General features: G+C 28.3%; 4 protein-coding genes and 4 long non-coding RNA genes across 10 annotated transcripts; 3 read left to right on the top strand and 5 right to left on the bottom strand.

Moving 5' to 3' along the window:
- Positions 1–1,387: 1,387 nt before the first annotated feature.
- On the bottom strand, positions 1,388–4,563 carry LOC136079608 (uncharacterized). Its single transcript, XR_010638075.1, has 3 exons — positions 3,828–4,563; positions 3,459–3,555; positions 1,388–1,535 (listed from the first exon to the last, which is right to left on the bottom strand). It is a non-coding gene; the product is annotated as an uncharacterized LOC136079608 (long non-coding RNA).
- Positions 4,564–6,471: 1,908 nt separating this feature from the next.
- Positions 6,472–8,721, top strand: LOC136079607 (uncharacterized). Of its 2 annotated transcripts, XR_010638074.1 has the most exons (4): positions 6,472–6,677; positions 6,877–6,973; positions 7,781–7,853; positions 8,536–8,721. It is a non-coding gene; the product is annotated as an uncharacterized LOC136079607 (long non-coding RNA). The 2 variants fall into 2 exon arrangements; XR_010638073.1 differs by lacking the exon at positions 7,781–7,853 and having other exon boundaries at positions 6,475–6,677.
- A 3,445-nt stretch (positions 8,722–12,166) lies between these two features.
- Positions 12,167–13,620, bottom strand: LOC136079007 (uncharacterized). Its single transcript, XR_010637856.1, has 2 exons — positions 13,185–13,620; positions 12,167–12,360 (listed from the first exon to the last, which is right to left on the bottom strand). It is a non-coding gene; the product is annotated as an uncharacterized LOC136079007 (long non-coding RNA).
- Positions 13,621–19,991: 6,371 nt separating this feature from the next.
- On the top strand, positions 19,992–48,028 carry LOC136079606 (heme-binding protein 2-like). The gene is made up of 3 exons (XM_065795648.1): positions 19,992–20,312; positions 37,740–37,963; positions 47,563–48,028. Exons 1-3 carry the CDS (start codon positions 20,138–20,140, stop codon positions 47,764–47,766), a joined length of 603 nt encoding a protein of 200 aa, XP_065651720.1. The 5' UTR covers positions 19,992–20,137; the 3' UTR covers positions 47,767–48,028.
- Positions 34,348–36,320, bottom strand: LOC136079006 (uncharacterized). Its single transcript, XR_010637855.1, has 2 exons — positions 35,853–36,320; positions 34,348–35,586 (listed from the first exon to the last, which is right to left on the bottom strand). It is a non-coding gene; the product is annotated as an uncharacterized LOC136079006 (long non-coding RNA).
- LOC136079605 (uncharacterized) lies at positions 41,850–47,129 on the top strand. 2 transcript variants are annotated; one of them, XR_010638072.1, is made up of 11 exons: positions 41,850–42,008; positions 42,095–42,175; positions 42,364–42,435; positions 42,609–42,772; positions 42,945–43,078; positions 43,801–43,873; positions 43,969–44,122; positions 45,482–45,651; positions 45,748–45,880; positions 46,315–46,458; positions 46,553–46,677. XR_010638072.1 is itself a non-coding variant. In XM_065795647.1 (10 exons), exons 1-10 carry the CDS (start codon positions 41,882–41,884, stop codon positions 47,050–47,052), a joined length of 1,296 nt encoding a protein of 431 aa, XP_065651719.1. In that variant the 5' UTR covers positions 41,850–41,881; the 3' UTR covers positions 47,053–47,129. The 2 variants fall into 2 exon arrangements, 1 of the variants encoding a protein (XP_065651719.1); XM_065795647.1 differs by lacking the exons at positions 45,748–45,880; positions 46,315–46,458 and adding an exon at positions 46,915–47,129 and having other exon boundaries at positions 46,553–46,735.
- Positions 48,029–50,394: 2,366 nt separating the features above from the next.
- LOC136079604 (uncharacterized) lies at positions 50,395–54,797 on the bottom strand. The gene is made up of 2 exons (XM_065795646.1): positions 54,340–54,797; positions 50,395–53,937 (listed from the first exon to the last, which is right to left on the bottom strand). Exons 1-2 carry the CDS (start codon positions 54,573–54,575, stop codon positions 52,149–52,151), a joined length of 2,025 nt encoding a protein of 674 aa, XP_065651718.1. The 5' UTR covers positions 54,576–54,797; the 3' UTR covers positions 50,395–52,148.
- Positions 50,678–52,120, bottom strand: LOC136079231 (52 kDa repressor of the inhibitor of the protein kinase-like). Its single transcript, XM_065794954.1, has one exon. The coding sequence runs from the start codon at positions 52,118–52,120 to the stop codon at positions 50,678–50,680; it is 1,443 nt and encodes a 480-aa protein (XP_065651026.1).
- Positions 54,798–72,089: the final 17,292 nt, after the last annotated feature.

The following is a 72,089-nucleotide window of genomic DNA, read 5'->3' as shown; positions in this document are numbered from 1 at the left end:
TTATATGGTATTTTGGATCAAGGAATTCGATTTTTTTATTTAGGTTATATTTTACGCGCGTAAAAGACAGTTACACGCGTATGCGCGCTTGACGCGTCATAGGTACGCGTAAAAATTATTTTTAATGAAAAATTTAAATTTTTTGACCCAAAATACGATAATATTGATGTATCGCATAATTATATATGATAGTTATACAATTTTTGCCGTTTTTTCACCTTTCTGACTCACTGTGCGCCGCGCTAAAGAGCTTAATAATTCCCAGTCGGCAAATTTAGTTGTAAATGCGCATTAGAAACTTGTTTAAATACGTATCGATGTGGTATGTATGTTAGCCATTTTATCGTGTCGAACACGCATTAGAAATACGCATTGGATGCGTAGAAAGACAGGTATACAATACGACGCCTACTGAGTATCAGACTCGCATTTGAAACTCTTGTAAACACGTATAAAACACGATAACCATAGAATATTCAATACGATATTTTCCTGGTATTACATGCGCATTTAAAACTTTCCAGAATACGGATTATTTACGAATATCCCAGTCGGCATATCTAGTATTGTAAATACTCTGAGTATTGATCACGTATGACATACCGCCATTGATACCAGAAAAATGCGCATTTAGTTTTAAGTTTCGAACTCGAGTTCAATACCACTTATTTATCAAAAATACGTATTTATAATATTTGATCATAATCGGATATGATATCGAATCCGATTTTGATCATATATTAACAAATAAGGGGGAAAACGAAAATCTTTGCTTATAAAGCGCGTGCTATTTCCCAGTCGGCAAATTTAGTTGTAAATGCGCATTAGAAACTCGTTTAAATACGTATCGATATGGTATGTATGTTAGCCATTTTATCGTGTCGAATACGCATTAAAAATACGCATTAGATGCGTATAAAGGCACGTATACAATACGACGCCTACTGAGTATCAAACTCGCATTTGAAACTCTTGTAAACACGTATAAAACACGATAACCAGAGAATATTCAATACGATATTTTCCTGGTATTACATGCGCATTTAAAACTTTCCAGAATACGCATTATTTACGAATATTTGTTAGCCATTTTATCGTGTCAAACGCGCATTAAAAATAGACGTATAATGCGTATAAAGACAGGTATACTATACGACGCCAACTGAGTATCAAACTCGCATTTAAACACGTATAAAACACGTATAAAACACGATAACCAGAGAATATTCAATACAATTTTATTAACTAATATGAATTCATAACATAATGATAATGACTAGCAGTAAGCACCCCGTAATACGGGTTATGAGTTATTAAATCATTAATACCAATAAAAACACATTAATAACTTGATATATTATCTAAAAAATTAAATACAAATTTATCTATAAATATTTTAACTTTGACTTCGTATCAGCAATGTCATTGCTTATAGGTAACGACATAAAGACCGCATTAACATCAGTTGAGTTCTTTTTAAAATCTGTCACAACACAGGTACCAGAAAAGGAAAGTCAAGTAAAGCCTGCAAATACCTAAAAAAAGACATGAAAAAAAAAAATTACAATTTTTAATTACAAAAGTACTATTTGCATCTTATTGTTAGTAGAATTAGGATAATAATAACAGAAAATATATGAACCTGTCATTTCGAAAAGGACACAAGTCCATTTACTAAAACTTTTCAAAATCAACAAAAATATGATTTTTATTAAAATAATGTCTAGTTTGCTAAAGAAATTAAACATAGAAGTAGATAAATAAAGAACGTATATAACTTATGTATTTTTTGTTTTTTATAAAAAAAACATAAATCATACAGAAATTTTTAATTCAAACTTATAAACTAACTGCTAAAAGTTTTGGACTTATGTCCTTTTCGAAATGACAGGTTCATATATTCTGTCTACAGAATAATTAAAAAAGATTATAAAAAGGCTAGACAACACAATGTATACATTGTTACTATAGTAACACTGGCAAATAACACCACAACTTAATAAGATATTTTATTAACTTGAATACTTGGACTAAAAAGATTTTATTTATTACAATATTTGAACAATCAAGGGACAATTATAGTTAAACAATTTGAGCAACTATATCATAAAATAGTAAGCAACTCGTAAAATATTTCTTATAAATGGTCATTATCATTTGTGGTATTAAGAAATACGTAAGAGCTCAGTAATTACATAAGTTTTATTAAATCTCCCACTCATCTAAGAGAGAGAGAGAGAGAGAGAGAGAGAGAGAGAGAGAGAGAGAGAGAGAGAGAGAGAGAAAGAGAGAAAGTGTTTCCAAAGCAGCATGTTAACAAATGTAAAAAGCACGAAATAAATAGTAGTAACTGGTTTTATTATGTTTCCAGTAAACAAAATTATTTTTACCTTGATTAAAAGCTAATTTCCAGCATTTCTTAATTAAGCTCCAGCTTCTCTCTAACTGTTGACTAATGATTAATAGAGTAAATTTCACATCATACTAAATTTGCAAAATTAAAACCATGTTTCAACAGTTAGCTAACTAATCAAAAGATGACAAAGGGAAAACTAACTAAAAAAAAATGAAAAAAAGAACATAATTATGATAGAAATTATAAAAAAAAAAAATTATTTAGATTTAAAAGTGTTAATTGTTACTATAAATAGTTAAACTCATACTTTACTTTGTTCTGAAGCATCTAAAGTAAAATCAAATTAACAGACATTAACACTGCTTGACACTGAATTCTGTCAAGTAAGCCTTCTGCATGCCGAGTTACATTTCTTACATTTCAACAACGATTAATTTCATCCTGCCTAGATCTATTTTTTTCATTTGACAGCTATTTTCAAGTTGCCTTATAGCATTTTACATTAATAACTTTGTTGAGCCTAATACTATCTATTTCAATTTCACTGTTATCATTAAACATATTACTAGTAATCTTACTATTGTTACATTTGAATAAATGAACATAAAAGAATCTTACAAATTGTGATCTTTTCTAATCAAAGACTTTATTCAAACTTAAGATTTATTGAAATCCATATCTTTTTATATGTTTATATACATAAGTTGTTAATCAAAAATATTAAACAATATTTATTTACATCAATTATTTTTAATTTAACAAAGAATCTACAATGCACAAAATTATTTTTACCTTAATGAACAAAAATAATAATAATGCACAAACTTGTATAAAATATTGAAGCAATGTCAGTCAGTATATTTTACTCTAAAGTAATTATATATATATATATATATATATATATATATATATATATATATATATATATATATATATATATATATAAATATACTGAAATATAGGCAGATTTAAGTTTATAAACTTTCGTGTCAACAAATTACAGTCAGTTTTCCATGTTAAATACACAAAATATATATCTAATATAATATATATCAAATATAAAATAAATCCAATATAAAATAAAACAAAATAGTAAACTTACTCAAACCAGTATCACTTACACCGTGTGAAGTAACTAAAAAACACTTCAGTTCTTTTCAATCACTCTAAAAAATAACTTTCAGCTCTTTCCAATAGCACTAAAAAATAAAACAAAACTTGCTTAGCTGAGTTGCCTAGTTTAGAAGAATCTGAAAACAAATAAGTAAAAAACCAAGAACAAACAAACATTTATTTTTTAGAACTACTATATTTAAACAAATTAAATAAAACAAAGAAGAACGCCAATTCTCCTTAAAAGCTAAAAAAAATTTTCAGCTCAAATTTGCTTGCAGACTTTGCTTGTAAAATAAAATGTGAATAAGAAACACATTTAGAAAAGCCTAGAAAAAATTCATAAAAATTTACATACATTTGTTCTTTTATATCGCATAAATCCATCATATGATAAATCTGAAATGAAAAAATGTAACTGATAAGTAAATACAAAGAAAAACATCAAATATGAATCGAAAATCAATATATCTGATAGAGATATGATATCATGATAAGAGAGTAGTAGTTTTTAAATATTGTTATTTCATGTTAGCTTTTAGAAAACAAATCATGTTGGTACTTCATGGTTCTAAAAATTCAAATTGAGATATAAACAAAATGTATATATGGCAAAATGATTTTTCTTGAGTGGCTTTTAGTGAATGATTAAAAGCAGTGAGTTTCAATAATAAAACCACTTATAATTTTTAACAATAGACACCAACATAAAGGTAAGCCAAATGTAACAACATTAGGAACATGAATAACAACTTTACGCAAAATCTTGCTCAACACGTTTGCCAAGTCGCACACCTTGAAAACATGGAAACAACATAATATAAACATATATAATAACTATAAAACACAATACATTTATTTAACTTTATATAACATATATAAACACCTCATATAATATTTATATACACAATAGATACATTTTATACTATTTTAATGACACATTTATAAAACAGTTACATAACACATATTACCACATACATATATTTATCAAAAACTTTTTAACTTTGAACATAATATAAACATATATGCAAACTATAAACATATATAACTTGAATTGCGCGAACAAAAAATTTTAAAATAACATGAAAAAATCTAAAAAGATTCATATATATGTTCATATATAAAAACATATATCTTGTAATAAAATATCAAATTATAATTATATTTAATCTAAATCAAATACTTATTGAATAAAGAGCAAAAAACAGATAGAAGAACTGCAATCCTTATAACAAAATTTAACGTTTAGCAACAATGAAATGTCAGTGTTGGCTCGAAATATTAATTTATTTTTCAAAATTTTTTAAAACAGTACAAAAAAAAGGTAATAGCATAACAGAAATGTTAATAAAATAATAATCAACATAATAAAATAAGCAAGGTACGAAATTATAGGATTTATAATATATTTGAATTATATTAATTTAGGACTTCATAAAACTAAATAAATTTAAAAGTAGTGATAAATATTTTTATGATATTTTTATGAAAGTTTTATGATTTTTTATGATATTTTTATGATATTTTTATGAAAGTTTTAGTAACTTTTTTAGTACAAAAAAGTACTGTAACTATATTGGAGATATGCGATACTGCTTTAGCAGAACGATATCTCTTCATACAACTTTTCATGTATTCCTGACTATTCTTTTTCATTCCAGACAAACTTTTTACTAAATTTCTCAAGAGAAAACTTTTTAATTTAAATTTTGCTTTCACCATTTCAGTTTAAGCATGCGCTTTAAAGCAAAGATTTTTGTTTTTCCGTTATATGTTGATATTTGATCAAAATCGGGTACGATATCGTACCCGATTTTGATCAAATATTATATAATACGTATTTTTGATAAATAAGTGGTATTGAACTCGAATTCGAAACTTAAAACTAAATGCGTATTTCTCTGGTATCAACGGCAGTATGTTACACGTGATCAATACTCCGAGTATTTACAATACTAGATATGCCGACTGGGTTTATTGACATTTCTGTTATGCTATTACCTTTTTTGTTCTGTTTTAGAAAATTTAAAAAAATAAGTTAAAATTTTGAGCCAACACTGACACTTTAATTGTTGCTAAACGTTAAATTTTGTTATTAGGATTGCAGTTCTTTTATCTGTTTTTTGTTCTTTATTCAATAAGTATTTGATTTAAGTTAGATATGATTATAATTTGATATTTTATTACGAGATATATGTCTTTATATATAAACCTTTTTAGATATTTTCATGTTATTTTTAAATTTTTTGTTCACACAATTCAAGTTATATATGTTTATAGTTTGCATATGTGTTTATATTATGTTCAAAATTAAAAAGTTTTTGATAAATATATGTATGTGGTAATATGTGTTATATAATTGTTTTATAAATGAATTTTTAAAATAGTATAAAATGTATCTATTGTGTATATAAATATTATAAGAAGTGTTTATATATGTGTTACAAATTTAAATAAATATATTGTGTTTTATAGTTAGTATTTATGTTTATATTATGTTGTTTCCATGACATAGAAACAACATAATATAAACATATATACTAACTATAAAACACAATATATTTATTTAAATTTATATAACATATATAAACACTTCTTATAATATTTATGGACCATGTTTTCAAAGTGTGTGACTTGGCAAACGTGTTGAGCAAGATTTTGCATAAAGTTGTTATTTATGTTACTAATGTTGTTACATTTGGCTTACCTTTATGTTGGTGTCTATTGTTAAAAATTATAAGTGGTTTTATTATTGAAAGTCACTGCTTTTAATCATTCACTAAAAGCCACTCAAGAAAAGTCATTTTGCCACATATACATTTTGTTTATATCTTAATTTGAATTTTTAGAACCATGATGTACCAACATGAATTGTTTTCTAAAAGCTAACATGAAATAACAATACTTAACAACTACTACTCTCTTATCATGACATCTTATCTCTATCTGTTATATTGATTTGTGATTCTTATATGATGTTTTTCTTTGTATTTACTTATCCATTACATTTTTTTATTTCAGATTAATCATATGATGGATTTATGCAATATAAAAGAACGAATATATGTAAATTTTTATGAATTTTTTAAAAACATCTGCTAATAGTTAGTCCAGTCAACGTTCAAACTTCAATTTTGCATATGTCATCTTTAAGTAGTTTCTAGGCTTTTCTAAATGTGTTTCTTATTCACATGGTTTTACAAGCAAGGTATGCAAGCAAATTTGAGCTGAAAGTTTTTTTTTAGCATTTAAGGAGAATTGGCGTTACACTTTTTTAAATTTAATTTGTTTAAATATAGTAGTTTTAACAAATAAATGTTTGTTTGTTCTTTGTTTTTTTACTTATTTGTTTTCAGATTCTTAAGAACTTGCCAACTTATCTAAGTAAGTTTTTTTTTTCTTTTTAGTGCAATTGGAAAGAGCTGAAAGTTATTTTTTAAAGCAATTGAAAAGAACTGAAGTGTTTTTTAGTTACTTCACACGGTATAACTGATACTGATTTGAGTAAGTTTACTATTTTGTTTTATTTTATATTGGATTTATTTGATATTTGATATATGTTATATTTGATATATATTTTATGTATTTAACATGGAAAACTGACTGTAATTTGTTGACACAAAAGTTTATAAACATAAATCTGCCTATATTTCAGTATATTTTATATTTCTCTGTATCTTTATAAATATTCTTTCTTAGAAAAAATAACAGACTAGAAAAAATAAATAAATTTCTTTGAAAGTAGTTGAAAAAAATGATGATGTATTTCCATATTTCATTGTGTAAAGTGTAATACCACTTTTTAAAGATATGTGAATAGATATATAGGGGAACATGGGGCAAGATGAAACTGTTTCGAAAAACGCCTGTATCTTAGTCTGTCCAAAAAATAAAATTTACCTTTAGCTGGTGATGTAGCGATGTAATAAATCAAGTCAAACGAGGATAATAAGTTTTTTTCTCAATGTCAGAAAAACTTTTTTAATACTTAGCTTTCGTCACAAAAATAATATTTAAAAAGAAACCATTGATAAATCTAGTAAAATTAATCTACTTCCCTTTCAGCTAAAGTCAACTGTTATATTTAGTTTTGCTTAAGAGATAACTGTAGGTTGTCATCTTGCCCCATTCGTCATTTTACCCCATGTTCCCCTATATATATATATATATATATATATATATATATATATATATATATATATATATATATATATATATATATATATATATATATATATATATATATATATATATATATATATATATATATATATATATATATATATATATATATTTAAATAATTAATTTAGAGTAAAATATACTGATTGGCATTGCTTCATTTTTTTATACAAGATTGTGCATTTATTATTTTTATGCATTAAGGTAAAAATAATTTTGTGCATTGTAGTCAAGATTCTTTTTTAATTAAAAATAATTGATGTAAATAAATGTTGTTTAATGTTTTTGATAAACGACTAATGTATGTAAACATATAAAAAGATATGGATTTCAATAAATCTTAAGTTTAAATAAAGTCTTTGATTAGAAAAGATCACAATTTGTAAGATTCTTTTACGTTCATTTATTCAGTTGCAACAATAGTAAGATTACTGGTAATATGTTTAATGATAATAGTTAAATTGAAATAGATAGTATTAGGCTCAACAAAGTTATTAATGTAAATGCTTATAGGCAACTTGAAAATAGTAGTCAAATGAAAAAAATAGATCATTTCTAAGAAATATTTTACGATTTGCTTGCTATTTTATGGTATAATTGTTTAAATTGTTTAACTATAATTGTCCCTCGATTGTTCAAATATTGTAATAAATAAAATCTTTTCAGTCCAAGTATTTAAGTTAATAAAATATTTTATTAAGTTGTGGTGTTATTTGCCAGTGTTACTACATTGTGTTGTCTAGCCTTTTTATAATCTTTTTTAATTATTCTGTAGTCACGGAATATATATTTTCTGTTATTATTATCCTAATTCTACTAACAATACAATGCAAATAGTACTTTTGTAATTAAAAATTGTAATTTTTTTTTTAATTTTATTTTTTAGGTATTTTCAGGCTTTCCGTTTCTGGTACCTGTGTTGTGACAGATTTTAAAAAGAACTCAACTGATGTTAATGCGGTCTTCGTCGTTAACTATAAGCAATGACGTTACTGAAAGGGAGTCAAAGTTAAAATATTTATAGATAAATTTGTATTTAATTTTTTAGATAATATATCAAGTTATTAATGTGTTTTTATTGTTATTAATGATTTAATAACTCATAACCCGTATTATGGGTTGCTTACTGCTAGTCATTATCATTATGTTATGAATTCATATTAGTTAACAAAATTGTATTGAATATTCTCTAGTTATCGTGTTTTATACGTGTTTAAATGCGAGTTTGATACTCAGTAGGCGTCGTATTGTATACCTGTCTACGCATCTGATGTCGTATTGTATACTGTCTGTATACAGACAGTATACAATACGGCATCTGGGGTCTATTTTTAATGCGCGTTTGACACGATAAAATGGCTAACAAATATTCGTAAGTAATGCGTATTCTGGAAAGTTTTAAATGCGCATGTAATACCAGGAAAATATCGTATTGAATATTCTCTGGTTATCGTGTTTTATACGTGTTTACAAGAGTTTCAAATGCGAGTTTGATACTCAGAAGGCGTCGTATTGTATACCTGTCTTTATACGCATCTAATGCGTATTTCTTATGCGTATTCGACACGATAAAATGGCTAACATACATACCACATCGATACGTATTTAAACGAGTTTCTAATGCGCATTTACAACTAAATTTGCCGACTGGGATATGTTAGCCATTTTATCGTATCAAACGCGCATTAAAAATAGACATCAGATGCGTATAAAGATACCTAGACGATATTTCGTCTGACTTTTTTTTTTCCCGTGAACTTTGGCAAGTCAGACGAGAAAACTTTGGTTTTTGCGCTAATGCAATTTATCATCTACCGGAACAAATATGTTCCTGCGGCTTTGCTTTGATCTTAATAAAACATCGTAAAGTTTCGGGGGGATTTATTTTAAGAAGGCGCTAAAATTTAATTAAATTATCAGTGCTACTCAGAAGCTATATGACAAACGAAAAGGATAATTTAGAGAATGCTTTTAAAATAGTTTGTGAGTTATTTTGTATTAAATCTTTGAAGGATTACCAAAAAGAATCTTTAATAGCTCTCAGCAATGGCGTAGATTGTTTTGTTTGCCAACCAACATGCAGTGAAAAATAAATTGTGTTTTAATGTTTACTCTTTTTCACTTTAAACTTGTCAGGAGAAGGAGAAAGCACCTGATGGTATTCGATATGAATATGTACTAAGATGTGAAATAATAAAATTTTAGTTGTTTCTCTGCTTTTGAGTTTAATGAAAGATCAAGAAAACATTCTTAGTAAAAAGGGAATCAAAGTAGCTTCTATGAAGCATAATAAACAAAGAAAAAATATTGAAAATGATCAAACAGAGGTAATAATTGTCATTATTATACATTTGTTTTGTTACCAAATAAAGTTTTCCATTTCTCTAGAAATGGTCTAGTTTTTACTTGGTAATTACCCTGAGAAATTATACATTTTTTTCTGAAAGTTTTTTTAAATTTTGGAATTTTGATTTTAATTTTATGTAGAAAACATGAAAATATTTTTTAGTGAATGCAAAATAGTTAATCATTTATTGAGAAATTTTTAATGCTAAATGCATTTATCATTTATTATGATATTTCATTAATTCTAAATGCGTTATGCATTTATTATGAAATATTATATTATTCTGATATTGAATTTAGACATGCATCAAGTGAATTTTTTTTTTTTTAATAATGGAGTTTTGTTTATTGTTTAAAGTATATATTGTTTTTTTTAGATAAACTACAATAAAGCAAATATTAAGTAGTAAAATTTTGTTTACCTGAAGCCATGGTAACAACTAATAGATCAATTGTCAATGACTCTGTCTTTAAACAGAAACTTGTTGCAATTGTAATTGATGAAAGCCATTGTGCAAAAAAGTGGTAAGTGATTTTTTTATATAGATAAACTTGCTACGTAAAGTAAACATTAATATTTACAACTTTAATGTCAGACCTTATCGTAATGCATAAAATTATTTTTAAAATAAAAAATTTTGCTCATTGAAAGAAAAGATAAATGCATTACCTATAGCACTATATAAGTTAAATCTTGTGATTTACATCATTTTATTTATACCTTATTTTTCTGTGATTATTATAGGGTATGTTCAAGTACATAATCAGATGCATTTTGGTCTCATTATAATAGACTCTCGAATTGCGATCATTTGTCCCTAAAAGAATTCCAGTATTGGCATTGACACCAACTGCAGCTAAAAGTACTGCTGACTTTGTTATTGATAACCTTTGTATGCATAGTTTGGTTATTATATCATCTACACCAAAAGGAAGAAATCTTAAATACTTATTACATATTGACTCAAGAGATCCAGAGAAATTTTTCTACCCAGTTGTTCAACATATTCTTTTGAATACTTATTCAGCTAAAAGAACTTTAGTCTACTTTCACAAAGAGCTCGGAGAAAAATATAAAAGCCATCTTGATAGACCATATGGTCTATCAAATTCCAAAACAGATGATGATTTTAATGATAAAAAATCTAATAATACAAAGATCAAGCTTCAATTTGTTTGTTCAAAAGTATTCTACAATCAGTTTTTTCTGCTGTTGGTGTAGATATCAATATTCTTTGTGAGTTTTCTTAAGAATTTTACGATCTCTTGATATGTCATTTATATTTTATGTATTTTTGCTAATATTCTTTTTACATTTGTATAACATGTTTTACAAATACAATGATAGTTATTTGAATATATTAGCTTTTCATTTGTGCTTTTTTCTATATTTAAATCAGCCTATGTTTTTTTCCCCTTTTTATCCCATAGAATAATTTTCATAGAACCATCATCATAAGATGAATACTTTTGTGTGGATTTTATATCATGAAGATATAAAATCCACACGTTTAATGAACTTGGACCTCAGAAGGTTGCGATCTTTTTTTTTTGAAATGGTAAAAAGTTTTTTTTTAAGCAATAAAACAAACAACTTATCCATTTATTAAAAACTGGATACCAATAAAAGAGTTGTTGCAATAAAAGAGTACATAAAAACTTATGAGTATATAAAAAGCAAAACAAAATGTTTTAATTTAATAAATTAAATTTGAAGTTAATCTGACTAAATTTGGCGACTGCTTATGAGTAAGAAAAAAATATATATATTTATTATTATTTTTATAAATCTGCAATCAGAAAAAACTTGAATGTGTCTTTTTTTAGTTTGAATGTTAAAAATACGGGTTAACTAAAATATATATGACGTATCTTAAATTTGGTAAAATGGTTGATAATTTGTTGAAAATGGTTGATAGTTGTTTTTTAAAAAGTTTATTACCCCCGTCCTAAAACCTGCTTAGCGTAAATATTTTTCGCTATTATTAATTTTTTTAAATAACCAAAGTTTTCTCGTCTGACTTCCCAAAGTTCACGGGAAAAAAAAGTCAGACGAATTATCGTCAAAAAGATACCATACGACGCCTACTGAGTATCAAACTCGCATTTAAACACGTATAAAACACGATAACCAGAGAATATAATAAACTATTAATAACAATAAAAACACATTAATAACTTGATATATTATCTAAAATATTAAATACAAATTTATCTATAAATATTTTAACTTTGACTCCGTATCAGCAACGTCATTGCTTATAGGTAACGACATAAAGACCGCATTAACATCAGTTGAGTTCTTTTTAAAATCTGTCACAACACAAGTACCAGAAAAGGAAAGTCAAGTAAAGCTTGCAAATACCTAAAAAAAGGACATGAAAAAAAAATTACAATTTTTAATTACAACAGTACTATTTGCATTTTATTGTTAGTAGAATTAGGATAATAATAACAGAAAATATATGAACCTGTCATTTCAAAAAGGGCACAGGTCCATTTACTAAAACTTTTCAAAATCAACAAAAATATGATTTTTATTAAAATAATGTCTAGGTTGCTAAAGAAATTAAACATAGAAGTAGATAAATAAAGAACGTATATAACTTATGTATTTTTCTTTTTTTATAAAAAAAACATAAATCATACAGAAATTTTTAATTCAAACTTATAAACTAACTGCTAAAAGTTTTGGACTTATGTCCTTTTCGAAATGACAGGTTCATATATTCTGTCTACAGAATATTTAAAAATGATTATAAAAAGGCTAGACAATGTATACATTGTTACTATAGAAACGCTGGCAAATAACACCACAACTTAATAAGATATTTTATCAACTTAAATACTTGGACTAAAAAGATTTTATTTATTACAATATTTGAACAATCAAGGGACAATTATAGTTAAAAAATTTGAGCAACTATATCATAAAATAGTGAGCAACTTGTAAAATATTTCCTATAAATGCTCATTATCATTTGTGGTATAAAGAAATACATGAGAGCTCAGTAATTACATAAGTTTTATTAAATCTCCCTCTCATCTAAGAGAGAGAGAGAGAGGAAAAGAAAGTGTTTCCAAAGCAGCATGTTAACAAATGTAAAAAGCACGGAATAAATAGGTTTTATTATGTTTTTATTATTTTACTGGTTTTATTATGTTACCAGTAAACAAAATTATTTTTACCTTGATTAAAAGCTAATTTCCAGCATTTCTTAATTAAGCTCCAGCTTCTCTCTAACTGTTGACTAATGATTAATAGAGTAAATTTCAAATCATACTAAATTTACAAAATTAAAACCATGTTTCAACAGTTAGCTAACTAATCAAAAGATGACAAAGGGAAGACAAACTAAAAAAAAAAAAATGAAAAAAAGAACATAATTTTGATAGAAATTATAAAAAAAAAATCAAATTATTTAGATTTAAAAGTGTTAATTGTTACTATAAATAGTTAAACTCATACTTTGCTTTGATCTGAAGTGTCTAAAGTAAAATCAAATTAACAGACATTAACACTGCTTGACACTGAATTCTGTCAAGTAAGTTTTCTGCACGCCGAGTTGCATTTCTTACATTTCAACAACGAATAATTTCATCCTACCTAGATCTATTTTTTTCATTTGACAACTATTTTCAAGTTGCCTATTAGCATTTTACATTGATAACTTTGTTGAGCATGATACTATTTATTTCAATTTCACTGTTATCATTAAACATATTACCAGTAATATTACTATTGCTACAATTGAATAAATGAACGTAAAAGAATCTTACAAATTGTGATCTTTACTAATCAAAGACTTTATTTAAACTTAAGATTTAATAAATTCCATATCTTTTTATATGTTTATATACATAAGTTGTTTATCAAAAATATTAAACAATATTTATTTACATCAATTATTTTTAATTTAACAAAGAATCTACAATGCACAAAGTTATTCTTACCTTAATGAACAAAAATAATAAATGCACAATCTTGTATAAAAAATTGAAGCAATGTCAGTCAGTATATTTTACTCTAAAGTAATTTTATATATATATATATATATATATATATATATATATATATATATATATATATATATATATATATATATATATATATATATATATATATATATATATATATATATATATATATATATATACTAATATATAGGCAAATTTAAGTTTATAAACTTTCGTGTCAACAAATTACAGTCAGTTTTCCATGTTAAATACACAAAATATATATTTAATATAATATATATCAAATATAAAGTAAATCCAATATAAAATAAAACAAAATAGCAAACTTACTCAAATCAGTATCAAGTAACTAAAAAACACTTCAGTTCTTTTCAATCACTCAAAAAATAACTTTCAGCTCTTTCCAATAGCACTAAAAAATAAAACAAAACTTGCTTAGCTGAGTTGCCTAGTTTATAAAAATCTGAAAACAGATAAGTAAAAAACCAAGAACAAACAAACATTTATTTGTTAGAACTACTATATTTTAACAAATCAAATTAAACAAAGAATAATGCCAATTCTCCTTAGAAGCTAAAAAAAATTTTCAGCTCAAACTTGCTTGCAGACCTTGCTTGTAAAATAAAATGTGAATAAGAAACATTTAGAAAAGCCTAGAAAAAATTCATAAAAATTTACATACATTTGTTCTTTTATATCACATAAATCCATCATATGATAAATCTGAAATGAACAAGTGTAATGGATAAGTAACTACAAAGAAAAACATCAAATATGAATCGAAAATCAATATATCTGATATAACAATAGACACCAACATAAAGGTAAGCCAAATGTAACAACATTTGTAAGATAAATAAAAACTTTACGCACAATCTTGCTCAACACTTTTGCCAAGTCACACACTTTGAAAACATGGAAACAACATAATATAAACATATATAATAACTATAAAACACAATACATTTATTTAACTTTATATAACATATATAAACACCTCATATAATATTTATATACACAATAGATACATTTTATACTATTTTAATGACACATTTATAAAACAATTACATAACACATATTACCACATACATATATTTTTCAAAACACTTCTTAACTTTGAACATAATATAAACATATATGCAAACTATGAACATATATAACTTGAATTGCGCGAACTAAACATTTAAAAATAACATAAAAAAATCTAAAAAGATTCATATATATATTCATATATAAAAACATATATCTCGTAATAAAATATCAAATTATAATCATATTTAATTTAAATCAAATACTTATTGAATAAAGAGCAAAAAACAGATAGAAGAACTGCAATCTTTATAACAAAATTTAATGCAACAATAAAATGTCAGTGTTGGCTCGAAATTTTAATTTATTGTTCTAAATTTTTTAAATTATATTAATTAAGGACTTCATAAAACTAAATAAATTTAAAAGTAGTAATAAATATTTTTATGATAAAGTTTTAGTAACTTTTTTAGTACAAAAAAGTACTGTAACTGTATTGGAGATATGCGATACCTCTTTAGCAGTACGATATCTCTTCATACAACTTTTCATGTATTCCTGACTATAACTTTTCATTCCAGACAAACTTTTTATTAAATTTCTCAAGAGAAAACTTTTTAATTTAAATTTTGCTTTCACTATTTCAGTTTAAGCATGCGCTTTAAAGCAAAGATTTTCGTTTTTCTGTTATATGTTATATTTGATCAAAATCGGGTACGATATTGTATCCGATTTTGATCAAATATTAAATAATACGTATTTTTGATAAATAAGTGGTATTGAACTCGAATTCGAAACTTAAAACTAAATGCGTATTTTTCTAGTATCAACGGCGGTATGTTATATGTGATCAATACTCCGAGTATTTACAATACTAGATATGCCGACTGGGTTCCTATTTCTGTTTTTAAAATAGATTTTGTGTTCACTGATCTATATTATAACTGGATAGCGCATGTTACTATTTATGATATAAGATAGTTTTGTGTTTGTAAAAGTTGTAGTTATTGATGATTAAATAATACCAATTTACTTAATATTTTTCTATTATTTTTCTGTGACGTTTTCTCAGTGCCTTTTTTTCCCAGATCATTAAGTCTGACTTTGCAATAACATTGAGAAATTATTTTGATTAATTTAAAAACATGGTTTTTATTAATACAGTATCAAACATATGTTCATGCAAGTCTCTAAATATAACAGATCCTAAACTTTCTAAAACTGAAATAGATATAACTTCTGGGATATTTTTGGACTGTGGCAGTTTTCCAGGAATTTTTGCTAGCATTCTTGTAATTATTTTTTCTGTTTCTTCACAAACAGTAATAATATCTTTTGTTGGTTTCATAAGACCACCATTGTCCTTTACTTTAAGAAAATTGGATTTTGGAGCATGTTTTTTCGAACCAAGTTTACAAGTTTCAGATATAAATATAACTTTACAAAATATTTTAACCTGCTTAATACTTTTTATAGCTATTAAAAATCCAATGAACCCAGTTTTTCTTGTCGTATGCAACAATCTATGAGATGAGTCTTGTAAGTTGGAAATATAATCATATGCTTCATCAAGAAATTTATCTCATATATGCTTATTACTCATTTTTAGTGCGGATTTATAACCTTTAGCAAAAGGATTTCTTGAGTTCAAAATGTCAAACAATCTATCAAATATTCTAATAAATTTAACTGTTGCATCACCTTGAAACTGCATTAATTTAAGGTCTTTGCAACAGAACTCTATTGCATTAGCTACACTTGAACTAATTGCCTGAGCAGCAAGATTTACTTTTAATTTTTGTTGCCTCCAATTAATATGGGCTAGTCTTAATTTATTTCCAAAGCGTAATCCTTCATCTTCTTGCAGTTTTTGAAGATAAACTATATATTTCCATGATATTGCATTGTTTTCGCTATCAAACAAAACAACTTTAGATCCTAACTTTTCAGCTTCTATAACCTTGTATTTAAGCGCTGCAAACGCTGGCTTTGTAAAACCTGGTTCTGCCGAAACTTTTCCATACCATTCCTAATTTTTGCTTGATGTGGTAAATTAAAGTTAAATATTTTTCGCGCATAATCATAGGCTTTGCTTGAATAAAACTGCAGGGTAAGTGCAAAGGATATGGTTTCTTCTGAATATTTAAATCCTTTACCATGATTTTTACACATTATCATTCTTCTGGTTAGAGCTTGAGGAACTTCTGAAAATGTTTTTAATAGCATTTCTTCACAATTTGATGATATTTTTTGTTTTTGACTTTTTACAACTGATTTAAGAGATGTTATCTTTTTATTCATTTGAGATTTTTGCTGCTCTGCTTATACCTTCTTTTTCAAAGACACAATTATCTTGTTTCTACGATCTGTTTTTTTTCTGGAGTTAAACTGCAATTATATATTTTTTTGGGGGAGCCAACTTTCATGGAGATAGGTATAACACTAGTTTCAAAATCACTTATTTCAGAATTTTCAAAAGTTGATCTATTAACAGGAATTTTTCTCTATTTCATTTTCTAATATTGAAAGAAACAAAGTATATATATATATATATATATATATATATATATATATATATATATATATATATATATATATATATATATATGCATATACATATATATAGCTATAAAATTTTCAAATTTGATATCAAACTAGAAGGAACCTCTAAGTTGTGTTTACTCACAGAGCTTAGCTAATAGTTCATGCAGCATTTATAAAATTAAAGCATACAATAGCAAAATGGTTATTCTATGTTTCAGCTGCTTACCATACAGTTGTGTTATAAACCCTCTAGCACACTGCATAGGGTAACTAAGAACTAAAAGGTACATATTGAACAAACCTGTACAATAAATAAAAACATAATTGATTATATACCTTTTTTAAGTGGTCTGGGAATTTTTAAAATCTTTTAGGAAAAGAACTTTCCCTTAACCTAACAGTTTATCCAGTTCTGTCGATATCTTTTTCTAAAAAATGATCAGAACATATCAAACTGCTACTACTTGGACTTCATTCTTGACGGTGTATTTTGGTCCATACTTTTTTTTTTTCAGTGTTTGAAGGAAATCTGAATAAAATTGGTAGCAAAAATAACGTTTAATATTTTATTAAGTTTGTTATACTTTTATTTAAATCCATTTGTTCACATTGCAAGCAAACTAACAGAGGTCAATAAACTTTAAAATGTTTTTATTTTTAAAAATAATTAAGAAAGTCACCTATGAAATGTTCTAGGAAACTTTCGTTTTAAAGATGATTCATCATTAGAAATTCCATCACTATCACTTCTTTTACTGTCACAATGTTTTCTTTTATGGTAACCAAATGCAATACACTGTGTCCCTCGCTTTTGGGAATTTTCTCCAGACATTTATAGAATGAACATTGTAATTATTTTACTGAAAAATATTTATGATTATTTGAAAAAAAATAATAATAATTTTCCATACATTCTATCTATGTTAGATAAAAAAACATAAAGTTAAACCACCAAAATAAAGAAATAGCTTGTTCACCTAATAATATTTTAACTAAATAATATTTTTCCGTGGGTCCTCCCAATATGGCGCTGGCGAAAATATTTTGGCTTCAAAAATTACGATATTTTATTAGGAGATGCGCTATCCAGTTAGGGGTCGTCCATAAAGTACGTAGGCCAAAAATTTTGAAATTTGACCCCCCCCTCCCCCCTGTTGCCATGCGTACTTTTATGTCCCCACCCCCCCTTAAAAGTACGTACGTTTCTCAAATACCCCCCCCCCCCTCCTCAAATATCCCCCCCCCATCCCTCCTGTTTTTTTTTTCTTAATTAAAAAGTTTAATTAAAAAAAAATAAGACGGAGGGTACCTTAGATACTTTATACTACCCCAAAGCTTTTTGCTTACGCATTTTAGAAACGTCTTTAAGTATAAATGCAAATAATAATTTAAATAAATTTAAAATAATACAATCCAAATGTGTATTTGGGCGAAAGGTTTATGCGGCGGCAATAGTCGGCAGAGATCCAGGTTCGATTCTCGGTGAAATTTAGGAAAACTTTTTTTGTTTTTTTAACGAATCAAATGTAAATAAACTATACTTAAGGTGGACGTTTTTTTCAGGCACCCCTCTTTAGTAAGTAAAAAACGAGTCTAAGGTGAGATCAGTAATATTGAAAACAAAGGGTAAAACCCAGTGGGAGGGAGCAACAGCAAATTTTGTGCCTTTTGCTATTTTAAGAAACTTTTTATTTTAGCAAAACCAAGCGGTCTTTGAGACGCCATTGACACGTTTTTTTTGGGGTGACTCCGTCCCATCAACCACGGCCCTCAGGTCTTACTCAGGGCCAGTATATAAGGGCGGGCATGTGTGCATGGGCCCCCTCAGGATTTTTTGATGTTTTGATTTTTGATGATAGAACACTTTCACACAACGTGCAAACTTAAGTTTGTTAATATGCCAAATGAGGTGGCCTTGCAAAAAATTTGGATGGCGGAGGCCATCCAAGTTTTTTTCCAAATCTAAAAGTTATAACCATGCAAAATTTACACCCCTCTCATTTTGGGGGTCGGGAGGATAAGCGTTTTAAGGCTTTTTGTTCAGAGGCCTCCGCCATCCCGATATTTTGCAAGGCCTCCTCATTTGGCATAGGTATAAACAAACTTAAGTTATGAGTTTGCACGATGTGTGAAAGTGTCCTATCTGGAACATCAAAAAATTCTGAGGGCGCCCATACATGTGTGTGCATAGAGGAAAACTATACCCTCTACTTCATATACCATACATCTTTTTATGTTGGCAAACTAGAATCTTTAGTCAGAATGTAACTTTTCTATTGATTAGCTGGTTAATTGTGATAAATTAGAAAATCGAAGTACGTACTTTTAAATTGAACCCTCTCCCCCCCCCCCCTCCCATACGCTTTCGTACGCTTTTTGCAGACCCCCCCTCCCCCCCTATGAGCGTACGTACTTTATGGACGACCCCTTATAATATAGATCAGTGTTAGTGTTGCGTAACTTACAGACGATCCCTAACGCAAAAACAAACATTTAAAGAGATTTAAAAAAAAAAGAAAAACACATAAGCAAATATATTCTTTATTCTTAAATTACTTGATAGTAAATTACTCGTACAAAAGTTTTCAACCATGAAACAAGATGAAGGAGTCGAAAAAGAAAGTGAAGAATCTTCAAGTTTTTATGGCAACCTGAAATGTCCTACATTCACAACTGTATCTAAAGGTGATGGTTTTGAAAAGAGATGTTACGAAGAGTCGACATGGGTAACAACATCAGTTCAAGCTCCAAATAATCAATCCACCTGTAAGTTATTAGACATAAACTTAGTTTCATAACATTTTTCACATCCTTAATTTACAGTAATTTTATAAAAATAAGTAATAACTAATTTACCTATTACCACCACAGCAACTACAATAACACGACAACAAAAAATAAGTGTATCAAATTCAAAGAATTAGTAGCAAATTAATATGAAATAATAAATAATTACTTCTGTAGCAAGATATGCTAATATATCTATATGCTAATACTCTTTTGAATCAATTTTATTTTATTTTAAACAACAAAATAAAAATAATATTTGTAAAATTGTATTTCATCTTTGATTTTTGCTTTTCTATATTTATTTATAATGTCTGCCTATGTATGTATTTATATTTGTATGTATGTATTTATGTATGTATGATTGTATATATATATATGTATATATATATATATATATATATATATATATATATATATATATATATATATATATATATATATATATATATATATATCAGTAGATACGTGCCATAAAAATTTTATATTAATTAAATTCTTGGTTGTTATATATCATTAGAAAGAGCTTAGATTCAATATTGTAAAAGTGAAAAAATTTTCAAAATCGAACAATTCCATAAAAAGTTATGTTGTTTTTAGTACCGTTTTTTCGATATATGGATTTGTTGTAGAAAGCGTGGTCAAAAATGCTTTTATGAACTAAAAGTTTAATAACTTAGTCAATTCTTATCTAAATCTTTTAACTTGGTATCAAAAGATAGATGTAATAGTAGCCTGCAAATTAATATAGGTCCTTAGTCACCGGGGATGTCCAAGGGGCTAGAGGGGGCAGCCAACCGCCATTTTTACCATCAAAAAAAGAAATTTTTATTCATAAAAGATCAATTTTTTAATGAATTTATTAATTTTCATATGCAATAAATTGCTATAATTTCCTTGCAGACTGTCACCAAATAGGACAGGTTCATTTTATGAGTTAGGGTGTATTTGGGGTAATGATTTAACACACCCTATTATTTAAAATGATTCATTATAAATATTTTGATTCTTATAATTTACAACAATACAACAAACAAAGCTGCACACTCGTTGATTTGGGGCAAGGGGGCGTGTCCACACCCCCTCTAACCTAAAAAAACATAAAATATTTTATTTAAAATTTTGTTTAAAAAACAAAGCAAAAAAGCAATAAATAATATATATTGAAATACAAAACACATTACACATTACCACCTTACAAGTTGGAGTTTTCATACGGAGAGCCGGGTGTCCCCCGCAGACCATATTTTTTGTTTGTTTTAAAATAATATTTGAATTAATTTGAGTCTTAGCTTTTAGTTAATGATTAATATATTAAGTCCCAATAATGAAACTAAATATAAATCATTGTTAACAATAGACACTACGTGAACGTAAGCCAGAGCCGTCTGTCAAAAAAATTTTGAGTTCCACTACTCGCTGTACATTAATTTTACAAGTTCTACTACTCGCTGTACATTTATTTTGCAAGTTCCACTACTTGCTGTACATTAATTTTGCAAGTTCCACTACTCGCTGTACATTTATTTTGCAAGTTCCACTAATTGCTATACATAGATTTTACAAAATCTACTACTTCCTGTACACTGCTTTTGCAAGTTCCACTAATTGATGTACATTTATTTTGTAGGTTCCACTACTCGCTGTACATTTATTTTGGATGCTCCGCTTGTTGCAAATTGCGAATGCTCAAAATATGAAATTGATATGACCCAGATTAACAATATTTAACCAATTTATGTCTTGCGTTGCATACTTTGCTATCGTACAATTAATATGCTCACATAAAGTGATTAAATTGAATTACGAAAAAATTAACTCACCTGATACAATATCAGCAACCAACTGTAATTTTTTCATGCAATAATCAACAGCTTCAGAATCAGTTTCATCTTTAGACCAGTATGATATAGAGTAAATGATATCTGTCTGTGTTTTTTTAAGTTTTTTAACTCTGCCATCATACATGTTTGTCATTGTTGTCATACATGTTTGTCATTGTTGATTCAGTATCATACCATTGATGGCAGAGATTTCTGCCAACAATTCTGTCTAACATAACATCATTTAAATCAGCAACTTGCTTTGTTGACAAGTAATGTAAATTCAAAATTTCACTCGTAGTAAGTATAGATAATTTTCGCTCTAAATTTTGTTTTTCTTTTTCATCCATTTTTTGGCGTTTTTCAGTTTGTCTTTGAGAAATATCAGCCCTAATTTCAGCATGTTGCAGTCAACTTTTTAGTCTTTTTTTTTCTTGCCTGCTGCATAGCCCACCTAATAACATTTTCTCTTGAATAGTCGCCAAGATTTTCAAGATAATCCACTGTCCTATTCTTTTATGTTTTTAATTTGCAAGATCAATTGATGCATTAGGGGATCTACCTTTTGCAGCACTGAACATTCCCATTAACTCTTCACTATCTATGTTATGAAGTCTTGCACTTGCTGTCTCCTCTTTAAGTGTTTTTGTAATAGTAATGACAAAATATCGCTTGTACTGACGATTTAAAAACTCTTCTATTGCAACAAGACAAGCCTTAGTCATGGTAATAAGCTGGTCATCCATTGTGCATGTCTTTGTTATCAATTGTAAAGTATTTGGTTTGAGAATATTTCCAAAGAAATCTATTTTTCTGGTAAATAGAGCAGTAGGGTTACTTTTTTAACTTTTAATTGTTTGCGCAATTTTTTTAACTATAGCAATACCACCAACATCATCAAAAGTTGCATTTTTGAATGATACATAAAACGTAGTCATCCAGGATTCTGTAAGTAGTTTTCCAAATAATGCGAGCACATGCATTTGTTTTATTGCAGTTGTATTATAAAATGCTACTCGCAGAACCTTCTGCAAAGTTTTTCTTTTTACTGTTCCGATTTTCAAAAAATTTTTAAATTGACTATAGTATTTTATAAAAATGAAAAAATTATGGAACAAAATATGAAGCCGGTTACCATGATACCTTGGAATGATACCTCCTGGAAATTCGTTATTTTCTAAAAAATTTACAAATCCTTTTGGATCCCCTTTCACATCTTTAAACCTCATCTTATTCATAGCTAAAACAATTTTGACTCCCATACAATCATATCCAAATAATTGACAAGTTTCAGTAATTGGCCAATAGCAATAACCTAGCATTTATCTTTTGATGTTAGGTGAATGCTATTGATATGAACGCCTTCTTGCGTTGTTGCATCAAACCCTAATGTAAGGTGGTTATTAGTAATAGACCATTCTGCTACTTACAGGTCAGCAATACTGCCTAGCTCACGAGTCATTTGCATAACAGTAATACAGTGAGGAATGTTAGAAAAAACGACACCTAAATATTGCCCCATTTTCTCAACAAGAAATGGTATGTTACTTGTTGGGATATTAGACAATAACATGCTGTAAATTATCATTCGCATTTGCAATGGATAAGTTTTATCATCTGGCGTAAAGTATATTGCCCTCCTCCATCTGGGTCATATCATTTTCTAAGCTGGTAATAACTTTTTTATTTTTACTAATAGCACCATTATGCTTGAGAATTACTTTTCTTAACTTTTCTCTTTCTTAACTTTTCATTGCTTTTTGAGTAGCAATAAGATTTCGAATTTGTCTACTCTAGTAATATGTTCTTTAGTAATAGTTTATTCCTAAAGTCTCTAACCTCTGCTCTTAAACCTTTGATAACATCTTCTTTTCTTTTAACACTTTGTCTTAAAACTTTTAATTTGTATGGCATAGTGTTAAATTTTGCTTTCACTTCAGCTATCTTGATTCGGTGTTTTGTGCAAATACTAGGGTTATTCCATATCAAATCACCTAAAGGCTCCAGGGTACCATCTCAGATTTGCTTTAAACTTTGACCAAACACAGATCTTATGAAAAAAATACAATCCAGAAAATTTCAGCTTGATTGACCAATTTGTTCAAAAGTTATGATTGAATTAAAAATGACCAAAATCCGAAAAATTTGTGTATCAGGAGCTTACTTAGGAGCAGTTTTTTTCAATTTTTGACAAACCATTACTTTTTAAATAAAGATGGTGATCACCTGAAATTTTGTAGGGTAATAGTTTTTCACCCAAATAATCCATTATTGCAGTTGTTTTTAACTGATTATTTTACAGCTTTTGAGTTATTGTACCTTAAAGTTGCTAAATATTGCAACATTATGAATATTTTTTCAAACTTTAACATGTTACAGTTTAATACTTACTTACAGAAAGTGGATTTTTTTGTTATCTTTGTGTACTTAGGGTCACCACTTGTTAGAATAATCAAAATTATGCATTAAAAATTAATTTAGCACACGCAGCAGCCTATTGCAAAATCACTTTTTTTTTCAATAGGCTGTTATGATAAATTACATTGACTTTATAAATTGACGAAATAAATTATGAAACTTTTTAATGTTGAGGCTCTATATATAGACAATCACCAAAAAAAAATTTAAAGACCTATACTCTATCTTATGACATGATTGTAACCTTTTGAGAGTGATTATATTTTCAAAAGGAGAATGTTATTAGACTATGAGCTAGCCTTAGGTCATAGTCTAATAATTAGTCATAGGGATGACAGTAGTATATTTTTTATTTATCTGTGAATGAATATATTCAGTTTTCTTTTTAATGACATAATGTCATAATTTGTACTAATAATAATAACATAATCAGTGTCGTAATCAGTGTCTGATATTTGTTAGTTTCTTCAAGATTTAATATGTTTATGTCTTTTTTAAACTTTTTAGATTAGTAATAAAAATAAAAAAATAGTAAAAAATGACAGAGAAATGTTGTGTGGGGAAAGTTTTAAATGAAGATTGCGACAAATTGTATTATTGTAGAATGATTGGAAGAATAAAGCTAAAAGATATTGTGAACACAGATGTTGAAGTTTTAATTCAAAGAATTGGATATAGTTTGAACTAAATGAGGAGATATGTTTTCACCATGAAAAAGCCTATATTTCTAGATATGAAGCGCTTTAAAAATACTGCTGTGATCCGTTTAAAGTCCACAAGAAAAAAATTATTAAGGGATAGTGTTAAGTCGATATTTTAACAGAAAGTCAACTTAAGATCAAACCTGGTCAAAAACTTTGCACTAACTGTTTGAATGAATTCAAACTTGAACAAATTACAGGATAATTTAGTCAAGAAGATGAAGACAAAGATGTTGATGATGAGGAGTTTAGTTCTTCAGACCTAAATAAGACAGTTTTAAATAAGAGTGCTTCTTTACTGGAAATATCTCCTCTAAAAAATGTAAGCAAACGTGACAAATTAGAATATGGAAAGCAAAAAGTTAAAAAACTGGAAACAAGTATGACAAACCTAGGAGCATCAGCATTGGATATGGACCCAAAAGAAATAATATCTGAGAAAAAGCAGAAGTGCATTAATTGTAATGATTTAGACAAACTTTTAGATGCAATAAAGGAAAAAGGAAAAATCAGTTTGAATGAAGAAAAAGTTCAGTTACTAACATTAACTCTTGATAGTTGGTCAATTAAAAAAACTTGCAATCCATCCATGAATCTGACAAATACACTAGACAATGTCCGAACTGCACTTATTACAGTCCAAACAATCATTTGTGAATTTATCGAAACTTTAAGTGCAACTTTGTTTGACCTTTGTCACCACCACTTTATCAAAGAAGCACAGTCTTCCTACTTATCAGAGGCAAAACAAACATTAGACCAATATACCTCCATTATTCGGATGGATTTTGCAGAAAACTATAGTTTTCTTGTACAAGATGCTATACAAGGGTTTTACTGGCAAGCCGATCAAGCTACCTTACACCCATTCGCTGTTTATTACAAAGATGAAAAAGATCACCTTAAATGTGAATGCTTTTGTTTAATTTCTGACCATCTTTGTCATGACCAATCAGCAGTCCATTGTTTTCTCGCAAAGTTGCTCCCTATGGTCAAAATCAAACTACCCACAGTGAATAAAGTTAAATACTTCAGTGATGGTGCTGTGTCACAGTATAAAAACTACAATGTCTAATAAACTTAATTTATCACATTGTAGATCACCAAATAAATGCTGAGCATCACTTCTTTGCTACATCACATGGCAAAAGTCCATGTGATGGAATAGGAGGTACTATAAAAAGAGAAGCAGCAAAAGCTAGTCTACGAGCAGCAATTACAAATCAGATTCTCACACCACAAGATCTGTTTACATGGGCTCAAAAAAACATCAAAGGTGTTAACATATTTTATCTTTCAAGTGATGATATCAATAGCCATGAAACAACTTTTAACCTTCAGAAACTATATGAAGGGATGGGCACAGTTTCGGGAACAAGAAGCTATCACTGTTTTGTACCAGGTGGAGAGAAATTGTTTTTACGAAGAATCTCTAGTGATGCTGTCTATGATACTCATGTGTTAAATGATGTTAATTTGATTAAAAATATCCTTCAAATTTTCAACCGGTAAATATACTGCATGCTTTTACGATGAAGAATGGTACAAAGGGCTTGTGGTTGATATTTGTAATGAAAACCAAGGCGTTAATGTGAAGTTTATGCAAAGAAACAAATTAAATTTAAAATGAACAAATGATGCACAATCAAGTCGGTGTTGGGTTCCATTTGACAAGATAATATGTCAAATAAGTGTTCCATTGATTAAAAGTATAAGTGCTCGTGACTATATTCTTGCTAGTAATGACTATGACAGTATTATGAGTTATATAAATCAAAGATAAGCTAATTAGTTTCATGTATACATACTTTTTCTTTTAACTGATTATCTTACTCTTTGAATGCAGTTTTTTACAGTATATTTTGTATAAAATTTGAGGTATAAATTTTGTATGTGGTAAGTGGTATTTTTTTGTTCTCCTTTTAGAAATATCATCACTCTCAAAAGGCTACAATCATGTTGTAAGATAGAGTATAGGTCTTTAATTTTTTTTTTTGGTGATTGTCTATATATAGAACCAAAACATTAAAAAGTTTCATAATTTATTTCAACTGTTTACGCTATTTTCTATGCCAGCAAAGTCAATGTAATTTATCATAATTTAAAAAAAAAGTGATTTTTCAATAGGCTGCTGCATGTGCTAAATTAATTTTTAATGCATAATTTTGAATTTAAGGTACAATAACTCAAAAACTGTAAAAAATCAGTTAAAAACAACTGCAATAATGGATTATTTGGGTGAAAACTATTACCCTACAAAATTTCAGGTGATTACTATCTTTATTTAAAAAGTAATGGTTTGTCAGAAATTGAAAAAAACTGCTCCTAAGTAAGCTCCTGATACACAAATTTTTCGGATTTTGGTCATTTTTAATTCAATCATAACTTTTGAACAAATTGGTCAATCAAGCTGAAATTTTCTGGATTGTATTTTTTTCATAAGATCTGTGTTTGGTCAAAGTTTAAAGCAAATCTGAGATGGTACCCTGGGGAACTTTAAAAAAACTAGGTGATTTGATATGGAATAACCCACTAGCTAAATTTGAAGATAAATAAGACAATCTGTTTCTTAGTTTTTTTCTTTTAGGTGTCATATCCTCTCGTGAAGTATATCTATATGACGCATTTTCACTAAAAGCTGAGCTTAATTGTTCACTTTGAGTTGGAGATGAAACACTGCCTTAATGAGGTGTCACAATTAAAGAACATGTTGTAATTAAACTACTGCTTGTAGACTGTAATGACTGTATTGTCGGTGTTGAAGGTGATAATAATACATAAGCAATATTAGAGCTTGCAAAGGGCTTGCTGCAAAAGGCCAAAAAATTTCCATAATAACTAATCCTAAAAAAATGTTTTGCCCAGATTTTTGATTTATTTACTAAATTTTTAATTTGACTTTTTGATGTTATGATTCTAAAATATTGAGTGACTTGATTATAAGTTTTAGTTGCTGATTCCTTGCAACTAACTTAGACAAAAAGAATGTGTCCATTCATACACTCACTGGTTTGAACAGGCAAGGAGAAGTTATCAATTAAAATACTTTTTGGCTGCACCATAAAATTTAATACTTTTTTTGGGACCCATGATAGCTAGGAGGAAAATATTTATTAAGTATTGAAATCATAGTAAATATAAAATGATATTCACAAAGTTTAAATACTTTAACCTAAAGAACATTTTCATTTCTTAATTAAAGGCAGACAAAAAATTTGGTTAAGTCTGCCTTAAAAAACTTTTAACTGAACATAACAGTAAAATAAAATTCAAATATGCTACTTACACTACTATAAGCCATTGCAGAATTGTAATACTAGACAAACAATACAAACCTGTTGCAAACAAATGTGAGTCAACAACAAAGTTTTCAATTTTTTTTTTTTAGTTTACTATGAATTAATTTAATTAATTAGAAACAGCAACACATATATAAAAATATATATAATATACAATACAAATACATAATATACAATACACACACACACACACACACACACACACACACACACACACACACACACACACACACACACACACACACACACACACACACACACACACACACACATATATTAGTGATGTACCGATTAATCGGCATCGGCTTAATCGGCCACTTTTTGCTGCATTATGATAATATTTTAATAACAAATAAACTAAACTTTATGCATTACTTTGAATTTTTTTGATAGATTTTTATTTTGACTTTGTTTACAGGCAATATTATTTATTCTTAAGGTGTTTATAAGCTTAAATTTAACAGCTGAATGTACTTTCACTTTTACTACCATTGTTTTGTTTTTAGAATAATTTTATTTTTTGTTGTTCTATTGTAAAAGTGACCTATTTAAGCATTGTTATCTATATGTGTTCAAGTATAACCTACTGTATTTCTATATTTTTATTTGTTATTTTTGTTTTATTTCAAGTCACCTCCCCAAGGCCACTGCAATCGAGGAGGCTACTTTAAATTTGGTTACAACCCTCTCTCAACTTTATAATTCCGAAACACAAACCTTGATAATAAAGATCGCTGCATTGAGCAACAAGTTTAGCGCGGTACTACCAGGGACATGGTGGTGATAGAACATCACGAAATAAAATAATTATAAAAACAACTTAATTATCTAAAAATAGTTTATATATCTAAAGAACATATGATTGCTGTTTAGATATCTAAATTACTATTACATAGGAAAAGCTGTTTTAACTTCACACATGAAAAGGTAAAAAGCACATAGAGAGATCTCCTTCTGTTAACAATATTAAGTCATTGATGCCAACTGCTCTAAATACTGTTAAAGTTAATCAGTATATTCTGGTAAATTATCTAGTAAAATATTTCCAGATAGTGACATTGCTAAGTTGTTTCAATCTGAACCCACCAAGGCCAAATATATTGCAACATTCAGATTAGCTCCCTTTTTTGAAAATGAGTTGCTCACTTCCCTATCTAATACACCTTATTACGCTGTTTCATCTTATGAATCCATGAACCAAGTTTTTCAGAAGAGTCAAATGGACCTTTTAGTAAGATTTTAACATGACAATACAAGTATGGTTAAAACTTGTTATCTTAATTTAGAATTTTTGGCGCGCTCAATAGCACATGATGTTATGCAAACATTTGTAAACTGTATTTCTGATATAGATAAATCAAAGATTCCACTAGTGTAATCAGATGGGCCAAATGTAAATTTGCTTTTTCTAGATAATTTAAAGGAACAGAGGAAAGAGGAGGAACTTGATCCTCTTATAGATATTGGAACCTGTGGTCTCCATATCATTCATGGCAGTTTTAAAGCAGAGGCAAAAGCAAGTGGCTGGGAGCTTAATAATCTATTAAAAGCAATGTGGCAATTTCTACATGACTTTCCTAGTAGAAGAGCAGTCTATGAAAAAATCACTGGGACACTTGATTATCCAATACAGTTTTGTTGGCATAGTAGTGTGAAAAATGTGCTCAAAAGGCTGAATCACTACTTGATGGATACAAAAAGTTTGTAATATATTTCAGTAGTCTAAAGAAAAGCAAATAACCTAATTCAAAAAATAAAAGCTGACAGAGACTGTAAGGCATGGTTCATGATCCTGTTTTCCAGCTAAACTTAAATTTTTGGTTTCTGAAAAGTTAAATAGTTTTTTGATATGTTTTCAAACAGACAAACCTATGGTTTCATTTATGGCTATTATACTTGGTCAAATAGTTGACAATTTTCTTAGGAGAATCATACAAAAGATGTTTTAAATAAATGTAGCAATCTATACCAGCAGCTTCAAATAAATTTAATGAATAAAAATATTAGAAAGCCTTGGTTAAAAATTGTCACTGTAACTTAAATTAGCTTCATCATCAAAATAAATATAATCACTCTTTGGCCACTGTATCAGACCAGCTAAAAACTAGCCTGCCTCTTATTTAAATATAGCCACTCTTTTGCCACTGTAACTTAAATTAGCTTCATCAGCTAATTTAAGTTACAGTGGCCAAAGAGTGGTTATATTTAAAAAAGAGGCAGGCTAGTTTTTAGCTGGTCTGATCACATCTCCTTGAGAAGTTTAATTTGAAGTTTGTCATAGCACACACTGCAGTATCTATTAACCCAATTTTCATTTCAAATCTAAATAAAAGGAATAATTGTATCAATAATATTTCCACTCTGCTGCAAAAGTTAGTTAAATATGGCCATTTGTCACCGAAGTCTGCTGAACTAACAAAAAATCAATATTATAAGTTTTTAGAAATAGTAGATTCAAATCAAAAATCATTTCAAGATTTCGATATTAAAAAAGATAGTCTTGATCATTTTTCTCTGACTTTAAAGGAGCAAATAAAGCTTATCAAAATGTTTGGAGTGTTTTTAAAATGGTTTTTGTGCTTTCACATGGACAATCTTCTATTGAGCGTGGCTTTAGTATTAATCAACAACTTCTTGTTGAAAATCTTTAAGTAAAATCCCTTATTGCCTAACATCTTATTATAGATCATTTGTCTTCCTTTAAAGAATCCCCTATTAGTATTAAAATTAATAAAGAAATACTGCAAAATGTAAAACAAGCAAGTTGACGATATAAAGAGTATTTGCAATCATAAAGAGAACAAAAAGAATGAAACAGTAGGAATTTAAACAAAAAATTTTGGACTAAATAAAGCAAATGTCCTGGAAAAAGAAAAAAATTGTCCTGGATAGTCCTGGAATTTCATTTTTTTTATCTGGTGGGAACCTGCATATATATATACATACATATATATATACATATATATATATATACATATATATATATATATATACATATATATATACATATATATATATACATATATATATATATACATATATATATATATATATGTATATATACATATATGTATATATACATATATATATATATACATATATATATATATATATATATATATATATATATATATATATATATATATATACATATATATATATATATATATATATATATATATATATATATATATATATATATATATATATATATATATATATATATATATATATATATATATATATATATTTCAACATCTTCGCTTCCAACAAGGCTGCAAGCAACCACTATTAGAGTGGGAAGTTACTGGAAGAGAAAATATGAAGTTTATAGAGCAAGATAACGATTGACAGACGACTTGAAAGATTGCAAATTAGCACTTAGGAACAGTCACAGAAAAAGGATGAAACTTAATTGAATAATGAGTAACACGAGAATGAATTTTAGTAGATGGCACAAAAGACGCTAGCTCTTTAGAGTGGTGCCCATTATGATATTTGTATAAAGAAAAAGAGCAGCAACATTTTGGCAATGCAATAATGCTTGGAGGTTGGCTGTTAGAGCAGTTTCAATTATATGTACAATGCGTTTTTGCATCTTTTCTAAAAGAGAAAGGGTATCATTGGAAGATTTACCCCAGATATAGCAACAGTATTCCATAGAAGAACGGATTTAAGATTTGTAGAGGTAAAGAATAGAATCCGGATTGAGAAAGTGTCAAGCACGATAGAGAGGTACAACCTTAGGAGATGCTAATATTGCAAATGATTTGATATATATATCTTTTCAAGAAAGATCGGAAGTAAGAGTTAATCCCAGAAGATAAAGGATAGATGATTCATCGAGTACATAACATAAATATAGGAAGATCTAAATTATTGCGATAACAATTGGGTGAAAAATATTGGGTTTTATCTGAATTAAAGTTCACTAGCCACTGTGAGCCTCATGCTGTAGCAGAAGTGAGATCTTTTTCAAGCTCAATTGCCCCCTCCAAGCAATCAGAGAGTGCTTCTTATCAAGACAAGAATAAATGGCAGTATCACAAGCGAACAATGTTATCTATGATGTAGGAGTATCTGGAAGATCTTTAATGTAAATTAAAAAGAATATAGGGCCAAAGATTGAACCTTAAGGAACCCCTGAAGTTACAGGATAAGAAGAAGAGTGCTGTCCATCAAGGGCAACTTTTATACTACAATAAGAAATGAAAAATTCATTAATCTTAAAAATGTTACCAGATACACTGTAAGAAAAAAGCTCATGGAGAAGATCAGCATGCCAAACTTTATCAAAAGCTTTAGAAATGAAAAGACTCTTAACCTCTTCACCTCTATCTAATGCACGATAAAACCTACCAGTTAATACTGTTAGCATATCAGCTGTAGAATGAGAAGATCGAAATTCATATTGAAGATCAGAAAGTAAGTTATTAGATTCAAGATGAGTGATTAAGTGTTTGTTAATTAAAGAGTCAAAAACCTAGCCAAATTAATGGTAGTTAGATGAATCAGATCTCTCTCCAAATTTTTGGGAAATAGGGGTAACAGATGCCGCTTTCCAGCAGGCTGGAAAACAAGACTCTGATAAGCACTTGTTGAATAGTTTTGAAAATATAGACAATAGTATAGCTTCGGAGAACATTTCTGCAAGACTATAACAGGTATGTTGTCTGGAGCACTAGCTGTAAAAGAGTCTAAGCAGGATGTCACTTTAGATACAAAAGCTGGAGTGATATGAATGTCAAGCAATTGATCGACCTGTTTGTCGGCTATATCAGGTAGAATATAACTAGTGGAATCAAGAGATAATAATTTATAGATAATACATATTAATGAAATGTTTTTAGCAAACCATTTAGCTTTGTCTTGAGGTGAGGTGACAAAATCTGAACCATACAAGAGAGGTTGAATAAAAGATTTGTCCTTATTAATGATACTGTTAAAGAACATATAATAAAATATATATATACATTTATATAGAATATATATGTATATATATATATATATATATATATATATATATATATATATATATATATATATATATATTTATAAAATAATATATATATAAAATATATATTATATATAGTATATATATAATAATATATATATATAAATATATATATAAAATATATATAATAATATATATATATTTTTTGTTAATTCACCTCCATAAATAATACAAACTTTTTTGATGTTATATTATAAACTATTGATGATTATATTATAAACTATTGTTATATTATAAACTATTGAACGATGTTATATTATAAACTATTAAACGATGTTTTATTATAAACTATTGATTGATATTGATGAAACTGATGTTATATTATAAACTTTTTTGATGTTATATTATTTTGATGTTATATTGATGACATATTAATTAATAAGACCTCATCATTAATTGCATTAATTAATTATTATTTTAGATTTAGTTGCATAAAAACTATGACTTTTTTTAACTAAAAATAAAGTGCATTTTTACAAGTGTATATATATATATATATATATATATATATATATATATATATATATATATATATATATATATATATATATATATATATATATATATATATACACAGTAGAATCCCGTTAACTTGGACTCTGAAGGTGTATATATTTGTTGTCCGACTTAGCGAATCTTCAAATTTAGCAAAGCTCTCGTTAAGTCGGACTTTTTAAAAATGTCCAACTTATTGAGATTTCGAGACTTATCGAATGTTCTTTGATATATAAATTTTATCTACATATATATAGTACAATATAATCTTATGTGAAATGTATATTTTTGTATATATAATATATACTATAAACGAAAAAAATCGCACAATTCCTTTTAAAAACAGCTTTGAAGCATTCAAAGCTACTCTTCCAATTTCACCACTCTGAGTAAACATCAAAAAATTAACAAGGGTATCAATTGCTTTACAAACTCCTTTAGTCGTTGGCTTTGTTGTCACCGTTTCATCCGATGTTTCGTTTCCTTCGTCTTTTTTCATTTCTTCTTTAACTACCTCAATAATATCTTGAACAATATCTTCATCTGCCATCACTCCTCCCGTTAACGAAACGTCCTCATCAATTGTTAACATATCTTCGTAAGTAAAATTTTCCGGAACAAGATCCTCATCACGCTGACGTAACTGATCAATTGAATTTTATAATGCATGGAAATATTCTTCATCTTTGTTTGGTACTCCTACTCCTTCCGTAAATCCTGTTTTGCAAAAGCAGTTAATAATAGTGGTTTCTGAAACTTCATTCCAAGAATGAACAAGCATTTTCATTGCATCAAGTATGGAGATTTAAGGCCTTTTTTTTCCATTATCAATAGCATTTATGATCTTGTTAATTAAATTAGTTCGGTACTTACACTTCAACGATCGAATGACTCCTTGATCCATCGGCTGCAAATATGAAGTTGTATTTAGGGGGAAAAAGTAAAGTGTGACCAATTTATCCACTTTAAGATTCCAAAGTAGAGTGTAAGACCAAAGTAGAGTGTGACCAAATCATCCAACTTAAGATTCTCAATATTCGGATGGGCGGTGCAATTATCAATATCCAAATCTACTTTTCAGCCTTCTAATGCAAACTTTCTGCTGTTTTGTCTAACCCACTCCTCAAATAGTTCATCCAGCTTCCAGCAATCCTCAAATAGTTCATCCAGAGGTCATCCTGCTTTTTTTTTTGCGAACGGTAATGACAGAGTGCTTTTAATTCCTTTAAAGCAACGGGGTTTGTTTGATTTCCCAATAACAAACATTGGAAGTTTTTCTGCACACGTCAGCTGCAGCAAGCGCAGTTATTCGCATCTTGCAATTCTTACCTCCACTACATTTCTCACCTTTCAAATGCATACTTTTTTTTGGAAATGCTTCATAAAACAAACCAAACTCATCTGCATTGAATATATCACGCGAGTTATAACGAGACAATATTGTCGGCAAAGTTTTTTCCCTCTAAAGAGCGGTCATTTTATTAGTAACATCTTGATTTTCACCTATAAAAAATAAGAAAAGCAACTTTAAAATCAGCATAAATTTTATTAGCTATGGTTTAGGACTTTATTTGCTTTTCATGCAGCGCGTGGTAATAAGCCAAAACGTTGTAATGACTTTAAACAAATTAAAACAAAAGAATTGGATTGATAATTTATTGGTTTATGGGTGATGGAATAGAAATGAGAGCTCCATGTTTGTTATTATTTTTTAGACAAATGACTGAAAAAAATGTAAATATCAATGAAAAAATAAATTTATAAAATACCTGATTTTGTTTTAAACTATACATTGTTTCTTTTTTTCTATCTATCAAACCATCCATCGGATGCTTGAAAGTTGTCACAACCAAGTTCTTTTGCAAAATGCAAAGCTTTGACTTTGAAAATGGTTCCATACACAGGAATGTTTTGGTGTCGGGTGTTTAAAAACCACATACAACATGCTTAAACAAATCCTCATTTAGGGAGACACGCATCCGCACTCTTTTCGCAGAAGTTTTAGTTTTTTCATCTTCTGAATATATTGTGTTTTTTTCTTTTGACCATCCAGACAATGTTTACTTTGGAATGCCATATTTCTTTGATATAGATACAGATGATTCTCCTTTGTCGAGTTCTTTTAGTATTTTGTATTTTTCTGTTATAGTTCTACTTGACAGCTTTCCTTTAGCAACCTTCAACATTGTAAATAAATGCTGATTGAAGTATAACCGAATCAAAGATATCACTGAAAATGTTTTGTTCATTGAATTATGTTTGACGCAAAAGTAATTAATGAAAAAAAATAATTTGAACGTTCAAAGTTTTGAATTTTAATTGGTATTTTTGAATTTTTAATGTAATAGTTATTAATAAATAGAATTTAATCAAAGCTTAACTGAATCAAAAGATTTCCGTGAAAATGTTTATCTATGTGTAATTACGCGCGAATATTTGACGCGAAAGTATTTTATTTTCGAGCGTTTAAAGTTTGGAATTTTTATTGAAATGTTGGAAGTTTTGTTATTATATGCACTTATATGCAATTCAAAATAAAAGTCCTAGTTAAGCGAAGTTTTTTGCCGAAAAGACCTCAAAAAACAGTACGAGATCACGAATAGTCCGAATTAAGTGTATGATATATATATATATATATATATATATATATATATATATATATATATATATATATATATATATATATAATATATATATATATATATATATACATACATGTATTAATTCATATACTTCTACATTGTATGTGGATGTATATAATAAAAAATGATAATTATATTATAAAAAAATAGTCCCAAAAATTATAAATGTATTGTAAAAAAACTTATCGAAAAAAAAGTCAGTAAAAATACACTTTTTCCATTTTTAGTTTAGAAACTCCAGTTTTCATGCTTTGAATCTAACATATTTATTTTATTTTTTATAAATAATATTAAGAACACGTTATATGTTAAAGGATCTTGGGGGACCCTTAAAAATATTTTTTATTAAAAAAATTTTTAAGGGGACCCTTAAAAATATTTTTTATTAAAAAAAATTTTAAATCAAGTGTTTTTTTTATCATATAGAACACATTAAGAAGTTAGCAGCATATATATTTCAAATATAATGTTTTTTGAAACACCCTTGTGAATATATATATATATATATATATATATATATATATATATATATATATATATATATATATATATATATATAAATATATATATATATATATATATATATATATATATATATATATATATATATATGTATATATATGTATAATATATTATATATATGTATGTATATATATATATATATGTGTGTGTGTATGTAAATATAAGTATATAAGTTTATATATAGTATAATATAAACTTACATACTTATATTTACACACACACGCACGCACGCACACTAACATATATATATATATATATATATATATATATATATATATATATATATATATATATATATATATATATATATATATATATATATATATATATATATATATATATATATATATATATATATATATATATATGTATGTATATGTTAGTGTGTATATATATATATATATATATATATATATATATATATATATATATATATATATATATATATATATATTTATATATATATAGTATAAATTTATCTTTGTTTTACAGCGTTTCGAACAATGTTTCAAAACCTCTTCAAATATATCAGTGGAGAAAATGATCAAAACGTTAAAATACCAATGACCACACCTGTTCTTGTCTCAGTAAAATCGTTGCCGGAAAATTTTAGGGACATTAAAATGCATTTTTTTGTTCCTCCTACAGGCTTAGATATACCAAAACCTACTTCAGATGCTGTGAAGCTTGAAAATTATCCTAAATTTTGTGCATACACGGCAAAAATTTGTTTCGTTAACTTAACCAAATATGTTTGGTTAAGTAGTTTTTGTAAAAGTTACAAACCCGTTTGGTAAAATATACCAAATCTTTTGTAAACTTTACCAAATCGATTTTGTTATTTTAACCAAATTATTTGGTTTGATTATGTTTTTGCGTTTTGTCTTCACGCAAAGTTTAACAAATTTATTTGGTTAAATTTACAAAATTATGTTTGTTATTTTCACCAAATGCGCGACGGGATGGCAAATAAAAGGAGAAAAAAAAAAGATTTTTCGCCATTTTTTATATTTATAATAGTCAAGCATCGTTGTTTTAACTGAAAAGAAAAATTTTAATTATTTCACTGTAATCATGATTAACTGTGCTTATTGTGAATATACTGCAAGCACCACCAACTCTTATAAATGTCATTTAAAAGTTTTTCACAACAAACATAGTTATCGCGAAAGATTAGTTTGCAGACAGGATGGTTGTCCGATGGAATATAATTCTTTTCAAAGTCTTACAAAACATATTGAAAAATCTCATCAAGAAGTTTTTCAAACACCTAATTTAGAAGAAGTAGATATTACGCAACGATGTTTATATTCAAATAACTTGTCTTTAGCTGTTCACGATAACGAACCTGTTTGCACAGATAATATGTCAAAGTTTTTTATTAAATTTGATGAAATCGATGGTATTTTTGAAGATTCCGCTTATTTTATTTCTAAACTAAGAAGTTATTCTAATCTGCCCCTAACCACTATATTAAAAATTGTGGATGCATGTTCAGACTTTGTGTCATTAATTGTAACAGGAATTAGTAATGAGACTCAAGTAATTTTTGACAAACACGGGCTCCAAAATGAGGAACATAATAATTTCTTTGAAAATATCTCACGCCTCAAAAAACCTTTTCAAGGTTTAGAAAGTTTGCATAAACAAACAAATTATTTTGAAAAGAAAGGATATTATATAAAACCAAAATCATATCCAATAGGTCATTTTATAAGCACTCAAAGAACATCTAAAGGAATAGTTTGCTCAACTTGTGTTGCAACAGGGCAATATGTTTCATTAAAGCAGTGTCTTGAAGTTTTTCTTTGTCTTCCCGGTGTACTTGATGAAATAAGAAGTAATTTAAAACCGTCTACTAATGGTTTAGTTTCAGACTTTAAAGATGGAGAGTTGTGGAAAAATCATCAATTACGTCTTCAACATGTTCATTCCCAAAATACTTTTATAATTCCAGTTTTTTGTTTTTTTGATGATTTAGAAACTGCTAATCCATTAGGTTCACATAGCACTGTTCACAAAATCGGAGCTTTGTGTACAATTCTAAAATGTTTAAAACCACTACATAACTCAAAACTTGAGAATATTTTGTTAAGTGCAATTATTTATTCTTCTAATCGCATTAAATATTCAAATAAAGATGCATTTTCTATATACATCAAAGAAATGACAGAATTAGAAACAAAAGGCTTTACTATAAAAATAGATGGTAATGAATTTAAAATATATGTTGTTCTTGCTCAAATTATCGGTGACAATCTTGGTTTAAATGGAGTGTTAGGTTATGTGGAAAGTTTTACTGCCACATACCCATGCAGAATATGCAAAATGAAACGTAAAGACTTTGACAGTATTTTTGTTGAATCTGAATCTCTTCTTAGAACTAAAGAATGTTACAATTACGATGTTTCTTTACATAATTGTTCCCTCAATGGTATAAAGGAAAAGTGTTGCTTTAATAAAATTCCATCATTTCATGTTAATGATAATATTTATTGTGATATTATGCACGATTTGTTAGAAGGCATTTGCAAATATGTTTTTCAAAAAATGTTAAACTATCTAGTATTTCAGAAAAAATTCTTCAGTCTAGGTGACATAAATAGCAGAATGAAAAAATTTTCATACGATCACTCATCAATCCCTTCATGTCCCACTGATAATCAAATAAAAAATGGTTCAATTAATATTGGTGCAATTGAAATGCTAAATTTGGTTTTAAGCTTTCCTTTGTTAGTTGGAGATTTAGTTCCTTTCGATGACAATGTTTGGGTTGTTTTTTTATTGTTAAGACAAATTGTCCTTTACTCATTTGGTTTGCATTTTAGCAAGCCTGATTTATTGTATTTTGGTTCTCTCATCACTGAATTTTTACAGGAATACTGTTTTGTGTTTAAGTGTGGCTTAACATTGAAGTTTCATAACCTTATTCATTATCCACGTATTATTAAAATGCTTGGTCCGCTAAGTCATATGTGGGTAATGCGTTGTGAAGGTAAATTAAGAGGTTTTAAGCGGACTGCTTCATCTGTGGGAAATTTCAAAAATGTTTGCAAAACAGTAGCTATTAGACACCAAATGGATCAGTCAACTCGGTTCATGGCAAAACATGGCTTAAAAAATAATGAATTTTGTGTTGCTAAAACTGTTCCTATTTTACTTTGCCATGTGATTGATGGACAAACTATATCAGAATTGATAGGTAGTTATGGGTTGTACAGAGAAATTTTCCAAACAAAGAGTGTTTCTGTTAACTTCGTTAACTTTAAAATTGGTGATGTCGTTATTTATGCAGTTGAAGAATTATATCTTGCATTTTGTGTAATCAAACAAATTTTCGTATCTGATACTAATTTATTTTACTTTATTTGTCAAAAGTTGTTTATTATAACTGAATGCTATCACTTGCAAGCTTTTGAGGTTGACATTGAAACAGAGTTAATTGTTTTAAATTGCTCTCACTTTGATAACATTATCTCACCTTGGCCATTAAAACTACGAAATTTAAATAAAAATAAATACGTTTCATTAATGCACAAAATATAACTATTGATTTTGTAGCATTTAAATTTTTTTAATTTTTTTGTAAATAAAAAACATTTATATAATTATTTGATGTACTTTAGGGCAAGATTGAAAAGTCTTGTTGTTCAAAAGAGAAATGACGTTTGCAAACTAAATTGGAAATTAAAAAAAAACTGAAAATATTCAGATGGGGGCAATAATACTTTACATATAAATACCTATAAACAATATTTATAGGTAAACATTTAAGTTTATAGAATTTTACATTTTTTGTTATAAGTTATAACGTTTCAATGGTTATAACTTATAACCATTAAAACTTGTGCGATTGAAGGAATCTATTATTCTTTCTGTGACACAAGTTTTAAATGACTATAACTTGTAAAATATATAAATTTTAAAATTCTTCAAACAATGTCAAATGAAAACAATGAAAATTTTAAAATTCTTTAAACAATGTCTTTACTTGAAACTAAATAGGTATTTGTAGGTAGTATGTAAGGTGTTATTGCCATCTGAATCCATCTGATCATTTTTTATTTATTTATAATTTAGTTTACAAAGCTTATTTTGTTTTTAAAAAAGCTTTTCAATCCTGCTCTTTATTTTGTTTCTTGAAGTTTTAAACAAATATATATTTACTATATAAATGTATTTGTATTTTCTGTTTTTAGTGAACTGATTTTATGTTTTCAAAGTACATCGACACTGCCGTGTCAACATGCTTTGAATACATAAAATCAGGCATTGCAGGAGCAATTGCCCCATGCAATGGCCCCCACCGGTGTTGACGGCCATGGTATTTATTTCAAAACAATCAATTACTTTTTTGTATTACATTAAATAATTGACTAGTTTTCATTTACTATTTATTGGTGCATTTTATATTATAATATATAACCCTATACACTATTATAGTATACTATAAGTTTAACTATAACTTTAAAAAGGATAAATTTTCATTATTTTATTTTTCGGCTTTTTTAGTCATTTAGAGTTATTTTTTCCAAATAAATTTATATAAATGATATAATGTAATACAAATTTCTAGTAATGACTTTTTTTTTTCTTTTACTTTATTTTTCTTCATTTTTATAGTGTCATTAAAAATGAAGGATAAAAAAGGGAGAAGTAGAATGCAATGTCTCAAACCAGGTTGTGATTGTGATGAATACACAAAAGAGAAAGACTTTGATTTGTGTGCCTATTGTGATCATGCACCAGTTTTACATAAAGGTATTTTTAACAAGTATTTTTATATAATAATATTTCTTAATAATTATAGAAATATTACATATAACACAATGTTTTATATACTTTAGTGGAAGACAATTTCAATCTTGTTGAAGATATTGAGTTAGCTCATTTCTCTAAGAGCAATGCAATACAGAATACAATTTCCAGTACAGTTATTATTTTTATAATTTTTTGTCATGTGTTTCAAACTTCACATAGCTACAATAAGCGATGAAAGTAATGAAAAGCAAATCATTATAAACTCAAATTACTTGTTACTGGTTTTTAGGTTTTAAATATTACATAAACAAGATTTTTTCAAAAATATACCTAATATTTTATAAATAATATTTAGCTTCTCTCAGTATGTCTAACATGTTAGTTGAACCTCAAAACTGTACAAAAGAAAATGGAGATGCTACCTTTGGTATTTGCCTTGCATATTAAAAAAATAAATTATTAGTGGCTTTAACGTTTTTAAATATTTTAAAAGAGTATACTTAAAACACTTGATTTTTTTATGTAATAATGTTTCTCATTCTCACAGTACTAGTATTACTGTTTGCAACCCATGTCAATAATGATATTATTTGATTATAGAACCAGCTATTTTGAGCCGAAGCGAAATAGACTTCAATAACAAGGTAATGAGCCCGATGAAAAAGCAGTGCATACAGCAAGCTAAGCCATTCCAAGATTCAACTGGTAAAGTAGTTTCTGTATCAAAAACTGTACTTCATCATAAAAGCAATACTCTCTTTGAGGTTTGACATATTTTTCTTTATATTGTTTAACTATAACTATATAATTTCTGTGGAAGAAAATATTATAATACTTAATTAGCATTATTGTTAACATATCATTAATCATCATAATTTTAATTATAAGTTATATTTTGTTTAATTAACACTGAAATATTATTTATGAATTTAACAGAATGGCTTAGCCCCGATCCTAAATTCTTGCACAGATGGAATGATTGTGTTAAGTGCTTCAAATCTAACATTTAGTTTACGCAGCAAGTTGGCTGGCATAGTAGTCAACCATATCATTCAAAGGAAAGGTTTGCAGTAAGTAAAAAAATTATGAGATTTTAAATATTATTTACAACCCTCGGAATTAAAAAAATTAATTCAGCAATAAATTGCCAGCCTTAAACTGTTTAAGGTCGGCATCAGGTTTGCAAAAACATTTATTTACAAAGGTTTCACCATAAAAAATAGAAACAAGATCGGCATAAGATCGGCGACTTAAATCACTTTAAGGTCGGCAGATAGGCCAACTCTAATTCCGAGGGCTGTATTTATATATATATATATATATATATATATATATATATATATATATATATATATATATATATATATATATATATATATATATATATATATATATATATATATAGAATATATATATATATATATATATATATATATATATATATATATATATATATATATATATATATATATATATATATATATATATATATATATATATATATATATATATATATATATATATATATATATATATATAGAATATATATATATATATAGAGAATATATATATAATATATATATATATAGAATATATATATATATATAGAATATATATATATATAGAATATATATATATATATATATATAGAATATATATATATATATATAGAATATATATATATATATATATATATATATATATAGAATATATATATATATATATATATATATAGAATATATATATATATATATAGAATATATATATATATATATATAGAATATATATATAGAAATCGTCCAACTAATGCAGATGTCTGTGTATCAGCAAATGCCATTATTTCACATTTTCCTTCAGAAAAGATTGTAAGTAACTTTCAGAGTTATGTGTTAAAGTGATCTGTATGATTTTTAATGAAATTGTAGTTATAGCTATTTATGTTTAATTCGTTCTTTGTTAGGAAACATGGTATACTGCTCCTACAAATAAAAAAACTATAGCTGGTGGAAAGTTGACAGAAAAGCTTCGCAACACATGGCGAAATATTAAATCAGTTGGTATCTTAAAAAGTTCTAATGACCAACAATTAGTTGAAGAACATGATATTAGTGATGGTATGCTTTATATGATTTAGTTATTATAAATAGTAGTGATGTACCGATAACACTTTTTTGGCCGATGCCGATACCGATGCCGATGGATAGGAAAAGGCCGATACCGATGCCGATACCGATGAATTAACTAATTATTAAAGTTTTGAAGATATAAAGTCATAGAGCTTTAAATTGGGTAAATTTTTTCATGGAATCCATACTGGTAAACAAATACTTAGACCCAAATAAATAAACTTGCCTGTAAACAAAGTCAAAATAAACAATTTTTCTAAAAATTCTAAGCGATGCATAAAGTTTAGATTATTTATTATTTAATAATTATCAAAATGCAGGATAAAAGTATTAAAATGCCATCGGTAATGCATATCGGTAAATTAATAAAAAAAGGCCGATGCCGATACCGATACCGATTGTACAAAAAGTGGCCGATTAAGCCGATGCCGATGCCGATTAATCGGTACATCACTAATAAATAGTATATTATGTTTTATATTTTTAATAAATTTTATATATATCTTTATGAAGATGTAAGTCTTTTTTTTTTGGTTCTTGTTTTATTTTGCCCAAAAAAACGTTATTTGGCCCAAAAAACTGAGGGCTTCGTTTTCTTTTTTTTGTGGGTATTTTTGGGGTTTTGCCTTAAAAACTACTTTTTTTTTTTTTTTTATACATTAAAATGATTTTAAATTTTATTTTTGGTGATAGTTATTAAATACTTGTTTTATTTCCTCCATTTAGCATATCATATTTTCAGTGTTGTTTTAGTTTAGCAATTGTTCAATTACTTACTTTATATTAAGTGAAAAAAGAAAATTAAAAAATTAATTAGAAAAAAAAAATTTAATAATTCTTACAAGTAAAGAAAAATAAGTAAAATTAATAAAATAATAAAAAATTTTTTTTTTTTTTTCAAGAAAAAAAAAAAAAGGCAAAAATCTAGAAAAAATAGTTAGCAAATAAATAACTGTTTAGCCATTTTCTCATAAATTCATAAAGATAAAAAATTTATTACATATTTTGCTAAAAACTATGCTTACACAAAATTAGTAAACAAATATACCACAAGAGTTGATAAAAATCCAAAAAACCTACACCAAAACCCAAAAAATGCTTTAAAAATGGATGAAAAAAACACAACAGCAAGAAAACAAGTTTTTTTGCAACACTATATCTGTATCTATATATATAAATATTATATATCTGACAGATTGACAGTCAGAAATTTTGTTTGATAATTTATGATTTGATAAAATGATAGCATAGATAATGATAAATGATAGCATTCATCTTTGTATTATTCTATATCATATAATTAGAAACATTTTTAGTTTTTTATTAAACATTTAAAAATTTATATAGAAGAAGAAATTCAAGATGACCTTAATTGGCTTAAGTTTAATAATCAACCATGGACTGAAGTGTGCCATAAATGGAAATCAACTTCGAAATTTAGGTTGAAAAGTTTTCAATTAGGCACCAAAGACATTCCGAATTTTAAACTTCTTTTGGATCTAAAAGCAGATGCATTGGTATACTTTAAATATTGGTTATATTTTATTACATATATCCATACATTACTGACTATATGTTACCACAGAAATACAAAATAATGTCTTTTATTATAGGTAAATATCGATTTTACTGAGTTGAGCATGCAAAGAAACTACGAGCATTGCAACAACTTTATGTTTCAAAAAATCCCATTACATGCAAAAAAGTTGATAGGCCTAGTTGCTAAGAAACATTCTATGCAAGATGGTTAGTTTTTTATTTTTTATTGAAATTTATGATTAACATACATATATTAATGCCAGTTCAGTTAATCTGCAATCTGACAGATTGACAGTTGGAAAATTACCAATGTACATCAAACTGACAATAATAGAAAAATCGTATTTATACATTCATGTGTGTGTGTGTATATATACATATATATATATAAATATATATATATATATATATATATATATATATATATATATATATATATATATATATATATATATATATATATATATATATATATGTATGTATGTATATATATATATATGTATATATATATATATATATGTATATATATATATATATATGTATATATATATATATATATGTATATATATATATATATATATATATGTATATATATATATATATATATATGTATATATATATGTATATAATATATAATATAGGGGTAGAAGAAGAGACTGCTGCTCTTTTGGCTATTGTGCGATTGACATGCTGCAAACGTTCCATATTTATGTAAAGAAGCAAAGAGAAAATCCTGGACTCCTAGTGTTAAAGAATGTGGCGAATCATTTCTTTTTTTAGCCAATGTATGTATATTAAATATAAATAAACTACTAAAATTACAAAAATGTGATTAAAATAATCATGTTACATTTCTTAACTATTATTTGTTTTTTTCAGTCAGTTGAAAATGCTGAGCATTCAATTGATAACATTAGAATATTGTATAATGACCTGAAGCTGACACTTCAACCTTTAGTTTATGCAGTACCACCAAACATTGCTGTTGTTGTGTACAACAACCACAGATGGTCATTTGAAACCCCCTTGAAAGCAATGGATTTTTCGTTTAAATTGATTCAAGTGAGTTTATAGACGATGTTTTGTCTGACTTTTTTTTTCTGTGAACTTCGGGAAAAAATTCACGGAAAATATGTCAGACGAAATAACGTCTAGTGAGTTTAATGTTATTACTGATATTTGCGTTCTTGCGTAAAGAATTTATTGATGATTATTTATCATTCTCAATTATTTGTCTTTAGATCTTGAATAAGGAATACAATACTGCGAGTTTTCCAGCTTGGATGTTTTTACAAAAATATATATATTGTTTTAATTGCCCAGATTTTGACGTATCATGTCCGAAAGCAAGTGAATTGGCTTCTGAGTTAAATCTTTAAGTTAACTGTATAATTGCATTATGTGTAAATAAAAAAAAATAGATTATAAAATTATAGATAATTATACGATAATAATAACAATGGAATAATTGTTTGTTTTTTATAGTTATATTACATATACTTTCTTTTTTTTGAGATGTATTTAAAGTTTCATTTTGTCTTTGAAAATAAAGAAAATTTATTGGTTAACTTTCACACACAAAAAAAGTAACTTTACAGAATTTTACAAAATATCTTACCAAAATATTTGGTTATCTTAACAAAAACATTTGATGAATATTTATGCACCAAATATTTTTGGTAAATTTTACCAAATGCATTTGGTGAAAAATATTTCACAAAACCATTTTGTGAAATTTACAAAATCATTTTGTGAAATTTACAAAATAAATATTACAAAATTATTTGGTTACTTTAACAAAAACTTTTGGTGCATAAATATTCACCAAATGTTTTTGTTAAAGTAACCAAATTTTTTGTGAATTTCACAAAACGTTTTTTGCAGTGTACGTTCGAGTTTTTGGTGGTTATCAGATGGGTGTTAATAAAGACATGTTTTTTCAGCGTAAGCAGCTTACAGATGCACTTGATAAAGCCGGTCTAAAATATAATGAAAAGGATTTGATTTATGCAGGTTACGATTCACCTTTTAAACTGTTTAACAGGCATAACGAAATTATGGTAGAAATTGATTCACAAGAATCGCCTTCTTAAAGCATTATTTAAAACAAGCGTCTACAAATAAAGTGCAACTCACGTCAAGTATTTTAAGTAGATTATTTAACTAAATGGAAGTTTTGTGGAAAAGCAATTATCCGGAAAAATTTAAAGTAGCGTAACTCAAGATGCCATAAAAAAATTGTAGCGCTCTTGCTATTCCATTGCTGATCGTACAAATTTAAATCCATTTTTGACGTGTTTTTTGTCATAGTGTAAAGATCACTTATAGTATCAGTTCTTATGGCGTTGTTGTTTTGCTATCAACAAATTTTTATGCAGATTCTTATTTTTAAATCGTTTTCTGCTTTAAACGTTATTATTTTTTAAATAATATTATAGATTTGTTTTTTTTATAAAACATTTAAAAAATTGTTGATTTTGAAATCGCTTTATTTATTGTCGGCAATATTAACATTTAAAAAATGTTAAGGTTTTTCTATCGTTCAGCTCCGTGATATATTTAAGATGAATATTTTATTGATTGAGAATATCAAACAACTTGATAGCATGATATTCTCGATCAATTTCTTAAACTTACCAATCGTAGTTTAAACGTTGTCCTTAATGGACAGCACTATTCATTTCCTGTAACTTCAGGGGTTACTCAAGATTCTATCTTTGGCCCCCCTTTTTTTAATTTACATTAACGATCTTCCAGAAATTCTCACATTTAAGGTGGCATTGTTTGCTTATGATACTACCATTTATTCTTGTCTTGATAAGAAGCCAACACTTTCTGATTGTTTGGAAGGGGCATTTGAGCTTGAAAAGGATCTCACTTCTGCTACAGCATGGGATTTTCAGTGGCTGGTGAACTTTAAATCAAACGAAACTCAGTTTTTGTTTAGCCAATCGTTATCGCAACAATCAAGATCTTCCTATATTTATGAACGGTAATGTACTCGATGAGACATCTACCCTTCGTCTTCTAGGTTTAATTCTTACTTCCGATCTTTCTTGGAAACCATATATTAAATCCATTGCAAAATTAGCATTGGATAAGGATGCATCTCTTTATAGTGCTCTCCACTTTCTTACTCAAGATTCTATTTATCTTTATAAATCTCAAATTCGTCATTATATGGAAAATTACTGATATATCTGGAGCGGATCTTCAAATGATGTCCTTTCTCTTTTATATTTTCTATAACGTGCAAAAAGGAAATGTAAACATAGTAGGTTATGCTCTCGCAGCAAACCCTCAACCATTGTCACATCGTTGTAATGTTGCTTCTTTTTCTCTTTATACAAATACTATAATGGGCGCTGCTCTAAAGAGCTAGCGTCTCTTGTGCCATATACTAAATTCCTTCTCGTCATCAACACGTTCTCGGCCTTCTTTGAAGTCTTTGTACCACTTGTAAACATTTTTTTGAGACATAGTCTCTTCACCGAAGGCCTTTTGCAACATTCGATACGTTTCAGCAGCAGAAATATCATTCCGCAAACAAAATTTAATGGCACTTCTTTGCTCAACAAAATTAGACATCGTGAAAATCGCCGAATGCACTTTTGGTACTTATCTCTTGGTTAAAAATAATTATGAGTTGACATGTAATTTGGCGCAAATGTTAATGACATTCCTACCAACTTAAAAATAAAAAAGATTGGACGATTCGAATAAGGCGGGAAGTTTAAATTAAAAATTCACCTTACTTTTTGATCACAGTAGTGTATATATATATATATATATATATATATTATATATATATATATATATATATATATATATATATATATATATATATACAGGGGCGGACGCAGGTTTTTAATTTCCCCCGTCAAAAAAATGCGCCTTACGCCATGTTGTAAGTGACGCAACTACGCCCACAAAGCAAATAGAAAAAATGGGGGGGGGGGAGTAAGGGCGGATCCCGACCATGTAGTAAAGGGGGTGGGCAAATTTTTCTTTTCGTTCGATCCAAACGATTAAAGGGGGCGATATACAGGTTTGACAGGTTTACAGATTTACAGGTTTAACGATTTTTAGGCAGGCAAGCCCAAAAAAAAGAATTTAGACTACACAATTTTATGCCACTTTTAAACAGCATACCAAATTTACTTACGTTTTTACAAAATATTATTATAAAAAAAAACATTTAAGGGGGGCCATCGCTCCCATAGCCTGCCCCCTATGTATCCCCTAAATCCTCCTGCCTTTGGGCTAAAGGATTTAAAGGGATTTTCTTTTTGCTATTTTATTGAGAAGCCCATATCTTAGTTTTACTTTGAAACTTTTTTTATATATAAATATATAAAAAATATATAAACCAACAAATGATTGTTTCGCCCAATATCAGGGCTCATCAGCATGTCTAGGAATATATTTATTCCGGACATGGACAATCGGAGAAAGAAAAATTTAGCACTGAAAAGACAAAGACAAAAATACAAATGGATTTATATACATCGTGTAATAAAAAGTTATATATATTCTTATATAACAAGATTAAAAAAAAAAAGACATACCAAGTTAAGCCTTAACAACAAGAAAGAAGATCATTTTTGATCAAATAAAAAGAAAGCTAATGGTTTTGACAACTACAGCAAAAAACTGATTTAAGTGGCACAAAAACTTATGAATGTTATTAGGTTGATTGAGAGAAAATTGATTGGAAATAATTTTTTTAATTTTTTATTTTATTGTCGCTAAATTAGAAAATGATATAAAGAGATGGTCAAAAAGAGATGGTTAACGTTTGCCTGAACTTTGACCACTAATCATATAGCTAATCCCAAACAAAAGTATGGGGTTACATTTAACCCGTCCTGTTAAGGACACCATTGAAGTCTTGGCCTTTCCAGGGGTTTCCATGCCTATTTGTTAGCTGTTATATGAAGAGAGGTGATAATAGACAAAAATTTCTGAAGTTGTTGGTGTGTATTAGAATAAACAGTATAGACACTAATCATTGAAATCAAGTCGTCTATTTTTTATAGAAAATCTATTGATAACATTATCAATACAAGGAACAATTTCTTGATGGATATACATTAATGCCAAACCGTTAAGTCGATCTTCTGACATTGTTGTTCTCGTATAGTCTTTTAACCGACGCATAACAGAAAAACTCCTCTCACACTCACATGAAGTAACAGGAAGTGTCCCAAGTATCCTTAGAGCTATCTTAATATTTTCAAATCCAGGAAATGATATCGATTTAAGAGTTAAAGATATATTGTCAGGAATAGTCCCAGAGAAACTTTCCCAGTATTTTTCCCAAAGAACTAGTTCCCCATTCAAGGCACTGATATTAGGGAAATCATCTATATAAAAATCACAGAATATTTCAAACTGCTTCCTCCAACACAATTGGGTTTTGGGTCTTTTAAGAAAAGAAATAATATTAAATGGAATAATTGATAACCCTTTATATGCAGCTACAGTTTCTGATTTAAATCTTGTAGATATAGATGTAGATACATGATCTATAAGAGGGATAGTAACAGCTCTTTTAAAGTATTCTGAAACAGACTCTGATGGAACATTAAAACGATTTTTTTGAATAGAACAGGTTCTTGGTTTCAAAACAAAAATTTCAGCTTTACTTGAAAGCAAACATGCTGCTTCATAGCAGTTATTATGAAAACTATCTATATCATTTCTGACGGAAATAAATGTATTTTTAAGAGCTGTAATAAGATGCAAACCGCCTAAGATATCAATAGTTTTTGATTGCAGCAACTGAGTAACAGGTAAAGTAAAATCAAAGACACGTGTTGTCACAACTAAAGTAAAGACAAATTGAAAAGTGCCAATGGAATTTAAAAAAGTAGAAGATTTGTTTTGTGTGTCTTTGTTAACAGAACTCTCAGGGGAAGCCATGATACATAAAGCATGGAAAATAGATAAATAATGCTCAAGAAAAGTGTTTAAACCATCTATACGCTCAATCCATCTAGTTCTACAGATATCTTTTAATTTTTTTTTATGCGTTTGAGGTTCACGCTCTAAAATGCTAGCTTCTAAAAACTTTTGTCTATTTTCTGAATAATTAAAAAAATAAGAAAGTTCGCGAACTTTATTAAAAACCTCTGAAACTAATTGGACATTACACGATTCACAAACTGATAAGTTCAGTCGATGGCTATGACAATGTGTATACAAAGCCTTTGAATTTATATTAAGAACCTGAGCAGAAAGACCATTTATATACCCAGAGACAGAACTGGCTCCATCATATCCCTGACCCCTACAGTTTTTTATATCTAGATTTAAGTTGCTTAGACAATTTAAAAGAACATTAAGCAAATCTTTTCCTTTAACTCCTTCACTACAATGAATAAATTGAATAAAGTCTTCTCTGATATTGAAATCACTATCAACAAATCGTAAAACTAATGACATTTGCTCTTTAGTAGATGAGTTACAGGCTTCATCTGCAATTATTGAAAAAAAAAACATTTTTGCGAACTTCAGATAGTATAGATTCACTAATTTCTTCACCACAGCATTTAATAATTTCATTTTGTGAAGTCTTCGAAATGTAGGAGGCATTCTTTGAACAGTTATTAAGATGAGAGCCTAAAACATCATTTCCATTGCGTACAGCAAAATTTAAAAGTTTATTAAAACAACCAGTTCCACATTTCGAATATTCTCCAGCCTCTGGAAGATATTGTGAATCATCTCTGTGGCCTCTCAAAGGTGTATTGGTTTGACCGCAAAAAATTATAGCATCAACAATAGGACGAAGTATTTGGCGATTTTTTATTATTTTTTCTTTTACATTAGTATCAATGATGACATTTATTGGTTGACTTATGCCTGAGGAATGACTCAAAAAAATATTAAAAACAGGCATAGTAAATGCATGTAAACCATTTTTAGTTGACTCATGATTTGAAAATGATCTAATAGCATCAGACCATTTATTGAAAGGCTCCAAATACAAATGTGTTAACTTACGTGATCTTAGTTTGAATTTATTGCCAAATAATACACAAGACAAACAAAATGCACCATTAGTACTTTTAGAATATCTCAGCCAAGAAAACTCTTTCAACCAAAGATATCTAAACTGACGACCAGAATCTTTTGGGAAAATGTAATCTTTATTAGGAATAAACATATTTTTAATTAATAAAAAAATTTCATGGTCAGTTAAAAATTCAACCTTTTGTCTAAAGAAAGCAACATCATTTTGCTCAAAAGACTGGAGAGCATTTAGTACTTCTTTAGGTGGTAAAATAATGTTCGAAGGGCATTCAATATTATTATTATAAAAATTAGGTACTTTCCTGATGCTTGAAGATTTTGTAAAAAAAGATTTTGATAGAACACTGTCCTTAGATGTCTTTGAGTGAGAAGAAACATCTTTACTTAATGTTAATGATTGAGAAGATGTTGTCGATTGAGAAGAAGACATTGCTAATTGAGAAGAAAATCTATTTGATTTTAGAATACAAGATGTATTTTGTAAGACTGCACTAGTAGGTTCTAAGTCTGGGTTTGTTTTATGAAAGAATGTAAGGATAGAGTAGGGCTTTTTATTTGCATTTTTGGCTACTGTGCTGGGTACAATTGTAGCAACTTGATCAATGGTGGTCTGTTTTGTATCTAGAAATTTATTAGGTGACAAGACTGGCAGCAACTTTTTCGAAATTATTGTTTCTGATTTACTGGAAAGTTTACGCTTTTTAGGAATAAAAATTAGTGGGACATAGTGATTATGCTGAAATGTACCAGACTGAAAATTCCCATCATAACAAAACAAAATGTAAAATGGAGAATAACATTTAATGGGAGTACGTGGTGAGATCTCTTGGTTAAAAAATATTTTATACTTTTCAACACCGAAATCTGGGTAACAGGAAACAATATTACAAGAAAGAACTGATGATAAACCTAACAAACATAAAAAACCAGCCCATTTTTCTGTACTCTCACAGTTTGCAATTGCTTCAGCTTTAATAATATTATTATTTTCGAAGCCAGAATCTAATGCAGAATGAGATACTGACATACACAACAAACTTTTGAGATTAATAAAATGAGAACTATAATCAGAAAATATTTTTGAAAATAAAGGATGCTTACAGTAATAATCAGCATGTATATAAATTTCAAGGGACGTTAAAACTCTTAACACATTCATCAGTGTATTGTCAGCAACAAAAAATAATGATGCAGAGCTGTACATACAACTTCCAGATGCTTCAGACCTTAAGAAAAAATATATATATTTACTTCATGTTTTTAAGAGCTAAACTTCTTTTATCAATAAATTTAAAATTGAGTAAAAAATCTTTGCTTTTTGAACAAATTCATAAATCAAATCAATAGTCAAGAATTCAGACAAACCAACTTATGATTTTGACATGTAGGAATATAATTTATACATCATGAACATATTATATACATACATGTCAAAATCATTTGACGATGTTGACACTTATTAAATGTTGATTAGTCAACGAGTGTAATTTGTTATAGATTAGATTAATACGGTATTAACAATAAATATTTTTAAAAAAAAGTATTAAATTTTGTGTTAAAACATATTAACTAATTGTAATAAAATACAATAAGATAATTATTTTTGAAAAAAAAGTAAAGTGACTTACCTTAGAGCAATACAATGCATTTTATTGTCTTTTAAGTAAGAAGGGATACAAACTTCGGCACATATATTTCTTCTTATTGTGCCATCAATATATCGACTTAAAAGACCTTCGTTACTAACCCTTTTGTTATTGTTGTAAATATATGTATCCAATAAAGTTTCATAAAATGTATTTAAATCGACAAGATTATCGGTTTTAAATCTTTTAAGTACATCATCAATCAAGTTGTAAGCCATGCTTAAACGTTAAAAATTTAAGGAAATACTTTGTTTATAGAACGGAGTTCTTTGAGTTCCTTGAGTTCTTTTGAGTTGTTTATCGATCTTTGCAACCAATCAAATTACTGCTGCAAATGCTGCAAAGGATAGTTTACACTAAACATGTTTTTTTTTTAAACGAATCAGATTGTTACTTTTAATAGCGTAAACCAATGAACTTTTATCCAATTTTCTCATATCCTGCAAAGTAGAGTTTACATTAGCAAGTTTTATAAAATAGTTTTCTCATATCCTGCAAAGTATAGTTTACATTAGCAAGTTTTATAAATAATTTTCTAATATCCTGCAAAGTATAGTTTACATAAGCAATTTTTATAAAACACTTTTTCAAACGTCCGCAAAGCATAGTTTTCACTATAAACTTTTTCTAATTATATTTTCTAACAAAAATATATAGATCGGCAATTATTATTAGGCGGGCGTTAGACGTCATAATACTTATTTTTATTTTTATTTTTTTACCCCGTCACTTGCAGCACTTGACGGGGTTTAAGTCCGCCCCTGATATATATATATATAATATATATATATCATATATATATATATATATATATATATATATATATATATATATATATATATATAATATATATATATATATATATATATATATATATATATATATATATATATATATATATATATATATATATATATATATATATATATATATATACACTACTGTGATCAAAAAGTAAGGTGAATTTTTAATTTAAACTTCCCGCCTTATTCGTATCGTCCAATCTTTTTTAATTTTAAGTTGGTAGGAATGTCATTAACATTTGCGCCAAATTACATGTCAAACTCATAATTATTTTTTTTTGTTTACGCTTGTTTCTGAAGTACCAAAAGTGCATTCGGCGATTTTCACGATGTCTAATTTTGTTGAGCAAAAAAGTGCTATTAAATTTTGTTTGCGGAATGATATTTCTGCTGCTAAAACGTATCGAATGTTGCAAAAGTTCTTCGGTGAAGAGACTATGTCTCAAAAAAATGTTTACAAGTGGTACAAAGACTTCAAAGAAGGCCGAGAACCTGTTAATGACTTGGAACGCTCCGGACAACCATCGACTTCGATTGATGATCACCGCATCAACAAAATCAAAGAATTGGTGCTTGCAAATCGTCGGTTAACCATTCGAGACTTTGTTGACATGGTTGGAATATCATTTGGGTCGGTGCAAGCGATTTTGAAGGATCATTTGGGCCTCAGAAGACTCAAATCACGTTTGGTGCCGAAATTTCTCAATTTCTTTGAAAAAGAGCGTCGCGTTAAAACGTGTGAAGCAATGCTTTCTGACTATCAAAACGTCTACAAACAAATTATTACTGGGGATGAGACTTGGGTCTACGCATACAACCCTGAAACAACCGACCAATCGAGTGAATACCGTGAAAAAGGCGAGCCGAGACCGAAGCAACCACGTCAAAGTCGCTCAAAAATCAAGGTCATGTTGACTGTTTTCTTTGATTATTGTGGTGTCGTGCACTACGAATTCCTTCCAACTGGCCGAACTGTCAGCAAGGAATATTATTTAAGAGTTATGCGACGTTTGCGTGAAGCTATTCGCAAAAAGAGACCGGAATTATGGGCCAATAACTCTTAGATATTGCACCACGATAATGCGTCTTCGCACACAGCACTGGTTCTTCGTGAGTTTTTTGCCAAAAACTCTACCCATGTTGCTCCACAACCACCGTATTCGCCCGACTTAGCACCGTGTGACTTCTGGCTGTTCCCAAAGCTCAAGAGACCACTCGGGGGAAATCGTTTTGAGTCCATTGAAGAGATCCAACGTGAACCGGCACGCGCATTGAAGGCTATCCCTACCGAGGACTTTTCGGCATGCTTCGAAGACTGGAAAAAACGTTGGCAAAAGTGCATTGGGGCCGGGTATGGATTATTTTGAGGGGGACGATACAGCTTTGGAAGAATAAATAAAGATTTTTCATTTTATAAAAAAATTCACCTTACTTTTTGATCACAGTAGTATATATATATATATATATATATATATATATATATATATATATATATATATATATATATATATATATACTTTGGTTTAGAAGGGGCCGTTAAAATGTTTGCAAAGATACATATGAGAAGATTAGAACTTGTTTCCGTTCTTTTAGACGATTAAAAATTGTTGTAATTAATTGAATACTTATCAATGAGAGTTAATGTTTGTTGTTTAATATTTTTTCATCACTTACATTATATCAAAAATTGCGGCAAATTTTGTGTTTACCTACACAATGTAACAATATTTTTGTTTATATTAATTTTTTAATGTTTCTTACATAATTTTGGTGTGCTGATTTCATTGGTACCATTGGTTTTGCTCTATCATCAAGATTTCCTAAGAAAAAGCATAAAGTATATTTCGGAGTTTTCGCATATGTGTAATGCATTTATAACATTATATATGCTGATTTTTACTCATTCTCTCCGCTGAGCCACTGACAGTGGCTCGTAGATTTGTTTTTCTCTCCGGCGAGCCACTCTCAGTAGCTTTGTATATTTTGTGTCTTTTTTCTATAATCCCACTTTTAATGTTACTTTTCCTGATTCTAGTATTTTAGGTATTCAATTGTCACTTCCTTTGTTATTGTTAATGTTTATTTATCTTGAATTAAAGCACTTTTTTAATAAATATTAGCACATTTTGGGTACAATTTTTTAACAAATGTTACTGAGAGAATGAGTTAACTATATTCTTTTATTTATTAACTTATTACAACTGTTATATGAAGTGGTGAATATGTCTAGTAGATCCTGCAAGCTTTGTCCTGACTCATTCTGTTATGTTTGTGGTTACTATATTAGTCCAACACAAACTAAACAAAAGATTCTCAGTGGTACAAAATTCTTTACTACATATCATGCTTATTTTGACATGGCTATGGAAGATCAGGACAAATTGTGGGCACCACACTACAGTTGTGGCAGCTGCAGATTAATTCTGGAGGGATGGCTGAGTGAAATCCGAAAGTCAATGCCCTTTGCGGTTCCGAGAATATGGAGAGAACCGACGAATCATCGTGATGACAGCTATTTCTGCACCGTTGACATTTTAAAGTTTAAAAAGCTAAAGGATAGGCTGACTCTAGTTTATCCAAATATTCTCTCTTCTATTGGACCAATTCCACATAGTGATGAATTGCCTGTTCTTAAACCACCTCAATTCGAAGAAGCAGCTGCATTTCATTCTGATATTGACCCACCAGATGAACTCTGTGATGACTGTGATTTCAGGGAACCGTATGATTCGCCTCATTTCCCTAACCAACAAGAACTTGATGGCTTAGTACGAGATTGAGGTCTCACTAAATCAAATGCAGAACTTCTGACATCACGTTTGAAAGAATGGAATTTATTAGATCCAAGCGGCAGAACCTTAAAATACCAAAAAAGATATGAAAAATTTACATCCTTTTATGTGGTATCAGAATCACTGTGCTACTGTCACAACGTTCGTGGTCTTTTCAATGACATTAGCATTGTTCACAATCCTGAAGAGTGGAGGTTATTCATTGGCAGTTCAACAAGAAGTCTAAAGGCAGTTTTGCTCCATAACGGAAACTGATTTCTTTCGATTCCAGTAGCTCATTCCGTTTATCTTAAGGAAGACTACAAGAACGTGAAGTTATTACTTAAGAAAACTACGACAGTTACAAGTGGGATTTATGTGGAGACTTTAAGATGCTAGCATTTCTTCTTGGTCTACAAGGAGGATACACAAACTACTCATGTTTTCCTTGTTTATGGGTTAGCAGAGCTGCGAGCCAGCTCTTCACGAGACGTGAGTGGCCAGTAAGAGAACATTTACAGCCTGGTTCGCAAAATGTTATTAATCGATCCCTGATACCTGTTAAGACAATCTTACTGCCACCCTTTTACATTAAACTACGTCTTGTCAAACAATTTTTCAAAGAATTAAACCCAGCTAGTGCAGCGTTCCGGAATATCCGGATTAAAGTTATGTTGGAATAAAAGGAGCTGGAGGATAAAATGGTCTACTGTTGAAAAAGAAGCATGGATTGCGTTTAGACATGTTGTTCATAGATTTTTATGCAATAATAAGAGTGATTACTACAAAGAGCTAGTGGAAAACTTAATTGTTCGGTACGCAGATAAGAAATGCAGAATACGTTTGATACGTGATGACGACAAACTTCATAAAAGAAAACTACGTTCTACTGTTCACTTCTAGTATTTTTTAAGATTTTACACAAAACACAAAACACAAGTGTAATATCTTGATTTTAGCAAAATCAACAGAGCACAAATGTAGTATTAGACATGCAACATTTGTTCCCTGACAACTATTTATTGTTTTGCATAAATGTACTTTCACTTTTATTTTGTAGCTATTTCTTTTTTATATCATTCAAGGAATTAGAATTACTTTAATGATCTAAAAAAAAAAACTCTTTGCTTGCAAAGTAAATAAACCAGCATACTCAATCTTTTTCGTAATAAGACAAAATGAGTTATTACTGCAAATAATTACAACTTTGCATAAATTTATAATAATATCTCATATAAAAATACTTTACTTCATTGAATTAATCCTTAGTTGAAAGAAAATCAAAAAAATATATGTGTTTGGTCATCAAAATATGACCTAATTTTATCATGATTTGGTTTGTTTTGTTTTTGAACTATTTGGTTTGTTTCGTTTTTGCCGGACATATTACAAAACAAGATGGCCACCAAAAAAAACAATAAATTTTTTCGCAATGCTCAAGAAGTATTAAAGCTCCTTGATGAAGAGGATAATTTTGAAGAAGGTATGTTGAAAAATATTATTATATTAAATTGATTAATAATTATCACAATATTAAACTATATGCCCTACAACATAATCTAGCCGTTCTAGTTCCCTAGACCTAGTCTAGTGAGGAGGCTAGATAGTACTTTAGTAGAGTCTAGTTCTATTATTACAATTATAACTGTTCACTAACAGTAGTAGTACACGTACTAGATCTAGTAGGCTTAGTAGTAAGTAGACTACCACTTATTAATAGTGTACTGGCACATCATTACTAGACTAGTAGTACCAAACTGCAATAATCATACTCATACTTGACTCATAGGCGTCATACTCATAGCCTCTATATGATTGATTATTATCAGGCCATGATTGAAAATAAAAGTATTAAAAGGCAGGTGCTGAATTAGGCCCTTAGTCTAAAGTTTACATAGCATGTACTTTAGCCACTTTGGACTTGGAGGCATTATTTAACTAAATCTAGAATGTCTATATAATAATAATAATAATAATCTAGATGTTAAACTATGAAATATAAATTACATCTTTAGAAAGTAAAACCAACTAATCATTTTTATAGATAATTATATTATTATTCCTTTTTGACAATTTTATATTATGATTTTATTATTTAAATATTTAAGCCAAAATTATTAACTGTCACATTATTGTTTGTGTTTTAGATAGCTCTGATCAACTCATCCAAACAGTTAGTCCAGATCAGTTCAATGAAACATTTACTTTGGGTCAACTCATTGATAGGCTTACAGTTAGCTCTGATCAACTTGTCCAAACAGTTAGCTCAGACTCTGATCAACTAGTTGAAACGATTAGTTCGGATCAACTTGTCCAAGTGTTTTTTTAGGTTAATGCGACTAATAGTTTATATGATTTAACAACAGGCTTATCTTATGTTGTTGCCAGTAGCTCTAATCAAATCCTCCATGTGGCTAGCTTGGATAATCAAGTAGAAAAAAAAATTGAAGTGCCTTCGACTAGTACAAATCAGCATATAATCGCTAGTTCCAATGAACTCAACTTGCCTAATTCTGATAGTGATACGGATGGCTATGAGTTTGACAATAATGATCATGAAATTGAGAATACTTTTAGTTTCTCTTCACCAATCTTCGACCAACATGTGCATGTTCCTGATCTTGAAAAAGACAAACAAGGGAGAAAAAGAAAAAGAGAACCTGAAAAATGGATACGGAGTATTAAGCAAAAGGCACGCAATAATGGTTTGTTCTATGTTACCAGAAAAGGCAAAACAGTTCCTGCTAAAAATCCCTAACCAGTTGATTGTAACAAATGCAGATTTACATGCAACTCTGTAATATCTGAGGAAGATCGAGTCAACAATTGCCAGGAATATTATAGTCTTCAAGATTATAATGTTAAAAAACAGTTTTTGTGCAGCCTTGTTAATGAAGAGCCTATCAATCGACAGCGTTCCAGGTGTGAAGCGCCAGATCCTAAGAAAAAGAAAACAAAAAGTCGTGCATATTATTTATTCTCAAATGATAGTTTAAAGAAAAGAGTTTGTTACAATTTTTTCTGCAAAACCTTTTCATTTTCTTTCAGATGTGTTGATTCGGCATTAGCGGGAAAAGGTGATTCTGGAGCATTTGTGGGAACTGATAAAAGAAAAAGAGGACCAGCACACAACAAAATTTCGGAGGACATTGTTAAACACGTCCACAATCATATAAACACTTTTCCAAAAGTTCTCCCACATTATTGTAGGAAAAATTCTAACAAACAGTACTTGTCACCTGACCTGAACATAAAACAAATGTACAGAATTTACAGAGATGACTGCGTGCGCCTGAACTTACCACTGGTAAAAGAGCACAAATAAAGACAGAACTTTACCAATGATTTCAATCTCAGATGTTTCAAGCCAAAAAAAGATCAGTGCTCTGTTTGCAATGCTTACAGTGACGCAGATGAAGCAAAGAAGTTGACATTGAAAGTTGCATGGGATCAACATAAATAAAGAGAAAAGGAATCAATGGAAGAAAAATAAAATTGATAAACAACGTGCTCATGATGACAAATCTTTTCTTGTAGTTACCTTTGACCTGGAAGCTATTTTTGTGACACCGCATGCGGGGGATGCTCAGATATACTACAAGAGAAAGCAGGATGTGTACAAATTTACATTGTTTGAGACAGCATCACACCAAGGGTACTGCTACTTGTGGGATGAAACCGAAGGTGGAAGAGGCGCCAATGAAATAGGATCTGCTCTTCTAGATTATTTAGGGAATCTTCCTTCTACTGTGAAACATGTTACTACATTTTCAGATACCTGTAGCGGTCAAAACAGGAATCTCTATGTTGCATCAGCAATGTTGTATGCTGTCCAGAACTTTAAAAATATTGAAATTATTGACTTGAAGTTTATGGAATCAGGTCATAGTTATATGGAGGCAGACTCCATGCATGCGACTATTGAGAAAGCATTCCGGCACAAAAAAGTCTACACAACCCGAGAGTGGGAGCTCATAATTGGTTTTGCTAGAAAGCAGAATCCACTCTTTATTGTCAAAAGAAGGTACCATAATGATGTACATGATCTCAAAGCCTTATCAAGATTCGTCAAAAATTGATCAAAAAATACTCTTAATGAAGCAGTGCAGTGGATGAAAATAAAATGGATGCGATTTGAAAAGAGTCGCCCATACATTATTCAATACAAATACTCCATAAAAAGTGACTCATTTATGGAACTTAATACTCTAATAGCACGCAGTCGACCAACTTTGCTTGCAAAACTGTCATTGGCGCCTGCCTACAATCGCCACCTGTCAATCTTGGTGCCAAAAAAGAATGACCTGATGTCACTTATAGAATCAGGCATCATCCCTCAGGAACATGCACCCTTCTACCATGATCTGCCAAGCAATGCAAAATGCAGAGACCGCCTTCCACAACCAGATGCCACTGAGGAGACTGATGATGACGTTTAAAAGTTAAAAGTAAATTATTTTGTTTAATTAGGGTTAGGGTTACAGTAATCATGAAGTATTGTGCTAAAGTATTCATACATTTTAATGTTATCTGTTCTATGATTATTTCATGATAAATTCAAGATTATCAAATTTATTTCATTTAATTCAATTATATTTTTTTTTATTATTTATAATCAGTATTCATAATTTTCACTGTTCCATGGTTATTAAATTTATTACTATGATAATTTAAGGATTATCATATGTATTTTTATTAAGGATTAAATTACATTGATCAACAATTGTGTTCGAATTATTTATATTGCACAAATGTGATAAGACTTTTCTTTACTTTTTTATAGAGCACAAATGTTGCATGTCCATTTTTGTTCATCCTCTTAACAAATTTCAACATTTAAAGTCATTTGGAATCAACAACACCACTTAAGATGTTCACTATCTTACATTAGATACATGATAGTATGTAATTATTGATAAAATGCCCCCACATAATACTTTGCTATATTTTACAAATGGTTTTGAAAATTGAAATCCGTTTTTCTCCATATTTTGGTTTTTGGACATACTACGTTTGTGCTCTATTCAGTCGATATATTGACCAAAGTTGTATTTCATGCAATATGATTAACATTAATTATATGTTTAATTTAATCTTTGGTTTTATGCTCAAACGGTTGATGCAATAAAAAAAACCAATGCCATATTCAGCATACTCAAATACACCTTTTTACTATGTCAGTTCCGCACCTTTATTTACACTTTTTCGACCAAATCATTACAAACTTTATACGATCCCGAGTAACAATAATATCAAATATGGCAGCAAGTTCAAACTCTGACAATCTTGTAATTGGAGTCCTTTCGTTACAAGATTTTAAACTTTGGAATACGGTTGCTCTAACAACATTTTTGTCTCTCGAAAGAAATCATTTAATGGATAATTTGACACATTGGCTGCACGATGTGTTATCAAGCAATCTTTTCTACTATAAGTCTTGTTATTTTAAAATCTTATACATTATATATATATATATATATATATATATATATATATATATATATATATATATATATATATATATATATATATATATATATATATATATATATACACACATTTTTTAAACGATTGGTTTTATGTTGTTTTGTAACGTTTTTTCATTACCTGATGACGCTGACCACAATTGGTCAACGAAATATCGTTAACATATTATTATATCTAAAATATATTTAAAAAATAGTAATACGCTGCCTTTTTTATTAAAATTATTATATATATATATATATACATATATTTTTTTTTAATGTAAAAAATAAGTATATTTTTTTACTTAAAGTTACTTTTTATTAGATCTACTGCATTTATATAAGCCTTTGAAAAAAATATTCATTGCATATGATATTTATCTTGAAATGATATGATACTTTTATAATGAAATTTTACAACTTTTATCTTCGTAACTTTTATTATTACTTAGTGCGTTTGCTGCATACGAAGAAGGAGCTAAAGTTGACCCTGGAAAGAAGCACATAGAAAGAAGTATTTTGAATGATTATAAGCAAAAACTTCAAATAGAGAACAAGGTTTTCCCAGATCCCGTTGACTTGAAAACTGGTTGGTTTAATGAAAACGATTTATTAAGCTCTGGCCTCATTTATATTTTAGTGATATTTCAAGGTTTTATGCAGAAGTTCTTGAAAAGAAATCTGATTTAATTATATTTGATTATGCGCATTGAATGTGAATATAAACAGGGAAAAGCTTATAGATACTTTACTAATTCATTCATAAGTGAAGTTTTTCTAATCAACATTGATGAAAATTCAACATTTTTTATTCTTTACACAAAATGTACTCCATCCCAGCGAGTTTCAATGAAGCAATATACTATTTGGATTGTTCTGCGAAAAACAAAGAAGATGCTGTTGGTGGTGAAATATTAAGTGCTTACTGCACATGTCCAGCTAGTCTTCTTGGTAATTGTACTCATGTTGCAGGATTATTATTTCAAATTAAAGCTGCTATTCTTGTAGGGGTGTCTCATGAAACTTGCTCCAGTGTTTTATCTAACTGGAATGTGCCTAAACTAAAAAAATAAACTGAACCTGCAGAAGTATACAAGTTCTTATTTTCAAAAGATAATTATTTGAACAAAGTTATTCGAAAGAGCTCAGAACTCCAACAAATTTAGAAATCAGGAAGAGTTTTGAAGAAAATTGTGATCCAGAACTTGTAATTAGTAATTTGTCTGATTTTTTTTGTAGACTCCTTTTTTATTCAGATGAGCAAATCACCTTTATAAAGAAACTGTTAAACAGTCAAATAGCATTATGTGGCATAATCATTGTGTTGGACGAGTTACAGCATCGCGATTGAAATCAATTGTTGATACTGTTGACAAACATAGTTTTGATTTAGAGTAAATACAACATGGCAAACGAAGCATGGTTTAAGTTGTGAAGTTCATGCTAAGGCAAAGTTTACTTCATTCTTCAAAGAAAATCATTTAAATTACATTTTATGATCCTAGAATATTAATTCTTAAACAATATCCTTTTATTTCTTGCAGTCCTGATCTTGAAGTAAATTGCACTTGTCATGGAAATGGATTGCTAGAAATTAAATGTCCTGCATCATTGATTGGTCAAATTCTATCAACTGATAAATATAAACATATTAAAATGAACAAAAATCAAGAAATAGTTATGAGAAAAAAAAGCGAATATTACTATCAAGTTCAAGGTCAAAAGGCAATAAAAAATACTCTTTTGAAATACCTAATTATGAAATTAACTTTCTTTTCTTTACTACCTTTTTGAATAACATTTTAATGAAAAAGTAGCTTAGATTTTCAGCCGCACCTGTCGTACCGACGGGTAGAGTTTTTCTTATTGTTTACAACTTTGTTATGATTTCTTAATCACCGTCAGAAATACAAATATCATTTTTAATTAGATGTAATCAAGGCCTTCTTAAACAGGCCGTGACAGCTCATTTTCCGTAAAATTAGCGAAGGCCGATTTTTTGACGGAGAAATATAGTTGATTGTTCGATTTAAACTATTATAGTTAAACTCGTAAAATGCCTAATTACAAATCAAATTTAAATGATAATGTTTATTTCACAATGTGTAGATTTCCCTTTTAATCTGAGTTATGGATTAAAAAACTTTCAAATGCAAACTTTGTGTTCACAGATCATAAGCGAATTGGCGCTCAGCACTAACCTAAAGATGCAGAGTCAAAGGTGGTAGTTTTGTTCCAATGCATATTCCGTCAATCATTAAAGGTTAACCAGTGATTTGTATTCCAATAGTGTCTAGAAAGCGAGATGTCACTGGGTTAATGTGCTCTGAAAGAAATAGTTTACCTGAGCAATTCGAAAACTTTGAAAAATCGGACGCTATTCAATTTAATTCAATTGTAAAAAAATTGAAATCAATCATAAATCACTGTAAAGAAAAATATTATTTTGTTGAAAAAGAACAAAATATATCTTTAATATAATATGAATATTATGGACCAGCACCTAAGTTTTTAATATATATAAATTAAGATCTTTATTCTGAAAAAATTTATTTCACTGGATTTAGCCAACTTTTATAAATTAAACTTTTTTAAACAAGGGAATTATTAAATATAGTTCTCAACTAGAGAATGCAGTTAGTTATATTGTTAATGATGAAACAGATTCTAAGTGAGCAAGTTATATTAAGCATCAAGTAGCTTTATTGAATAAAACAATACCCCATTTTTTTTAAAAAGATATTTCAGATGCATTGCACCTTTATTCAAAAACATGATCAATATATTTTGATCTTGTAGAAAAGCTTGTTTTGTCTAGTGTACGAGAGTTACAACGAATGACAAACAAAGTGAATAAACTTGAAGATACAGAATATTTAAAAATGATATTTATGCTTCAGGAATTTCGAAAATACTGCTTTATCTTGGCTGATGAGATGTATATAAAACCTAAGCTACAGTACACAAAAAGCTGTGTCATCAAAACCAGTTCACGAACAAAATGTTGGACAAGTACTTTAAGTTTTTTGTGATAAAACAGTTGCAGCATTACGAGTTAAATTTCCTGAAACTGAAGATACAGTACTTTTCATTGAAACAATTGTCAAGTGATGGCTTATTGTCAACAGTAAAGCAAAAGGTCTAGATATTAGATTAACTGATATTCGAAGATAGCCTATTACTTCAGTCAATGATTAGCAAATAGATTTCTTAGAGAAATATATTTCTTAATTTTCTGAAAATTTGAAATGGGTAAATTTAAAATAAAGAGAAAAAAAGATAACCATGGATACTGCGAATGCTTTGCAAAAAAATTCTAAAAGGTTAACAAGCTGTATTCGTTGAATTGCGGTGTATTATATGTATTGTTAAGACATATGCAATCAGATGCACTAGAAAAACAATTTAGGAAATATTTGCGAGGGTCAGGTGGCTTATATCTGATAACTGTAAAAAAAATTTTTCAAAAATTTCAAATTGATAAAACTAGAAAGTTGCTAGACGAGCAAGCAGATTCTAAAATATTTCCCCCTGCTCGCAACCACTGTGATAAGTGTGAACTTGATGTGGAATTTGAAATGTCAGTATTTGAAAATTGCGAAAATCAGTTACCAAATGAATGCAAACAAGATCTTTTATATATATAAAATATATTACTATTTTAGAGGAGACAGACACCTTTGATATGTTTCAAAAATATAGGACTAGTTCTGTTAACAGAGTAGCGATTTCAAAGCGCAACGAAAAACATTTTGATTTTTGAAAAAAAAAAAAAAAACGTAATTTTAATGAACTTTTCTCTCTTATATCTTTTTTTATAATAAAGCTAAAACCTTGAGGTTTTTTGCATCAATTACTTTGACTCAACTTTTTTTCAACCACATATATAAAAAGTAATATGTTTAATATGGCTTCTTCTATATATTATTAATGTCTTAAGACCACAATTGATAAAAAAACTTGCCGCCGGGCACGTTTTTTCAAACGTAGTTTTTGAAGGTAAGATTTCCTAATTACCAAAACACATCAAATATGTTTGAAAATTTCCATATAGATTAAAAAAAGGATAAGGAATATAATGGAATAGGGAACCTTTTTAATATTTATACATAATTTCTAAGTTCTCGCGATTAAAAACTCTAAGGTCGGTTTATTTTAAAAAAAACTTGTAAAAAAGGAGTTCCTTCTGAAAAAAGCGAGTATAGCCTTTCCTCTGTTCGAATTAAGTATTTATTTATGTTTTCTTGAAGAAATGGTATTTAGGAATTTTGTTTAGAAATTATGAATGTAATTATTTATTATGTGTTTTTATTCCTTTGCGTATCGTTTGTTTTGATTTTTGCGCTTGAATTTTTGAATTTTTCAAATTGATGTTTTTTATGTTATTTCGCTGCCATTTACGTCATTTTACGTCATTTCACGTCATTTCACGTCATTTCACGCCAATTTTTCCATACATAAGGTCAAGGCATTTTGTCGAAAAATCATCACTTTTTCCAGCAAATAACATTGGATCTAATTAACTTCTAAAATTGAAAGACCCCTTATTTTTTAAGTTTTTCTAAGCTCTATGCAACCATGTATACAATCATGTATAAATATATTGACAAAAAAAGTCCTTTGGAATGGCTGAACAGGGGAAGACTAAGAGAACTTTCAGACAATTTAGTTTACTTTGTTATTTATTGTTTTTTTTATATTTGATGTGACACATATGAATTTTTATTAGGTGCAATAGTAAATTACAATTGCTTTTTTGAAGTGTTAAATAAGTTTGCTGCATTTAGACAAATACTTTTTTAAATAATTATTGTAAAAAACACTGAAGATTTTGGGAAAGAATGTTTGATAAAACTAGCAAAACTTTCAACTTCAAAATAAGATACTTTGAATCAAAAGAGTCAAAATAATTTTTTTTTAAAGTTAATATATATGTTTGTTTTTATCAAAAAATTTATTATTTGTATTACATGTGTTAAACAGCTAAAATAAACATATAGTTTTAAAGTAAGATTTTGTCATTTTTAACTAAAATCTGTAAACTCTTCAAATCTTTGTTGTAATTAACATATTTCTAAACGTAAAAATAATTCCAACAATATTTTCTCCTAAAATTTAATCAAAATGTTTTGCTTTAACAAAGGTCTTTATTTGTTTCTGAAGTTTGTTTACAAAAGTAAAGATAAAAAATAATTTTAACCGTAAAAAAGTCGGCCTTCGCTAATTTTACGGAAAATTTGTTTGTCTATCTAAAAAATATCTAAAAAAAAAGTTGATAAATACAATTATTATACTCAAATATGCTATAAATATTTTAAAACGCTTGAAATAACTTAATCAATAATTCAAGCATTTAATTAAAGATTTAATAAACACTTTCCTATTAACAAAGCTTTTGTTTGTTTTGTATGGAAACTGATTCTGTTGGTTAAGTTTTTACTGAAAATTTAAAAAAAAAAATACTACTTTTTTGTGATATAATAATTGTGGCATTTATTAATTTGCTTTCGATCAAAATGTCAGGTCCTCAATCAAAGGAAAAACACTGAACTGCAAAATATTCGGAAATACCCAGAGGCGATTTTACAATTTTGCCGTCCATAGGCTATGAAAAACTTGACACACCTACACGCAAAAAAAAAGGTCAAGAAAAAAATACGCGCTGCTTTCTTAACTCTGTATTTTTATTGAAATAATTAAAATATAATGATTAATACTCATGAAATAAAACAATAAACAGAATAAATATCCTCATTAAAAAAATAAAGGCAAAACAAATTCTAAGACTTTGTAAAAATCACAATTTATTGAAAACATGAACTGAAAGATAATCAAAACAATTTTGAAACTAAAATTTAAAAATGTTCAAAGAACTTTGCCGACCAAAAAAATTTGCCGCCCTAGGCAAATTTTTTTGGTCGGCAAATTTCTTTGAACTTTTTTAAATTTTAGTTTCAAAATTGTTTAGACTTACTTATAGCCTATCAAGCCTATAAGTAAGTCTGACCCTGATATAGGTATCAATCTGACCCTAGGAATACCAGTAAATATTCAAGTTCCACAACTGAAATGTATTATTATCTTGACAAAAAACATGGAACTAAAAAAGAAATAGATAAAAAAGTTGACAACAAAAGCTGCAACAGAATCAAAAATGCTTAGGTTTTGAGCAACAAAGGGACCAATTATAAATGTAACTTCAGGACTTACAGCACTGGATGGATCTAGTTTTAACGCCATTATTAACAGCTCTTTCATTCAATTTGCAATATGTGAAAAAGGTTATGATTTTTCGAAAAATAAAAAGCAAGTAACTTAGAAAGTTGAAAAGTTTGCAGCTGGCGTAAGAAATGACCGTAAAAATATTTTAAAATCTTTTGCGAACATTGGAAAACGCTTTTTAATTACAAAAGATGCGTTTACTTCTTTGAAAAATCTAATGTTATTATTTAAAATAAACACACATACTTAAATCTGGGCTTGACTCGATCTTCTGGATTTCCAGTCAGCTTTGATGAATTTGAATCTGACATTAAAGTCAGTTTTTTGCTGTGCCATGGGTGAAACCATTTCCATTTCAAAAGTGAAAAGAGGTTTTTCCTATTTTTGACTACAGAAAAAGATAGAACAGTCTACTGCCTATATTTTAACAGGTTCTCAAAGTTAAAGTTTGATTTAACAGGTTTTCAAAGTTAAAGTTTCAATCAAAAAGTATTGAAAGACGTTTCTCCACATTTGATTTGCAGTCATGGTAAAGTAAACATTTTATACGAAACTGTTGCTGCTCTTGAACCAGTCAAATTGGCATCGAATGCACTTTGCCAACAGAATACAACTCTTTTTATAATTGAGGGAATTTTCAAGTTTCTTATATACAAACTCAACTCATTTTTGACATTGAAGAGACATTAAAGTTTTTAAAACGCCTTTAAAGTCTGTACTTCAAAAGGCAGCCAAAAATTTGCTGTCAATGCTTACTATCCCAACCAATCCATATGACTTAGAATTCATTCAAGAAGTGCGTGGTTTAGAAAGTTTTGACAAAAATATACCATCACTTAAAATGTCCTCTAGAAAGCAATTCACCATTCAGTTAAAAGACAAGTCACAGCTCAAACAACGAATTCAAAGCCTTTTTAAAAGAAACGTTAATCTATGAAGCGACTGGAAAGAGAACTGTTAATCTTAAGCTTTTTATTCAATGAACCAAAGAATTTTTGGAGATGATGCACTGGTGACTATTTCTCTAATAAGTATTAAGTCTGAGAGAGCCTCAGATTTAATACTTGTTAGAAAAGGCTAGATTTAACACTTGTTAAAAAAGACTTGATAAGCTTAGTTTCCGCAAAGCTCTATTTCTATCCATATAACAATTATAAATAAAGATATTAAATCTGAACCTTATAAAAATTTTATTTAAAAAAAATAATAAATTGAGTTTCTATGTTTTTTTTATTTTTTACCAGTTTTACCTGTCAAATTTAAAAGTCGGTAAAAGCTCAATCTAACACATATGTATAAACATATAACTTCTTTATGTTTGCTCAATGTCTGGAAGTAGTAATCAAGATCAAAATATCTTTCAGACAATGTTTTTAATGTCTGACTCAGTTATCAATAATGCAATGCAATCATCAATTTTACGTTTCTCTGGTTGTTTAGTATGGCACTTTGTTTGAGGTCAACAACTTCAGGCTAAAAAATTAGGTATTTATCTAGATGAAAGAAAAAAGATTTTTATAAATAGCAGAAATGACACAGAGCTTGAAAAACACTGTTAAATGTAGTTGAAATTGCAGTCAGTCTTGTGATATTAGCGCTTTTGAATCCTAACCAACCCATGTTAGAGAAAAAAAATAAAAAAATAACCTATAGAAACTACTTCTATTCAAGATCCAAAAAACAAGTTCAAAATAAACTTTTACGTTGCTGAACATGAGATAGAAAGACAACTGGTTAAAGAAAGATTCAATTTGATGCAAGCAATACTTTTGTTTCTTCTACAATGTTCATTATTTGCAGAATATAGTTATCAAGCTAATTATAAAACATTACTTAAATCTTAAGATAGCTTTGCAAAATGGAGACTCTAAAAATATCAATACATTCAATCTAAGCAGTGAACTGAAATCTATTTAGGACAAGATGCAAGCTGTGCTATATCTAAGGATGTAAAAAACTTTATAATGAAAAACAGTTTAATAGATTGTAGACCCAACAGTTATAGCTCTAAGAACCCTTAGCCACTTTTATAGCCTCTTTTTAGACACTTTTATAGCCTCTTTTTGACACTTTTATGAATATATATAGGTGAAGGCCGGTTCTGGCTCATTTTTTTACTACTATAAACTTAACCATAATTTCTTAACTTACTTCAACTATAAACCTAACCAGAATTTCTGAGCCAAAATAAAAAAAAATATAAAAATATAATAAGCTTTATAAAAACCATAATTTCATATCATATTTAAGCTATAACTTCAACCATATTTTGTTAACTAACGGATTTTGGGCCCAAAATTGATTTTAACCATAGTTTCATCCATAAATTCATGTCATATTTAAGCTATAACTTCAACCATAACTTCTCAGCCAAAATTAAAAAAATATAAAATAAAATATTTATAAAGATCATGTTTCATGGATTTGTTATTATTATTAAGTGGGTTAGATAATTTTTATATACCAAC

Source organism: Hydra vulgaris, chromosome 04, assembly GCF_038396675.1.
Source record: "Hydra vulgaris chromosome 04, alternate assembly HydraT2T_AEP".
Lineage (NCBI taxonomy): Eukaryota > Metazoa > Cnidaria > Hydrozoa > Anthoathecata > Hydridae > Hydra > Hydra vulgaris.
This window is presented reverse-complemented; position numbering and strand designations above follow the sequence as displayed.

Coding starts and splice junctions, on each gene's coding strand:
- LOC136079605 (XM_065795647.1), top strand. CDS start 41,882: ATGAAGGATAAAAAAGGGAGAAGTAGAATGCAATGTCTCAAACCAGGT. Junction 43,079..43,800: donor ATTCAAAGGAAAGGTTTGCA/GTAAGTAAAAAA, acceptor ATATATATATAG/AAATCGTCCAACTAATGCAG. Junction 45,652..46,552: donor ATCTAAAAGCAGATGCATTG/GTATACTTTAAA, acceptor TGTTTTTTTCAG/TCAGTTGAAAATGCTGAGCA.
- LOC136079604 (XM_065795646.1), bottom strand. CDS start 54,575: ATGGCTTACAACTTGATTGATGATGTACTTAAAAGATTTAAAACCGAT. Junction 53,938..54,339: donor ATGCATTGTATTGCTCTAAG/GTAAGTCACTTT, acceptor TTTTTTCTTAAG/GTCTGAAGCATCTGGAAGTT.
- LOC136079606 (XM_065795648.1), top strand. CDS start 20,138: ATGAAACAAGATGAAGGAGTCGAAAAAGAAAGTGAAGAATCTTCAAGT. Junction 20,313..37,739: donor TCCAAATAATCAATCCACCT/GTAAGTTATTAG, acceptor TTTGTTTTACAG/CGTTTCGAACAATGTTTCAA. Junction 37,964..47,562: donor ATCCTAAATTTTGTGCATAC/ACGGCAAAAATT, acceptor TTTGCAGTGTAC/GTTCGAGTTTTTGGTGGTTA.
- LOC136079231 (XM_065794954.1), bottom strand. CDS start 52,120: ATGTCATTAGTTTTACGATTTGTTGATAGTGATTTCAATATCAGAGAA.